Source organism: Gorilla gorilla, chromosome 1, assembly GCF_029281585.2.
Source record: "Gorilla gorilla gorilla isolate KB3781 chromosome 1, NHGRI_mGorGor1-v2.1_pri, whole genome shotgun sequence".
In the NCBI taxonomy this organism is placed as follows: Eukaryota; Metazoa; Chordata; class Mammalia; order Primates; family Hominidae; genus Gorilla; species Gorilla gorilla.
In genome coordinates, this window is record NC_073224.2 from 91,050,958 (window position 1) to 91,122,395 (window position 71,438).

A 71,438-nucleotide genomic window follows, 5' to 3' on the forward strand; every position below is an offset into this window, starting at 1 on the left:
TGCAATGTAGAAACCGTAACTTAGTTTCCAAATTGCTGCCCTGTGGAATTCAACTCAAGACTGCAACTTAACTCTTATCCTGAATCTCCAGCCTGCTAGCCTGCCCTACTAATTTCAGACTTGCCAGCCCCCACAGTCACATGAGCCAGATCCTTAAAATCTCTCTCCCTGTCTTTTTATCCTATTATTTCTTTTTCTCTGGAGAACTCTGACTGATACAGTGCTTGTATTAATGATGGAGATGGACCTCTGTCTCGCCAAATCCATTCTTCACTCTCATAGTTAGTTTCCCTTGCAGTTCACTGTGGTCATTCAACTAAGTTCTCTCCACTTCTATGGGAAAAGAAGTGATGTGAACCACTTCATGCCTTACCAGTGAAGACTTCTTGCTGTTTTTCTGCTCTGGATGACTGGGAGGGTCATGCTGAGAGTGTCCTTGGAAACCATGTGTTGAAGATGGCATCCTGAGTCCTTCAATAACCATGTGGAGCTGAGTCCCCTCTTCTCCAACCCTGCTCCTACAGATTTTGAACATTTTACTTAGATGCCTCTGGACTGTTAGGTAAATTGCAAAAAAATTTATATTGGGTGTAAACTATTACATTTTGGATCTGTTTAATAAACTAGCTTAACATACCCTAATTTAGAAATCCAACACCTAAAACAGAGGGATTGGCTTAGTAGATGCACAGCAGGAGGTTAGGAACTGATATCACTGACTGAAAGACAGAGCCTCTTCCTATGCCATGGCAAAATATTTGGTAAAACTGTTGCTGTGGTACTTGACAGGCAGACACAATTCTTATGGTACTGGTACTTCTAGGGAAGGTAGATGGAATGAGCCAGAATGTAACTGTGAGTTGGCTGCTGCTGGCTGTTTTTGGCTAGGTATGTTCAAAAAAGAGATGAGCTCAGACTAGAATCTACTGGTTTGCAAGTGAAAGAAGGGAATAGAGTCCAGAAGCTTGAGGACTCAAAGATTTCTAAAAGCCAACTGCTTCAATACCGTAATAGCCGAGACAAGACTTGTAGCTCAGAGGACTGTCATTGAGACCTTTCAGTCAGACAAAGATCTTCTTTCAATCTTGCCCAATTGTTTCAGATAGTTTCAAGACAACTCACACTAAATTGAGAAAAGAGGGTTTGGGGCAGGGAAGAAAAGAGATAAAATAGGCTTAAGGACTCTGTCTAGAAAAGAATCCTGGCTGTGGCTATTGGCACATGGTACTGAAAAGAAGAAGCAAACAGATTAAATGTCTTGTAAGCTTTTGTTTTTTTAAGACGTAGTCTTGCTCTGTCACCCAAGCTGGAGTGCAGTGGGGCTATCTCAGCTCACTGCAACCTCCGCCTCCCAGGTTCAAGCCATTCTCCAGCCTCAGCCTCCCAAGTGACTGGGACTACGGGTGCCCGCCACCACACCCGGCTGTTTTTTCGTATTTTTAGTAGAGACAGGGTTTTGCCATTTTGGCCAGGCTGGTCTCAAACTCCTGACCTCAGGTGATCCACCCACCTCGGCCTCCCAAAGTGCTGGGATTATAGGTGTGAGCCACCGCACCCAGCCTGTCTTGTAAGCTTTTTTTTTTTTTTTGAGACAGAATCTCACTCTGTTGCCCAGGCTGGAGTGCAGTGGCACAGTCTCAGCTCGCTGCAATCTCCGCCTCCTGGGTTCAAGCAATTCTCCTGTCTCAGCCTCCCAAGTAGCTGGAATTACAGGCGCCTGCCATCAGGCTCGGCTACTTTTTGTATTTTTAGTAGAGACGGGGTTTCACTATATTGGCCAGGCTGGTCTCAAACTCCTGACCTTGTGATCCACCCGCCTCGGCCTCCCAAAGTGCTGGGATTACAGGCGTGAGCCATGGCGCCCGGCCGTCTTGTAAGCCTTTGAAGCATAACTATTGCTGAAGAAACCTCAGGAAGCCTGGCCTAAAAAGTTTTTGTTAAAAATCTTGTGCTCCCGAACTTGCAGAAATCAGGCTGCAAAAGTTGAATAATCTTTGAAGAAGGCATATTCCTCACCACCTCCTTTAGAATTTTTTATTTTCACAGCTTTTGGGTCTTTTGATTAGGATGTATTCTGTTTTTTTTTTTTTTTTTTTTTTTTTTAGATGTAGTCTCGCTCTGTCACCCAAGCTGGAGTGCAGTGGCACAGTTTTGGCTCACTGCAACCTCCGCCTCCCAGGTTCAAGCGATTCTCCTGTCTCAGGCTCCCGAGTAGTATCTGGGATTACAAGCACGTGCCATCACACTTGACTAATTTTTGTCTTTTTGGTAGAGATGGGATTTCACCATGTTGGCCAGGCTGGTCTCGAACCCCTGACCTCCAGTGATCAGCCTGCCTCGGCTTCTCAAAGTGCTGGGATTACAGGCGTGAGCCACTGTGCCCGGCCCAGTGTCATTTCCTTAATATTTCTTTTGCTTGAAGTTCATTGAACTTCTTGGGCCAGTAAGCTTGTAGTTTCAATCAAATTTGGAAAATTTATTTTTATTTTTAGAGACAGGAGTTCTCACTATGTTACCGAGGCTGGTAACAAACTCCTGGGTTCAAGCGATCTTCTTGCCTCGGCCTCACAAAGTGCTGGAATTATAGTCATGAGCCACAATGCCTGGCCAAATGTGGAAAATTTTTTGATCATTATTTCTTCCAGCATTTTTTCTTTCTACCTCCCAGTTGCTGTATCTTTTGAGACTCTAATTACATATATGTTCAGTCACTAGGTATTACCCCACAGCTCACTAATTCACTTTTTCTTAGTCTCTTTTTCTCTGTGTTTCATCCATAGTTTCTAAAAAATGATTGCTATGTCTTCAAATCCACTGATATTTTCTTCTGTAGTATCTACCTGTTCATGTCATTGTTTATTTTTAATTTCCAGTACTGAATTTTTCATCTCTAGACCCATCTCGATATGGGTCTTTTATATATCTTCCGTTTTCCTATTCATCATGTTTATACTTTACTTTTTAAGCATAGGAAGTATATGTGTAATAACTGTTTTAACATCTTTGTCTAATAATTCCATCATCTATGTGTTTTCTGGGTCTGTTTCTTTTGACTGGTTTTCCTCCTGATCATGAGTTATCTCTTCCTGCTTCTTTGCATGCCTGATAATTTTTTATTGGCTCCTGGACATTGTGGATTTTACTTTATTAGGTGATAGACTTTGTTGTATTACTTTGAATATTTCAAGAGTTTTATTCTGGGACAAGATAAGTTATTTGGAATTGGTTTGATTCTTCCGAGGCTTTTATTTATTTATTTATTTATTTATTTATTTATTTATTTATTTATTTATTTTGAGACAGAGTTCCCCTCTGTCGCCCAGGCTGGAGCGCAGAGGCGTGAGAGGCTTCCTTTTAAGCTTTGTTATGGCAGGCCCAGAGCAGCCACTAGCCTAGGGCTAATTTGACCCCATTATTGAGGCAATAGCCTTCTGAGGACCCTACACAATGCCCTATAAGATCTTTCCACGCTGGCTGCTGGGAACCCAAACTATTCCCAGTCCTATATGAGGTCAAGGGATTTTTCCTGCCTACTCCTTTCTGGTGGTTTTCCCCCTGGCCCTGGGTAGTTTCCTCATTGCTGAATACTGCAGATCAGTACTCAGCCTTCAAATCAAGGGGACTCTGCAAGTAGAATGATGTTTCCAGGAGCTGAGAGGGAGAGAAATGGGGAGATGTTGGTCATAAAGTACAAAGTTCCAGTTATGCAGGATGAATAAATTCTGGAGATCTAATTGTATAGTATGGTTCCCACAGTTAATAATACAGTATTGTATACTTGACATTTGCTAGGAGAGTAGATCATAAATGTTCTTACCACACACACAAGAAAATGGTAACCATGTGAGGTAATCGATATGTTAATTAGCTTGATCATGGTAATCATTTTACATTATATATATGTATATCAAAACATCACAATGTACACCTTACATACATACAGTTTTTACTTGTTAGTTATACTTCAATAAAGCTGGGGGGAAGTAGAGGGAGGAATCTCTTCAAATATCCATAATTCTCTTTTTAATAGTTCCCTTCTTTCTGGCACTGCTCCACAAATTCTAGCTGCTTTTATCTTCTTAAACTCTGAATTCTCAGTTTAGGGAAACACCTGTGTTCTATTTGTTTTTCCTGTTTTTAGGCAGAGAGCTGGGAAACTTGGAAGAACTTACTTTGTTTCCCTTCTCTCAGAGATGACCGCCTATGCTACCTGTTTTCCAATGTTTATAAATCATTGTTTCCTATATTTTGTCCAGTTTTCTAGTTGTTTAAGGCAGGAAGGAAAGTCTAGTTCCAGTTATTTCATCATGGTTGGAAGCAGAAGTTTCAATACCCACTTAAGATGAGCATATGGAGGACAGAGGAGAAGAGAATACCTCCCAGAAGGCACTGCCAGGGACTTAACATCGTCTGGGTTTTCTCAAATCTCGATACTCTCCTTTAGCAACTTACAAGTCACGCCCTCAGATTTGTTGAGGACTTAAACACACAGCTTAATCTTTTCCTTTATATCCTTTTATCTTTTAGAAAAAGTATTTATTTTTTTTTTGAGACAGGTTCTCACTATGTTGCCAAGGCTGGCATCAAACTCCTGGGCTCTGGTGATCCTCCTGCCTTAGCCCCCTGAGCAGCTGGGATTACTGCTACATGTAACCATGCCCAGCTCCTTTCTATTCTCTTTTCTGCCATAATTCCAGGTGTCTATGACATCCTTATAGTCGACCAATCCAGTAGTAGCAGCTCCTACTTATTGAGGCCACTGTGGCAGATATTTTACGTATGTTGTCTTTTTTTTTTTTTTTTTTTGAGATGGAGTCTTGCTCTGTCACCTGGGCTGGAGTACAGTGAGGCAATCTTGGCTCACTGCAACCACCGCCTTCCAGGATCAATCAATTCTCCTGCCTCAGCCTCTGGGGTAGCTGGGATTACAGGCACCCACCCCACCCCCAGCTAATTTTTGTATTTTTAGTAGAGCCAGGGTTTCACCATGTTGGCCAGGCTGGTCTCGAACTCCTGACCTCAAGTGATCCATCTGCCTCAGCCTCCCAAAGTGCTTGGATAACAAGCATGAGCCACCATGCCCAGCCTACATATGTTGTCTTCTTACATTGCTCCTACCATTAGTTATAATTTTCTCCTTTAAAAAAAAAAATAAGAAAACAGACACTGAGAAGGTTAAGCAACTTGTTCAAATTCATTTGTTGTTAAGGGACAGAGCCAAGATTTAAAAGTAGCCATTGCTCATCATATACCTTGTTAACTAGCTTTGCAATTCCTAGACATCCTTTACTGCAGCAGACTTCCCCTCCACTTCACTCCAACACTTCATTCCCATGAATTAATGTAATCACCACCTAAAGCTCTGAAATACTGAACAGAGAAATCTCTTTGAACACACATATCTTAGATGCTTCCACAACCTTAACTTTTCCCCATTCTTCTCTTTTTCTTTCTTTTTGAGATGGAGTTTCGCTCTTGTTGCCCAGGCTGGAGTGCAGTGGCACAATCTCGGCTCACTGCAACCTCCACCTCCTGGGTTCAAGTGATTCTCCTGCCTCAGCCTCCCAAGTAGCTGGGATTACAGGCATGTGCCACCACATCTGGCTAATTTTTTTGTATTTAGTAGAGACAGGATTTCACCACGTTGGTCACACTGGTCTCGAACTCCTGACCTCAGGTGATCCACCCACCTGGGCCTCCCAAAGTGCTGGGATTACATGCGTGAGGCACCGCCCCCGGCCTTTTTTTCTTTTATTGAAAACGAAGTTATCATTCAATGTCACAAGGGCCTTCAGGTCCTTTGTTCCTCTTTTTCTGCCCCATTACCCCATTAATCCTCAACCCTAGATGAATCCGAGCACCTGCTTGTTCTCCTCCTGGACCACTGAGTGAGGATGGAAAAAAAATCTATTCAATATTCAACTCAGCACTGAGTACTGCTCAACAACCTTTTTACTAATTCTTAGTTAGCAAAGTTTGTTATCTCCCAGAAGTGCTGTTCCAAAACTTTATCTTCGTTTTTCTTTTCTCCTTATTTTCAGCAGGTGATTTTTCTTCCTACTTCACAGAGAAAACCAGCTCTCTTCCAGCCATGCTCCTTCACTTCCAAACATATAGCTGTACTCATCTTTTCACCTTTTCTCTTTTTTGAGGAAAGAAAAACAGTATTTCTTCTCTTTACATTTTTACTTGTCCTCTTGGCTCCACTCTTTCTTGCTGCCTTTGGGACTTTGCATCAATTATTTCTTATTTCCTTTTTTTTTCTCCAGAAACTTTAGTTTCCAAATATGTTGAGCAAAAATATATAACCCCAACAGCAACTCTTTCTCCTAAGGGGAGATCCTGCAATATATCTAGGGAAAGGGACATAAAGGTGAGAGGGTGGAGGACTTTGGGGTACATCCCAAACTTCCCCTAAAACTAAACACAATTTGTCCTCTGCACTAACAACACAGGGATCCCCTGATCTCCTCCTACATGTTTTGAGGGGCTGAAGGCTCTGCTGTTCTTCCTTGAATGAGAGCCTGTGTCCATACCTCTCTGCAGGGGATGTCCAGAGGAAGAAGCGCCTACTACTCCTACAGTAATTCTGGCCAGCACCCCATTTTAGAGGTTCCCTGAGGGGTGGTGAGACATGAGGGGAAAGCACCTCTGGAGGCACGAGGGGAAGGCATCCATATCCAAGGTATCTAAGAGGGAGTTTATGCCTCAGTGGTGGCTCATGCTGAGGTGATGACCACGCTCTTCTGATTTTCCAGCCTCTTCTTCTGAAGCCTTCTAGCCATGAAGAAAATGGCCAGCAGAAGTCAGAGAGAGCCAACCAAGATTCCTACACCAAGGCTCAGCATTTCACCTGTAGGATACAAGGATCCCACCTGGATGAAAAAAGCAAAGGTCATTGCTGGTTGAGACGCTGAGGGGATCAGTAGTTCTGTACCAGGACTTGGAGGGCCCCTCTTCTGTGGAGAACAATGTCTCCTGAAGCTTTTCCAGCTGTTCCATTGAAATCTGGGCCCTTGGACTGAAAACTGTCCAGGGCACCCTCTACTAACAAGGGGAAGTTGTGAGCGAGCTACTGTAGAGGAAGAACTGCCCTAGCTATCGGGGGAGCAGCTCTCTCACTGAGGTCTTCTGATCTTTATGTTTGATTTCATGCAAGTGACCCAGAATGCGTTCATAAGCTACATTCTTTTTTTTTTTAAGTCTTGCTCTGTTGCCCAGGCTGGAGTACAGTGGTGCAATCTCAGCTCATTGCAACCTCCACCTCCCGGGTTCAAGTGATTCTTCTCCTACCTCAGCCTCCTGGGTAAGCTGGGATTACAGGTGCCCACTACCACACCCGGCTAATTTTTGTATTTTTAATAGAGACGGGGTTTCACCATGTTGGCCAGGCTGGCATAAGCTATATTCTTAGTCTCACTCACCTCAATTAGGATGCCCAGGACAGTCAGGCCCTGAGGCCTCTGAGCGGCCTCACTCAAGCTATCACAGGAATCACAGTCATAACGTACGATGTGGAGCTCGGCAACTGTGGCTTCACTGTTGATCTGGTGTTCTGAGCCCCCCTGGGGATCATCCTGACCCCAGTGCAGGTGTAGCTGGGTAGCTACATATTTTCTGGAAAGTCCACCTAGATACAGGGTAGAGGGCAGAGACAGTTGTACTGTGTAGCTATTCTTGTGCAGGTCTAAAGGCTCAGTGCCAGGCCGGTCATATCCATGGGGCTGTAGAGCAGTCATCTAAGGGTCAATTGTCACACTGTCTGTCCGGATATCGAAGGGGGACTGTGTATTGTTTCCACACTCAGGGTAAAAGGCTGGCCACAGTGGTCCTGACTATGTGGGCACTCATATGTCCAGTGTTGACCCTTGTCTGCAGCCAGGATCCAAATCACCTCTAGCAGGAGGATGAAGAACAACATGGTATCCCAGGAAGGGGCACAGGGGACTGGGAGTTTGGAGACTAGATGACTAGGGCAGGCAGAGAGAGAGAGACGGGGAGAGAGGCAGAGAGAGAGGTGAGTTCCTGGTGTTGAGTGTCTTTATCCCTTTTTTTGCTGCTGTCTCTGTGGGTTTCCAAGGGATTTGATTTTCAGTAGGGTACCGTGGGTTTCTGGGTCCCCAGAACAAATCTCTTGCTGCTTCTCTCAGCCCTCTCTCTTCATCTCCTCGGCAGTCTCCATTCCACTTGATGACAGTTATTTCTTATTCCTCTTGGATTTGCAAGTTCTCCCTCTTCCTGGCTCCTTTTTTCTTCCGGAAACTGTATTGCACCTTTCTTTCTTTCACTATCCTTTTGGAAAACATAGTTGTATGTTCAATGTACACATTGCACCTCTGGTTCATTCCATAACTTATTATAGCCTGGCTTCTTCTCACCCTTCAACTGAAATTGCTCTATTTAAAGATACTAAAGATCCCTTACTTGCTAACTTTAATGATCTCTTCCCCATTTTACCCAATCTGATTCTTAAACAGCATTTCCTACAGTTTAGTAAGTCACCTGAAAAAACAATGCTGAGCTCAAATAAGATTGGGAAACACCAGGCTGTATAACATTGAGCAGATTTATTTACTGCAGCACTTATTTAAGTTCAAAATATGCTAATAATCATTGTGATTTCCAAAATGGGAATGTGTTAAGTACAGTTTTCCAGACTTATTTATCAACAGAATCCTTTTTATATGGAGCATCTTGCAAAATTAGTGTTCTGAGAGTCATAACATGGGAAACAATGCTTAATTGTTTTGAATGTGGTCCAAGGATGCTTGCATCAGAATCACTCTGGATGCTGATTATTGAGATAAAAAATCATCACCACGTCTTGTTATGTCAGAAGCTCTTGTACCAGAAGCTGAAAGAGAATAGCCTTTCAAGGAACATGGAGAAGTTAACGTGAGGATGTCAGAACAAGAACACAGAGGGTCCCTTGGTCCCTAATACTTTGGGGGCCACCATATTATCCCTGGACTGCTTAGCATGGACCGTTATATAATAGAGAAATAAATTTATTTCCTGTATTTGCCATTGCTATTTTTGCCTTCGATAATGCAGCTGATCTGAAAACTAATTCAGAGATAAAAAGAGAACGTACGTTCTGACTAATCATGGTGAATAGTCTCTGTTCTGTTCTTTATAATAAAGCATGGATTTCTCTGTTGTGATGTCTTCCTATTTAAGGTAAAAAGATAAGGTCTTTCTTCTTTTTTTCTCTTTTTAAATTTCAATATCTTTTGAGGTACAAGTGGTTTTTGGTTACATGGATGAGGTCTGTAGCAGTGAATTCTGAGATTTTAGTGTACCCATTACCTAAGCAGTGTACACTGTACCCAATATGTAGTCTTTTATCCCTCATCCCTCTCCCAACCTTCCCTCTGGGTCCCCAAAGTCCATTACATCACTCTGTATGTCTTTGCATCCTCATAGCTTAGCTGAATCAAGATATATTTTAAAGGCAAAAATGTTAACACTTGATAATAGATTGGATATGTGGCATTTAGAGATTGGATAGGCTGGGATTTTTTAAACGTTCTGAATTGTAATTTATGTTAGCAATTGTCCAAAGCACTTTCATTAAACTTCTGATTTCTCAATTGTGTTTTTCTATGACTCAAGGTAAAGAAAAAATAGGGAAACTAAGGAAACTGGCTACATAATACAACAGCTACTTATTAAGTTCTTACCATGTGCCTGTGTATTCAGGTTTGTATACTCCTAACATCTAATTCAGTGCCTGGTGCAGAATGGGTTCTCAAAAAACATTGGAAAGGCAGATGAAAAACTGCCTACAAATTAGATTTCTCAATAGCAATTATAAACTAGAAGATAATGGAATATTACATTTAAAATTCTAAAAGAATGTTGTTTTCAACTTGAATACTATACTTATCTATGCACACCTAGATCATCAATCATATGTGAGAGAATGAATATTTTTCATTTGGGCAGTCTCAGATGATTTACCTTCCTTGTGCCCTTTCTCAGGAAGCTACTACTAGAAGATGTCTCTGTTAAAATAAGGGAGTATACGAAGAAAGAGGAAGACATGGAAACAGAGGATATTGGCAGGGCAGAGGCAAAGGGAATGCTTGGGATGACAGCAAAGACAAGTCCCAGGGCAAGAGTGGGGGAGCAGGTGGAGAGAACAAGCAATCCAGACTAGATGAGGAGGTTGGAAAACTCCCGTACAGGTATCTCCAAGGAAAACAAAACAAAAAGCCACACAAATTATCTCATAGGTTTGACCATATAGAAATTATATATTGACTTTGTTTTACAGAGCTGTCAGAGGGTGTGGAAAGACTTAGTCAAGTATTCATAAGAAAATTAGAAGCAATTGTGAACTGGAAAAATAAAAAATTGTGCAAAAAAGAAAATATAATTAAAATAGACTACTTGGCTTAATCGTGATTAATATTTACAGTCATATAATTAAAAAACTCCCTGCATATCATGAATGAAGTAATTACATACCTCTGTCAAAACTTGTTGTACTGTCCCCTTGATATGAGTGCATTTTATTAATTGTAAACTATACCTCAAGACCTCTAGCCAAAAAAAGGCTGCCTGCTCTGTCGGACAAGACTTTTTTTTTTTTTTTTTTAGAGATAGAGTCTCTCACTCTGTCGTGCCCAGGCTGGAATGCAGTGGCGCGACTTCAGCTCACTGCAAACTCCACCTCCCGGGTTCAAGCAATTCTCCTGCCTCAGCCTCCCAAGTAGCTGGGATTACAGGCGCCCACCACCACGCTCGGCTAATTTATTGTATTTTTAGTAGAGACGGGGTTTTACCATATTGGCCAGGCTTGTCTCCAACTCCCAACCTCAGGTGATCCACCCGCTTCGGCTTCCCAGTGTGCTGGGATTACAGGCATGAGCCACCGCACCTGGCCTTTTTTTTTTTTTTTTTTTTAAGGCTACTTGCAAATTGGTATCAAAAAGTTTAAAAACAATTATATCTTTAGACCTAGCAATTCCACTTCTAGGATTCTGTCCTAAGAAAACAAGCCATATGGGCAAATGCAGCTTGTAGGGGTGGCAAAACTCCACCTCTGTTCTCTTAGACTCCTGATTGGGCTGGAGAATTAAAATGACATAAAACAGATTAACAGGAGAAAGCATCCGAATTTTGTGTGTGTGTGTGTGTGCTGTTTCTTTTCTTTTCTTTTTTCTTTTTTTTTTTTTTGGTACAGAGTCTTACTCTGTCACCCAGGCTGGAGTGCAGTGGCTCGATCTCGGCTCACTGCAACCTCTGCCTCCTGGGTTCAAGCGATTCTCCTGCCTCAGCCTCCCAAGTAGCTGCAATTACAGGTGCACACCACCACGCCTGGCTAATTTTTGTATTTTTAGTAGATACGGGATTTCACCATGTTGACCAGGCTGGTCTTGAACACCTGACCTCAGGTGATCCACCAGCCTGGGCCTCCCAAAGTTCTGGGATTACAGGCATGAGCCACCGTGCCCAGCACGAATATATTTAATGCAGGTTTTAGGTGGCACACAAGAAAAGAAGCAGTTTGAGTCAGTTCCTTATATACTGAATTGGACAAAGAGTGGTAAGTTATGATGAAGCAATTAAATTATGTGGAAGGATTTAAAAGGTAAGAGTTATTTTAATAAGGTCTGTACAGAATTCTCTTGGTCTTGATTTCTTGTCCTTAAAGATAAGGATATTGCTTCTTTCACATGGGAATTTCATCTTTAGCTTTAAAGGAACAGCACAAGGCCGGGCACAGTGGCTCATGCCTGTAATCCCAGCACTTTGGGAGGCCGATGTGGGCAGATGATTTGAGCCCAGGTGTTCAAGACCAGCCTAGGCAACATGGCAAGATCCTGTCTCTACAAAAAATACAAAAATTAGCTGGGTGTGATGGCACATGCCTGTAGTCCCAGCTACTTGGGAGGCTGAGGTGGGAGGATCGCTTGAGTCCAGAAGGTTGAGGCTGCAGTGAGCCATGACAGTGCCACTGCACTCCAGCCTGGGCAAAAGAGTAAGATCCTGTCTCAAAAAAAAAAAAAAGAAGAAGAAGAAACAGCACAAAGGTTACAGTGATCTTTTTGCACCTGCTGTTTTTCTTTTTTTCTTTTTTTTTGAGTCAGGGCCTCACTCTATTGCTCAGGCTGGAGTGCAGTGGCACGATCATGGCTCACTGTAGCCTCAACCTCCTGAGCTCAAGTGATACTCTCACCTCAGCATCCCTGCTGTTTTTCAAATGCCTTTAACTTAAATGGTATGCCAGAATGGCTTGGTTTTTTGTTTGTTTGTTTTTGAGCCAGTGTCTTGCTCTGTCATCCAAGCTGGAGTACAGTGGTGTGATCATGACTCACTGCAGCCTTGACCTCCCAGGCTCAAACCATCCTTCCATCTCAGCCTCCTGAGTAGCTGGGACCCCAGTTATGCACCACCACACCTGGGTAATTTTTTATTGTTTACTTTGTGTAGAGACAGGGTTTTGTTATTTTGCCCAGGCTGATTTCAAACTCCTGGCCTCAAGTGATCCTCCCGCCTTGGCCTCCCAAAGTGCTGGGATTACGGGTGTAAGCCACTGCACCTGGCCTCTTTGTTTGAGTTTTTAAAGTTTTGGGCTTTTTTTAGAATTGGGGTCTCATTGTGTTGCCCAGGCTGGTCTCAAATTCCTAGGCTCAAGCGATCCTTCCCCCTCAGATCCTCTCACCTCAGCCTCCTGAGTAGCTGGGACTACAGGTGTGTGCCCAGAAAAAACACTGACAGGCGTGTGCCCAGAAAAAACCACTGATATACATATCAGTATATACAGGTGATGGCTCACACCTGTAATCTCAACACTTTGGGAGGCTGAAGCAGGAGGATTGCTTAAGCTCCGAAGTTCGAGACCAACCTGGGCAAGATGATGAGACCCTGTCTCTAAAAAAATAAAATAAAATAAGAAAAATTAGGCATCCTGGTACATACCTGTCTTCCCAGGTACTCAGGAGGCTGAAGCGGGAGGATTGATTGATCCCAGGAGCTTGAGGCTGCAGTGAGAAGTGATCACACCACTGCACTCCAGCCTGGATGACAGAGTGAGATCCTTTCCCAGAAAACAAAAATCATATCCTATTTTTAAAAAAACCTTCTGAATCTCTCATTTTTATATCTTATACATTTGGAAGAGTTGGAATAATTTCTATATAATGCTACTGTCTTAGATAACAGACAGATTCTAAATTTTTCTGTAGGGTCAGTAGCCTTTAGCCTCTAGCTGATTATCAACTCGAAGAACAAATTCCAAAGTCAATGACCCTGAATTTCATTTGAGAAAAACACGAAGGCACTGCAAACTATGAACATTGTTATTATAATAGCAATTGTATAGTGCTTTCTCATTTTTAGACCACTTTCACATACTGTTTCATATTACTTCAGGTTTATAAATATGAGTATTATAGCCTAAAAAGCTGTTAAAAATGAAAAAGACTAGATTATCCAAGCAGAGATGCCTAAGTAGCATTAGGGGACATCCTCATCAGCGCAGTGATTTCAAAGTCCTGGTTTGTAACACCTGACTGATGTGTTCATTCAACAAATATTCATTAAGGACCTAATCCTAGTGTCAGGCTGCCTAGATTAGGAAACCTGTTAGGTCTTCAGTGAGAAAATTACATTCTGTATATGAAGAATGTGAGGACACTCAGGCTTAAAATAAAATTCAATCTGTAAATTATTGTTAAGTGAAAGGCCCTGTTAAAATGGGCAGGAACAGGATTCTGAGTAATTTTTTCCTTTCTTTTTGTGCGGATGGTTTTCTGGCTCCCCACTGAAGGAGTTATAAGAGTAGTAAACATACTATTGTTCAGGAAATAAAAATAAATGTGGTGTGTGTGTGTTTGATGTATTCATAGTTCTAGAGGACAGACTAAGAGCTAGTACTCCCTAAAGATCTTTTCTTTCTTTTTTTTTTGTTTTTGTTTTTGGAGAGTCTTGCTCTGTCGCCCAGGCTGGAGTGCAATGTTGCAATCTTGGCTCACTGCAGCCTCTGCCTCCAGGTTCAAGCGATCCTCGCGCTTCAACCCCCCAGCAGCTGGGACTAGAGGTGTGCGCCACCACACTTGCACACTTGGCTTTTTTTTTTTTTTTTTTTTTGTATTTTTAGTAGAGACAGGGGTCTCACCATGTTGTCCAGGCTGGTCTGGAACTCCTGAGCTCAGGCAATCCACCCACCTCCGCCTCCCAAAGTGCTGGGATTACAGGTGTGAGCCACCGCATCTGGCATTTGCTTTTACTCTGGAGGTCGTGTCCAAGAAGAGTACTGCTAATGGTGAAACTAAGCCAAAGCAACAAATTGACAACTGGATGACCTGAGGGAGAGGCCAGTGAAGGACCCTGGATCACACAGTGTGGGTTCCCAAGGACTTCTTCCTTTAGGAGACCTGGAGGTGGCGGAAGGGGATCCAGTTGCTTTTCTTTTCCTCCTCTGGTTGTCTGGGGAAGGAAATGTGGAAAAGGAGGGGGCTTTAGTGGCACCCAAGTTTGGCTTTAAGCAAGTTGTGAGGCAGGCAGTTTCTCCTTGGATATTCTACCCTTTAGCAATGATTCCACTCCTTTTCTATCTCTTTTTACCCCCAAATCTGCCCTCCAACACACACCCATCTAAGAGGTGTTTCTCTTTTGGCATTCCTTCTGCTCCTTGTGGCATCTTTGTCCGTTTGAATTTCACCCTGAACTTGTAAACTGGCCAGCATCCTCTGTGGCTTCTGGGCTGCTTACTGGGTAGTGCTGACAAACATCCTAAGAAGTTTACATGTCCTTTAAATCTCCCTAGAACCAGATTTCTGGGTTTCTGATAAATATCCACCAACATAAGAGTGAATTTTGATAGCAACCTTCATGGGGTCAACATCTCGACCTGGTGTAGTAAGAAGAAATTTACTTTGAACTTGCACAGAGCTGGACTCCAGCCTTAGCTCCTCTATGGGGAAGCTCTACGACCTTTCTATTAGTTTCCTCATCTGTACAATGGGGATGATAAAACCTATCCTGCATGATTGTCACCGAGATATTTGACAAAGTGCCACATACTACATCCTAGCTCAATCTCTGTTAGTTTTCTTTTCTTTTGTAGGGTTATTATGAGCATCATGTGAGAAATTAAATGTGAAAGGGCTCTGTAACCTATAAAGCTCTTTCTACATGTTGGATTTTGCTAATGAAAAATAATACATTAATAATCTAATAATAAGGGTGGAAGGAGGGAGAGGATCAGGAAAAATAACTCATGGGTACGAGGCTTAATACCTGGGTAATGAAATAATCTATACAACACACCCCCATGACACAAGTTTACCTATGTAACAAATCTTTACATGTACCCCGAACCTAAAAGTTAAAAATAATAATTTAATAATAAAAGCACAGATAGGTAAGAGGAACAGCTAGATATTTAAAAGCTAGATATTTTGGAGGAGATCTGTTTTCTTTGGGGAAGGGTCTTACTCTGTTGCCCAGGCTGGAGCAGTGGTGCCATGATCGCTCACTCCAGTCTTGAACTCCTGGCCTCAAGCAATCCTCCACCTCAGTCTCTTGAGTAGTCAGGACTACTCAAGCCGAGCTTGCGCCACCATGCTAGGCTAATTTTTAAAATATTTTGTAGAGACAGAGTCTCACTATGTTGCCCAGGCTGGTCTTGAACTCCTGGCCTCAAGCAATCCTCCTGCCACGGTCTCCCAAAGTGTTGAGATTACAGGTATGAGTCCTGTGCCTGGCCAGAGGTTTGTCTGTCTTATCATCTATGAATTAATTCAATAGACATCACGACCACATTTCCAAAACAAACATCAGGAATTATGATGTGACAAGTCAAAATGCATTGGTTGGGGACAGAATCTTTTAAATAGAAATTGTCCCATAAAATTTGAGACGTATAGTTTCTGTACCTAAATGACCATTCAGTGATCTTGGAAAATAGTGCTGCTCGTCACCAACTCCTGATATGTTTCAATTCTGTTTGCAATGGACAATAATAAAATAATATGTGAGTGTGGCCTCAGGTATTCTGAGTTTGGGCACTGCTGTTTCCATCTGAGGACCAAGACCTACACATCTCAGTAGCACTGAAAAAGTGAACAAACTGGTATAGAGTGCCAGAAAATTTGATCAGAATACATTATATATACTCTAAACCTGAAAACCACACTCCCTAATATTGTGCTGGTAAGCTGGCAGGTAAAGGAAAAAACATTGAGAAAGACAGCAGCCCCCAGAAGAGAAACAATCCTAAAAGAAATGTCCAAATTGCCAATTACTTTCTGTTTGTCAAAGTCTCTACTGGAGGTGCATGGAAGTTTGGTGAGAAGAATGAACCTTTGTGCAAGATCCCTCAGCTGACAGACCTGTGAGTGCCTCTGGGTGGCTGCTTTGTCTTACAGAAGGCATTTTGTTTCCTGACACTTTTTCCTGTGGCCTTTGCTCTTCGTATTCTGTATGTTAGGCTTCTGTTTCTATCAATATTTGTCATTAATAGCATTTACATTGCTCCTTCAGAATTTATTTATTTTGAGACAGGGTCTCGCTCTGTTGCCCAGGCCTGAGTGCAGTGGCACGATTATAGCTCACTGCAGCTTGGACCCCCGGGGCTCAGGGGATCCTCCCACCTTAGCCGCCCAAGTACCTGGGGCCACAGGCGTGTGCCACCACACCTGGATACTTTTTTTTTTTTCTGAGTTTCACTCTTGCCACCCAGACTGGAGTGCAATGGCATAGTCTCGGCTCACTGCAACCCGTCTCCCGGGTTCAAGCGATTTTCCCACCTCAGCCTCCCAAGTAGCTGGGATTACAGGCGCCCGCCACCACACCCAGCTAATTTTTGTATTTTTAGTACAGACGGGGTTTTACCATTTTGGTCAGGCTGGTCTCGAACTCCTGACCTCAGGTGATCTGCCCGCTTTGGCCTCCCAAAGAGCTAGGATTACAGGCGTGAGCCACCGCGCCCGGCCCAATTTTTATTATTATTATTATTTTTAATAGACACGGGATCTCTCTCTGTTGCCCTCAAACTCCTGGGCTCAAGCGATCCTCCAGCCTTGGTGAGAGCCACAGCGCCCAGTCTGTCTTTAAGAATTTAAAAAGCAGTTTCAGATCACAATATCATCTATTTCGTTCACAGTCCCCTTGCTTTTTACTGTCACCCTTTAAAAAGCATTATACAGTTACAGAAACGGTGGTTTAGCAGTGAAGTAACCACCGAAGACTCTTGGCACTCCAATCCTCTGCCCTCTTCAGGCGATAGGATTAAGAATGGGATCCTAGGATGATTACATGCAATGATGAACCCGAAAACGCTTGCAAAGTGCTACGCAAATATTGATCACGAAGAAGGAAGTCCTCTTCCCGCCTGGAGACTGTGTGGGGTATGGCGGGGTGGTGGGGAGAATGTGGTGTCTTGCTCCACCCTCCTGGCGAGGGGAGGGCCTGACCTGGACCGCGGAGGAATCGAGTGACTGCCCCTAAAATCTCCTGGAACCGATTTCCGCGGCCCCGCGGCCCCGCGGCCCCGCGGCCCCGCGGCCCCGCGGCCCCGCGGCCCCGCGGCCCCGCGGCCCCGCCCCTCCCGCGGCCCGTCAGCCTCTGCCGCGGAGCTGCGTCAGCCACTCATGTTTCTCGGAGCAGGCCTGGCCGCGCTCTCTCCGCTTCTTCGCAGTCTTCGGCCCTCTTCTGTCGCCGCCATGAGCACTGGCACCTTCGTCGTGTCGCAGCCGCTCAATTACCGCGGCGGGGCCCGCGTGGAGCCGGCGGACGCCTCCGGCACCGAGAAAGCTTTCGAGCCAGCAACCGGTAACTGCAACGAGCCGGGGAGGCTGGGGCGCCCTGGGGCCGGATGCGCGGATTTCCCGGCCAGCCCCCGTTTCCTGTGTTCTGCAGGGTTGACTTGAGCACAGACAGTGACAGTGGAGAGTCTAAGGTTGTGTAGGCAGCTAGCGATTCTGGGGCAACGCGAGTGCCTCTGGGCAGGGATGGGTAGGGAGGAAAAGAAAAGCTGATGAGTTGCGTGGTAGGATCGTGAGTTGTTTTACCCGGGCCAGAACAGAGTTCGCAAAGTACTGGTGGGGGAAGTCGTGCCTCTGTTAACTTCCTTTTTTGTTTGTTTTGTTTGTTTGTTTGTTTGTTTGTTTTGAGACAGGGTCTCACTCTGTCGCCCAGGCTGGAGTGCGGGGGCACCATCTCAGAGCTCACTGCGCCCTCTACCTTACGGGCTCAAGTGCTTCTCCCGCCTCAGCCTCCTTGGTAGCTGGGATTACAGGCTCCCACCACCACGTCCGGCTAATTTTTGTATTTTTAGTAGAGACGGGTTTTCAGCATGTTACTCAGGCTGGTCTCGAACTCCTGAGCTTAGGTGATCCTCCCGCCTCAGCCTCCCAAAGTGCTGGGATTACAGACGTGAGCCACCAAGCCCAGCCAACTGTTCCCCCTTTTAAAACCAGGACTGATGTATTATTGTCTTCAAATGTGTGCATAGGAGAGGAATTCTAAAAGAACGGGGCGGGGTTGTGGGGAAGATAATCATTTGTGCTGGGAATGAAGGAGCGCTCACAGATAGTTTCTAATGACTACGAATGAGGACTTTGTCTCCACATTCTAATATTAAAATATTTCTGCACATTAATCAGAATTGGGAAAGGAAAAAACCCCACCTTTATTCAGTACTTTCTTCCCCAGCTTTATTGAAGTATAATTAACAAATAAAAATTGTATATACTTAAGGTGTAAAACGTGTTGTAACGTATGTATACCTTGCAAAATGATTACCACGGTCAATCTAATTATCCATTGCTTCTGCATAGTTAATGGCTTTTTTTGGATAGTGAAATATTTAAGATCTATTCTTTTAGCAAATTTCAAATATATGATGCAGTATTGGTAACCATAGTCACCATGGTCTACATGAGCTCTCCACAATTTATTCATCTTGCTGAAATAAAACTTTTTAATCCAATGCTTAATGTGTGCTAAGCACTGTGCTAGGCACTGGATTTACTCTGGGAACTCTGAAGGTCACAGAGATAAGGAAGAAGGGGCTTTTTGTTTTGGTTTTGTGTTGTGTTTATTTTGCTGGGTTTTATGGAATATATGTGGGGAGAAAAATGTAAATATTTTGTGTAAAGTGTAGCCAGAGCAATAAAACTGATTTGCAGGGGACTGGAGAATTTAGTATTTGACCATCCACACTAAACCACAGAGCAGTGACTTGGCAGAACCAGAAGGCATTATCACATCTCTTCTTTATATAGGAGGAAACAGCTTCTCTACCCCGACCTAATCCTGATACAAAAGAAAGAAAACTTCCTCTTTGCTTTAATTGCCTACAGTGTGTGTGATCCTCAGCCACCGCCTTTACCAGCTGGCTATTCAAGTTTGTAACAGAAATTGCAGATTTGTGAAATCTCCCTGGAAAGAGTCCCAGGAGTTCTTGTGAAGAGGATTTGCTGAGTTGGCAAACTTAAAGAATTCTTGTTGGTAGAGGCAGTACAGTCCTTGGGCTATGGGCCTAGAAAAACTGATTGTTTCGTAATTTGCACCAGAATAGGGAGAGGGAATAAAGGTGGAATAAGAAAAGAAAATCTTGGATTTTTTGAGAAAAAAAATGTTCCTTTAGGGTTGCCTTATCCTGATATTACTGCTTATTAACTATATTTATCAAGTATCAAGTAGTATGATATAACCTACATAGAATATAGACAAGGGATTTACAGTCAGAGTTTATAACCCAGTAGACTGATTACTTTTGACTTTCATTTTACAAGACCCCTGAGATTCTGAGATAATGTTTAGGAGTGTTGCAAAACTTAATCAGAAGTTAATGTTAGTAAACTCAACTGTAAAATAGTAGAGGGCAGGGGTTCTTAACCCTAAATCCTTGATGAGTTTAGGGCAGGGGACATGACATTCCTGTAATTCTGTTATATGTTTAAGTACATTTTTCTGGAGAGAAGTCTGCAACTTTTATCAGACTCCTAATGTCAATGACCGCAAAATACAGTTAAGAACTGCTAGGCTGGGTGTGGTGGCTCATGGCTGTAATCCCAGCACTTGGGGAGGCAGAGGTGGGTGAATCACTTGAGGTCAGGAATGTAAGACCAGCCTGGCCAACATGATGAAATCCCGTCTCTACTAAAAATACAAAAATTAGCTGTGTGTGGTGGCAGGCGCCTGTAATCCCAGCTACTCGGGAGGCTGAGGCAGGAGAATTGCTGGAACCCGGGAGGCGAAAGTTGCAGTGAGCCAAGATCGTGCCATTGCACTCCAGCCTGGGCAAAAAGAGCGAGACTCTGTCTTAAAAAACAAAAAAAAAACAAAAAAACCTGCTAGTATAGAGATGGTCACTAAATCAAACCATTCTTAAAAACAAGAAGTTACGGTAGCTCACGCCTGTAATTCTGGCACTTCGGGAGGCTGAGGCGGGCAGGTCACAAGGTCAGGAGATCAAGACCATCCTGGTCAACATGGTGAAACCCGGTCTCTACTAAAAAATACAAAAAATTAGCTGGGCGTAGTGGCGTGCACTGGTAGTCCCAGCTACTCAGGAGGCTGAGGCAGGGGAATCGCTTGAACTCAGGACGCAGAGGCTGCAATGAGCCGAGATCGCGCCACTGCACTCCAGCCTGGGTGACAGAGCAAGACTCCATCTCAAAAAAAAAAAAAAAAAAAAGGAATACTACTAAGAGAATATTGATAGATAATATTTTATTTAAATATGTGGCAACAATTTGAGTTAAAACTGATGTTTCCGCTCTTTATAGGCCGAGTGATAGCTACTTTCACATGTTCAGGAGAAAAGGAAGTAAATTTGGCTGTTCAAAATGCAAAGGCTGCTTTTAAAATATGGAGTCAAAAATCTGGCATGGAGCGTTGCCGAATCCTTTTGGAGGCTGCCAGGATAATAAGGGTATGTTCCAATTTATTCCCTTCCAGAAAACTCAGACATTGCTCTGAGGGTTCTTTGTGATGTTTGCAGTTCGACTTTGATGCAACATTAAGCCATAACGTTTTTATAAAATGGAAAAACATTTCCACATGCTCACCTTAGTATATAAAACAAGTTTTTGTTTAATACTTCCCATCTGGATGTTGGCTCTCGGACATCTCCTTTGGCAGGTTTTCATGTTTGTAAAGCTTTGTTTTGAATTATAATGCACTCTTTATAGCTCATCGTCCTTTTTTTATTATTTATTTTTATTTTTTGAGACGGAATCTTGCTCTGTCGCCCAGGCTGGAGTGCAGTGGAGTGATCTCGGCTCACTGCAACCTTCGCCTCCCGGGCTCAAGCAGTTCTCCTGCCTCAGCTTCCCAAGTAGCTGGGACTCCAGGTGTGTGCCACCATGCCTGGCTAATTTTTGTATTTTTCGTAGAGATGGATTTCACCATGTTGGCCAGGCTGGTCTTGAACTCCTGACCTCAAGTGATCCACCCACATCGGCCTCACAAAATGCTGGGATTACAGGCGGCGTGAGCCACTGTGCCCAGCCTTCCTTTCTTTTTAAACCATGTTGTTTACTTGTTTCCTTTTTATTCTTTATTTTGATGATTCTCAAGTCTACCTTTCTTTTTCAGATTTGTTTTCAGATAGGGTTTTAAGTATTGTTACTTTAATTGGGAAGATTTCATAGATTTGTAGATGTTCCCTTTAAAAAAAAGAGAGTTAAACTTTTTTTTTTACATCATAAATATATACAATTTTTATTTGTCAACTAAAAAAAATTGTAAAAACAAGTATATAATACTCATTGCAAAACATAAAAAGCCTGCAATGCAAAGGGTTTCTGTGGTGCAGTAGTTACCACGCTGGCCTAACACACGGAAGGTCCTCTGTTTGAAACTCGACGGAAACAAAAGGTTTCTTTTGTCTCCCAGAATCTGACCAGGCTGCCTCTTCCTGGGAGTCCAGAGCTGCAAGGAACAAGTGATAATCCTGCCTCTTTTTTTTTTTTTTTTATACTTAAGTTCTAGGGTACATGTACACAATGTGCAGGTTTGATACATAGGTATACAAGTGCCATGTTGGTTTGCTGCACCCATCAACTCACCATTTACATTAGGTATTTCTCCTAATGCTATCCCTCCCCCAGCCCCCCACCCCCTACGGCCCCGGTGTGTGATGTTCCCCACCCTGTGTCCAAGTGATCTCATTGTTCAATTCCCACCTATGAATGAGAACATGCAGTGTTTGGTTTTCTGTCCTTGTGATAGTTTGCTCAGAATGATGGTTTCCAGCTTCATCCATGTCCCTGCAAAGGACATGAACTCATCCTTTTTAATGGCTGCATAGTATTCCATGGTATATATGTGCCACATTTTCTTAATCCAGTCTATCATTGATGGGCATTTGGGTTGGTTCCAAGTCTTTGCTATTGTGAATAGTGCTGCAATAAACATACGTGTGCATGTGTCTTTATAGTAGCATGATTTATAATCCTTTGAGTATATACCCAGTAATGGGATGGCTGGGTCAAATGGATTTCTAGTTCTAGATATTTGAGGAATCGCCACACTGTCTTCCACAATGGTTGAACTAGTTTACAGTCCCACCAACAGTGTAAAAGTGTTCCTATTTCTCCACATCCTCTCCAGCACCTGTTGTTTCCTGACCTTCTAATGATTGCCATTGTAACTGGTGTGAGATGGTATCTCATTGTGGGTTTGATTTGCATTTCTCTGATGGCCAGTGATGATGAGCATTTTTTCATGTGTCTTTTGGCTGCATAAATGTCTTTTCTTGAGAAGTGTCTGTTCATATCCTTTGCCCACTTGTTGATGGGGTTGTTTGTTTTTTTCTTGTAAATTTGTTTAAGTTCATTGTAGATTCTGGATATTAACCCTCTGTCAGATGGGTAGATTACAAAAATTTTCTCCCATTCTGTAGGTTGCCTGTTCACTCTGATGGTAGTTTCTTTTGCTGTGCAGAAGCTGTTTAGTTTACTTAGATCCTATTTGTCTATTTTGGCTTTTATTGCCATTGCTTTTGGTGTTTTAGTCATGAAGTCCTTGCCCATGCCTATGTCCTGAATGGTATTGCCTAGGTTTTCTTCTAGGGTTTTTATGGTTTTAGGTCTAACATTTAAGTGTTTAATCCATCTTGAATTAATTTTTGTATAAGGTGTAAGGAAGGGATCCAGTTTCAGCTTTCTACATATGGCTAGCCAGTTTTCCCAGCACCATTTATTAAATAGGGAGTCCTTTCCTCATTTCTTGTTTTTGTCAGGTTTGTCAAAGATCAGATGGTTGTAGATGTGTGGTATTATTTCTGAGGGCTCCGTTCTGTTCCATTGTTCTATATCTCTGTTTTGGTACCAGTACCATGATGTTTTGGTTACTGTAGCCTTGTAGTATAGTTTGAAGTCAGGTAGCGTGATGCCTCCAGCTGTGTTCTTTTGGCTTAGGATTGTCTTGGCAATGTGGGCTCTTTTTTGGTTCCATATGAACTTTAAAGTAGTTTTTTCCAGTTCTGCGAAGAAAGTCATTGGTAGCTTGATGGGGATGGCATTAAATCTATAAATTACCTTGGGCAGTATGGCCATTTTTGCGATATTGATTCTTCCTATCCATGAGCATGGAATGTTCTTTCATTTGTTTGTGTCCTCTTTTATTTCATTGAGCAGTGGTTTGTAGTTCTCCTTGAAGAGGTCCTTCACATCCCTTGTAAGTTGGATTCCTAGGTATTTTATTCTCTTTGAAGCAATTGTGAATGGGAGTTCACTCATGATTTGGCTCTCTGTTTGTCTGTTATTGGTGTATAAGAATGCTTGTGATTTTTGCACATTGATTTTGTATCTTGAGACTTTGCTGAAATAGCTTATCAGCTTAAGGAGATTTTGGGCTGAGACAATGGGGTTTTCTAAATATACAATCATGTCATCTGCAAACAGGGACAATTTGACTTCCTCCTAATTGAATACTCTTTATTTCTTTCTCCTGCCTGATTGCCCTGGCCAGAACTTCCAACACTATGTTGAATAGGAGTGGTGAGAGAGGGCATTCATGTCTTGTGCCAGTTTTCAAAGGGAATGCTTCCAGTTTTTGCCCATTCAGTGTGATATTGGCTGTGGGTTTGTCATAAATAGCTCTTATTATTTTGAGATATGTCCCATCAATACCTAATTTATTGAGAGTTTTTAGCATGAAGGGCTGTTGAAATTTGTCGAAGGCCTTTTCTGCATCTGTTGAGATAGTCGTGGTTTTTGTCTTTGGTTCTGTTTATATGATGGATTACGTTTATTGATTTGTGTATGTTGAACCAGCCTTGCATCCCAGGGATGAAGCCAACTTGATCATGGTGGATAAGCTTTTTGATGTGCTACTGGATTCTGTTTGCCAGTATTTTATTGAGGATTTTTGCATCGATGTTCATCAGGGATATTGGTCTAAAATTCTCTTTTTTTGTTATGTCTCTGCCAGGCTTTGGTATCAGGATGATGCTGGCCTCATAAAATGAGTTAGGGAGGTTCCCTCTTTTTCTAATGATTGGAATAGTTTCAGAAGGAATAGTACCAGCTCATCTTTGTACCTCTGGTAGAATTCAAGGTTTTTAGCTTCTTTGTGATGGGTTCAAACATCATCCTTTACCTCAGAGAAGTTATTACCGATCTTCTGAAGCTTACTTCTGTCACTTGTCAAAGTCATTCTCCATCCAGCTTTGTTCCATTGCTGGTGAGGAGCTGCGATCCTTTGGAGGAGAAGAGGCACTCTGGTTTTGAGAATTTTCAGCTTTTCTGTTCTGGTTTCTCCCCATCTTTGTGGTTTTATCTACCTTTGGTTTTTGATGATGGTGACCTACATATGGAGTTTTGGTGTGGATGTCCTTTTTGTTGATGTTGATGCTATTCCTTTCTGTTAGTTTTCCTTCTAATAGTCAGGACCCTCAGCTGCAGGTCTGTTGGAGTTTGCTGGAGGTCCACTCCAGACCCTGTTTGCCTGGGTATCACCAGCGGAGGCTGTAGAACAGCAAATATTGCAGAACAGCAAATGTTGCTGCCTGATCCTTCCTCTAGAAGCTTCGTCCCAGAAGGGCACCCACCTGTATGAGGTGTCAGTCGGCCTCTACTGGGAGGTGTCTCCCAGTTAGGCTACTTGGGGGTCAGGGAACCACTTGAGGAGGCAGTCTGCCCATTCTCAGATCTCAAACTCCATGCTGGAAGAACCACTACTCTCTTCAAAGCTGTCAGACAGGGACGTTTAAGTCTGCAGAAGTTTCTGCTGCCTTTTGTTCAGCTATGCCCTGCTGCCAGAGGTGCAGTTTACAGAGGCAGGCAGGCAGGCCTCCTTGAGCTGTGGTGGGCTCCACTCGGTTCGAGCTTCCTGGCTGCTTTGTTTACCTAGTCAAGCCTCAGGAATGGCAGACGCCCCTCCCCCAGCTTCGCTGCCACCTTCGCAGTTCCATCTTGGACTGCTGTTATAGCAGTGAGCAAGGCTCCATGGGTGTGGGACCCGCCGAGCCAGCCGCGGGATATAATCTCCTGGTGTGCCGTTTGCTAAGACTGTTGGAAAAGCGCAGTATTAGGGTGGGAGTGTCCCGATTTTCCAGGTACCATCTGTCACGGCTTCCCTTGGCTAGGAAAGGGAATTCCCTGACCCCTTGTGCTTCCCGGGTGAACCAGTCCTAATGAGATGAACCCGGTACCTCTGTTGGAAGTGCAGAAATCACCATCTTCTGCATTGATCACGCTGGGAGATGCAGATCGGAGCTGCTCCTATTCGGCCATCTTGATTCTGGACTCTGATAGTTAAACTTTTTATAGTCTTAAAGATCAGAAGTACCAGATGTTCATTATAGAAAGAAAATTCAGAAGAGAATACATCAAAATAAGAATCATGGATAGCTGAGTGGCAGGTCTGTGGTGACTTTTTGTCATAAGTATGTTATGTCAGAAACTGTGACGGGTCTGAGAGTTTCCCTGCTTTCAAGAGTGTGTGTATATATGTGTATATATTACATACATATACATATAAAACACATATAATATACATATACATAATTATACACATATAAGCTATGTTATACACATAGAATAATATATAATCTATATAATATACATATATTCTATATTATAGTTGTAAATTACACAATTATGTGTAATATATGTATATTTTATACATATATATTCTGGCAAGAGACGTGAGGCTTTTTGGATCACAGAGAAGGATGGTTTATTACAGCAAAATGCAGCAGCCATAGCAATACCTTAGCACTAGTTTCTGTTTATTTATTATTATTTTTTTTTGTGATGGAGTCTCACTCTGTCACCCAGGCTGGAGTGCAATGGCACAATCTTGGCTCACTGCAACCTCCGCCTCCTGGGTTCAAGCGATTCTCCTGCCTCAGACTCCTGAATAGCTGGGATTACAGGCACATGCCACCACGCCTGGCTATTTTTTGTATTTTTAGTAGAGACAGTTTCCCCATGTTGGCCAGGCTCGTCTCGAACTCCTGACCTTAGGTGATCCGCCTGCCTTGGCCTTCCAAAGTGCTGGGATTACAGGCATGAGCCACTGCATCCGGCCTAGTTTCTTTGTTTTCAAAGCATCGGTCACCACGGTGAGTGAGGGGTTGGGATGAGAACCAGGTGAGATCCCTGTGCATGCAGGAAGTTGCACCAAAGGAGAAGAACCCTAAACTGAGATTCATTTAAATAGAAACTACTGGCACATCTGCCCATCCTCTTCTCTGGGGAGAGAGTGAGGGAGATTGAGATTACTTATTAAGCAAATCTCCAGGGTTGAGAGGGAAGGTATCACTAAGTTTATTATCCTGGAGTATAAGCACATGTTTCAGGAACAGGAAGTAAAGAGGTTTACATTTCTAAATTTCTCCAGATTTCTTTATCTTTAGGGAGATACTGTCTCTGCCTTTCAAGGCCTTTGCTATTCAATCAACTCGTCAGTGTCCTTTGCTTGGAAAGCCCTGACCATGCAGAAATATCAAAATATTCATATAGAATTTTCTCCCAACGAAATATTTTCCCCGTTACTAAAAATTTGTTTTTAATTCGATAAACCAAAGATAACTCAAAGCAGATAATTTATTATTTTCGTTTGCCCATTTTTTTTCCTGTGAATGAGCAGCATTGTAGGGCTGTTAAGAATTGGCTCCTTTATTGTTAGGAAATGACTTTTATTGATCCTGGGTAATATCTAATAATATTTTTTGCTCTGAAATCTGTTGTCTGATACTAAATTTCATTTCTTTTTACTTTACCCTCCCCTTTACTTTTCCTTTGATACCTGTGTGGTGTTTTATTAATCAAAAACCCACTGCTTATTATTAAGTGTTTATTAATCAAAAACACTTGTCTGATGATCGTGCTCTGGACCTGCCTTCACCCCAATTTATTCCATAACTGAATAGATCCCACTCTGTGACCACACCTACAATCATATTAGCCCTCAGTTTTCTTTTAAGTGATTTTTCTAGTTAATCAAGATCTGCAGTTCTTTGTTCTTTTTTGACAGGGTCTTGCTCTGTCACCCAGGCTGGAGTGCAGTGGCACAATCATGGCTCACTGCAGCCTCAACCTCCTGGGCTCAAGGGATCCTCTTGCCTCAGCGTCCCGTATATGTGTACCACCATACCTGGCTAATTTTTGTTTGTATTTTTTGTAGAGATAGGGTTACGCCATGTTTCCCAGGCTGGAATTTAAAAAAAAGTATTGCTGTAAACAATTATTTTTTAAAATATTTTAAGAATAAGGTAAAATATTTCACATTTGTCCACATATTTACCATTTCTGGTGCTCATAAGTCATTTGTGTAGACCCAGATATCTGTCTGCTGTCATTTTTTCTTCTGCTAGAAGGAATTTCTTCAGCATTTCTTTTCTGTTTTGTTTTGTTTTTTGAGACAAGGTCTCGCTCTGTCTCCCCAGCTGAAGCACAGTAGTGGAATCATAGCTCACTATGGCCTTGACCTTCTGGGCTCAAACGATCCTCCCACCTCAGCGTCCTGAGTAGCTGGGACTACAGACTCATGTCACCGCACTTGGCTAATTTTTGTATTTTTTGTAGAGAGCTGGTTTATTCATGTTGCCCAGGATGGTCTTGATCTCCTGGGCTCAAGTCATCCTCCTGCCTCAGCTTCCCAAAGTGCTGGGACTGTACGTGTGTGCCACTGTACCCAGCCTAGAATTAATTAATTTCTTTTCTTTTCTTTTCTTTCTCTTTTTTTTTTTTTGAGATGGAGTCTCTCTCTGTCACCCAGGCTGGAGTACAGTGGCATGATCTCGGCTCACTGCAACCTCCGCCTCCCGGGTTCAAGTGATTCTCCTGCCTCAGCCTCCCGAGTAGCTGGGATTACAAATGTGTGCCACCATGCCCGGCTAATTTTTGTATTTTTAGTAGAGATGGGGTTTCACCATGTTGGCCAGGCTGGTCTCAAACTGCTGACCTCCAGTGATCCGCCCACCTCGGCTTCCCAACGTGCTGGGATTGCAGGTGTGAGCCACTGCACCCCGCCAGCCTAGCATTTCTTATAGTGCAGGTCTGTTGGTACTCTTTCAGATTCTGTATGTCTAAAAAAGTCTTTTTTTTGCATTAATTTTTGAATGAATTGTAGGTAAATAGTTTTTTCTTTCAGTACTTTAAAGATGTTGCTCCACTGTCTTCTGATTTGTATTGTTTCAGAAGAGAAATTTACTGTCATTTTTATTTTTGTATCTTTGTATGTAATGTACTCCCTCTACCCCCCACCCCTGGCTGTTTTAATATTTTTCTCCTTATCACTGGTTTTAAGCAATTTGATTATGATGTCTTTTGGTGCAGTTTTCTTCATGTGTATTTTTCCTGAGGTTTATTGATCTTCTTGGATCTGTAAATTTGTTTCATTTGGAAAAAAAATTTGGCCATGATTTCTTTAGTTTTTTTTTTTTGCCCCCTCTTCCATCACTTCTCCTTCAGGGCCTCCAATTACACATATATTGAGCTGCCTGAAGCTATCCCACGTCACTGATGCTCAGTTCATTTTCCAGTTTTTGGGTGTGTTTATGGGTTTTTTTCTCCTTCTGAGCCTTCCCTCCCACCCCCTGTGTGTGTGTGTTTTGTTTTCAGGTAATTTCTATTGTTATGACTCAAGTTCATCGGTCTTCTATAGTGTTTTATCTGCTGTTAATCTCATCTAGTGTATTTTCATCTCTAGATTAATTTGGGTCTTTTATATATGTGTTCTGTGGCTCTCCTTAACATGCTTATGTTTTTCTGTGCCTTCTTGAACATACGGAGTATAGCTATCATAACTTAATGTTCTTGTCTACTAGTTCTGTTGTGTTATTTCTGAATGTGTTTTTATTGGTTAGTTTCGCTTCCTGGTTAAATGTTGCGGTTTTCTACTTTTTGCATGCCTGGTAGTTTTTGATCACTAGACATATGATCTCTAGTGAATCACTAGGGCATATTATATTGCTGGATGCTGGATAGTCTTGTACTTTAAAAAATATTCTTAAGCTTTGTTCTGGGACACAGTGAAGTTACTTGGAATCAGTTTGATCCTTGGAAGATTTGCTTTTAGATCAGCAAATTTCGCCATGTTATTCAATACCCTTCTGACTGCTTAACCCTGTGATCTGGGTGTTAATAAGGTTTTCTCACCATGGCTGGTGGGAACATGAACTATACCTGGCCCTGTGTGAGTTCTGGGGCTTTTTTTTTTTTTAAAAAAAAACCTTTTCTTCTTGGGTAGTCCTTTTCCCAGTCTTGGGTAGTTTTCTCACACTGGTACTCAAAGGGGAATCTGCAGATTTCTGGGGTTCTCTATCTGTGCAGTTCTTTTCCCTTCCACACTCAGTCTTGAAGAACTGTAGCCACTCAAAGTTCCCTAAACTCCCACCCTATCTTCTCAACTCATGTGTCTGCTGGGCGCCACCTAGCTTCCTCCTCCCTGCTCTGTGGCCTGAAAACTTTCTCTAGGCAGTAGACTCCAGCAATTGTAGGGCTCACCTCATTGGTTCCCTCCTCCAGGGACCACTGCCTTGAGTTGCTTAATGTCTGATGTCTGAAAATGGTTCGTGTATTTTATCTGGTGTTTTTAGTTGTTTAAGGTGGGAGAGTGAATCTGGTCCCTGTTAATCCATCTTGGCTAGAAGCTCATTGATTCCTAGTGGAAATGAACATTTTTTCCATATTTTCTCATTTTTACTTTGAATCCTTTGGTACTTTTACCAGATTGTATAGATCTTGTCTGTGAGACCCAGTCATTTTTCAGTTGGAGACCCCTTGTGAAGTAGCTATCATTTGGATTAAAAGGGGAGGGAGAATGTTACTTAAAACGATGACAAAACTATCTAAATAAAGAAGAGATTGTGTATGTAGGTTATCTTCTTGCCTCCAGCCCTGGCCCAGGTTGGTTTGTCTTGTACAGTGCCACCAGAGTGGTCCTCCTACAGAAGCACATTTGATCATGGTACATCCCTGGGTAAAACTGGCCATGGTCCCCCTCCTTAACATGGCCCTCAGGCCCTGTTTCTCCAGCCTCGTCTTTTCTCTTCACACACCATAAGACCCAGCTCTCCTGCACTACTGGTCCTTCCTCATTTACCATGTGTATACTGTCATACCTCATGCTTTTACAATGCCATGACGCTGAGTTTGGTGCTATTCTTTTGTTTTTCTTGCCTCTTGTGCTTACATGTTTAGCATTTAGTGGTCTGTACTGTAATTTATCCCTCCCTCCCTCCATTTTTTCCTTCTGGACAAGGTGATTGTTGTACATAATTGTATTAGCAAAAGCATCTTGAGATGTATATAGCTATTTTACCTATTTGAGAAATGAGAAAATGCTCAAAAAGGTTAAATAGCTTGTCTTAGATCATATAACTAGTAAGTATAAGAGCTAGTCTGTTGGGCTTCAAAGCTAGACATTAAGCCCTGCTGAGGGGTTCGAAGTGAAAGGGAGAGGTGAGGGACCTACCCTTGGCTTCTAATCTTTCATCCCAGTGAACACCTGGTCAAGTCATATTGTAAAGCAGGGTGATATAGAGGAGGAACAGGGTTGGGAACAACACATGTATTTCCTAAGAAATACTTGTAGCAGTATGTTGTTATGGTGAACAATTTTATCTTATGGTTATTCTTGCAATAGCAGCAGGCAGAAATTTTTGTCAGAGACATCTTTGATGATCCTTACGTACTATGTCAGAAGATCTCCTAATGCTCTTAGTAGATAACTTTTTTTTTGTAAGGATGGAGAATAATAGAATAACACAGGAAAAATTTCCCAAGGCCATCTAATTAACTGAATTTTCTCTGAGAGTTGAAACCCCAAAACAGCCCCCAAAACCACTTACCTATCCATTATTTTAAAAGAGAAAAAAATCTCCAGAGTAAAAGTTTCTATTCTCTTAGTAAATGTTCCAGGGCTTAGCAGCGATAGAATCACAGATTACTTCCTATTTGTTCACTCTTACACTAAAGTGTAAGCAGAACCGTGTTTCACTATTGCCAGTGTAATATCTCTTCCCTGTATTTGAAATGTTCTGTACTGATTCATCACTTTATTCAACCGATTAATGCACTAGCCTCTCTAGGGCCTAGTTTCCTCTTGAATTCAAGAAACAAAATTTAAGCTACTTATGGTTGATTATACCTTTGGAAAACTATTTTGTGTTAATTATACTCAACAAACTTAAGAATGGGGAATAATTTATGCTTGGCGTAAGAATTGATGTATGTTGTCCTCTTAGGGTACCCTCTTTCTAGGGTCAGCATACTGGGAAACAAGTTAATTGTCAAAAGGTTGTTTTGTTGAGTGTAGGATCAGGAAGGGAGAAGGTAAATTGTTGGTTTAAAAGGGAGTTTAATTTAGACCAGGTTTGAATGTGAACAGATTATCCTTTCTGAAGGAAAATGTCTATTCAAAAATTGCAATATTGATTTAAAATGTGCTGACTTGCCCTTTTAGAAGTAAGCTCTTAAAGGGATAGACAGGACTGATAGTCTTTTCCCTAGTAATGAATGTAGAATGAATGAGTCAAAGCACTTTATACCTCTGGCCTTTATAAGAAATACAGCATGTCCAAATCTCACTATCCAACTGTCCTTTCTTGTATTTCATATTGGTTTTCATATTCCTACTTTCATCTTTTCTGAGCTTTGTACTGTGGATAGATGCTTGAGTTAGTTTCTGTTGCACTCCATTTTGCTTCTGGCCAGCCTTACTGCTCAGTTTTATAAACAGAATGTTCCTTCTTGTCAGTTGCTAAATCTTTTATGTATGTTCTGATATTCACCCTATTATTTATTTTAAATTGGACCCATAATAGCAACTGCCTACTTCTTACATATTCAATTCTTCTATGTTCTTTAGACCAAAGAAAGGCATTATTTAGCTTTCTTTCTTAGGTCTAATTTCCTAAACCTTTAAGCTCATCACTGGACCATCTATTGAATTTCTTTATCCTTAGTAAGTTGTGGAGCCCAGAACTAGAAACAGTATTTGAAAATAGTATTGATTGAATGCTAAGTATTAGAAAATATTAGAAGAGAATATGCTGCAATTCTTTGGGTGACTTAAAGTGATGCATATTACAACCTCTTAAATGCAATTGTGTGTTAGAATATTTTTTTTTTTTTTTTTTTTTTTGAGACGGAGTCTGGCTCTGTCGCCCAGGCTGGAGTGCAGTGGCGCAATCTCAGCTCACTGCAAGCTCCGCCTCCCGGGTTCACGCCATTCTCCTGCCTCAGCCTCCGGAGTAGCTGGGACTACACGCGCCTGCCACTACGCCGGGCTAATTTTTTGTATTTTTAGTAGAGACGGGGTTCCACTGTGTTAGCCAGGGTGGTCTTGATCTCCGGACCTCGTGATCCACCCGCCTCGGCCTCCCAAAGTGCTGGGATTACAGGCGTGAGCCACCGCGCCCGGCCAGAATATTTTGTATAATTTCCCTAAGAACTGTTTTCTCTTACCATATATGAGCAAACATACATATTTACGTACATGTACGTATTACATTCATCTTCCAAAATGAATTATTCTTCCACTTGTGAGCCATCCATTTTCTCTCCATTCTCTACCCCTCACCTCTTCAATAAATATACACTTCAAATCAGAATGGGCCTGCCCTGTGACTTTCAGAGCCTCAGAGGGCATGGGTTCATTCCTGCCCAGTCTTGCCCCTTCTTTTACTAACTGATCTTGAAATAAAGTAGTGGTCTTAAATCTTTGTCGATTAATTAGCGAGGGAAGAACAGGGCTGCTGTTCAGCTATAAGCTTTTATCTCTCTTCTAAATGTAACACTGCCATTTCTTTTCATTTAAAGTGAAAGCTATTTCTAGTTTTAAAAATTGAGCAGTGTATTCTATTTAAGCATTAATTACATCAAGACATATTGGAATATGTCTTAAATCTAGTCTTCTGCTTTACCCAAAGGAACGGGAGGATGAAATTGCTACTATGGAGTGCATCAACAATGGCAAGTCCATCTTTGAGGCCCGCTTGGACATCAGCATTTCCTGGCAGTGCCTGGAGTATTATGCAGGCTTGGCTGCATCCATGGCTGGTAAGTCCTCACCTGGTGTCTGTGACCAGCTGATAATGAGGCAGAAGAGCAGGGCCTAGTGGTGAAGGGCAAAGATTTTGGAATTAAGACAAACCTGGGTGAAAGTCTTGGGTTTGTCACTTTCTACCTGGGTGGCCTGGGAATTACTTTATCCTTCCTAATCTAAACTGGAGATAATAATTCCTACCTTCGTGGGTTAAGGATTAAATGAGATAGTGCATGTAAAGCACCTAGCATGATACCTGAGCTTTAGACCAAATTGCTGAAAAACCAGTTTTCACAAGAATCAGTTTGTCATATTTACCAGTTTTATCTATTTAGCAAACTTTTTTTTGACAGTGTATAAAGTTTTCAACAATTGATATTGGAAGGTTGGTAGGGCCTAGGAAGGTTGCAGGGAACTTACGTGCTTCCCCTGCTGTTGAGTGTTCCTCTCATTTCCGTTTTGTTTCATCTAAGCTATCTAATAGAGGCTCAGTAAATTCTTAGAGAATTGTTAAATCAAGTTGGATGAACATGTGTTTGAAGGATAGGCAGGGTTCTCTATGTGGAGAGAATACGTGGAAGCCAGTGGAAGAATGCCTGGAACAAATAGAAGAATGGAGACAGGGTGAGCCTGGTGTATTGGAAGAAGTGGGGAGGCTGCGTTGACTGGAGTACAAGTCAGACTGGTACAGATGTTGGTGAAATCTTGGGGAGCACAGACCTGCATCCTGCTTTACTCCTGTTTTCCCCATAGGTGAACACATCCAGCTCCCAGGTGGATCCTTTGGTTATACCAGAAGAGAACCACTTGGGGTATGTGTGGGAATAGGAGCATGGAACTACCCCTTTCAGATTGCCTCTTGGAAGTCAGCTCCAGCATTAGCCTGTGGTAAGAATGAATTATCCCTCCATTTGAGAGCCATTCGTTCATTCTCTCGTTCGTTCTCTCCCCATTCTCTACCCTTCACCTCTCTATAAACACACACTTTAAATCAGAAGGGGCCTGCTCTGGGATATTCAAAGCCTCAGAGGATATGGCTCGTTCCTGCCCTGCCTTGCCCCTCAAGGAGCATAGTTTAGGTTGTACACAATCATGTCTAGATATTCCCAGGTTTTATTTATTTAATTTTGTATATGAAAAGAAATTTAATTTTTTCTTATTAAATTGAATTAGATTTGTGCTACTTATAAGTTCTCTTCCTTTCTGGACAAGAATTTTAATGTAGGAGTTAGCACTTAGGAGTTTGACTTCATTTACGAAGCAGAAGATAAACTCCTTTCTTCATTTGGGTCTTAAGAGAAATGATAAGCAAGGCTTTGATAAGCTCCTTATCAAAGAGGAGCTTTGGCTGATTGACATAAAATAGTTTTCTTACAGTATTTAAAGAGAAGAATCTTTGAGGAAAGAAGACTAATTTTATCTTAGAAAAAATTGTAATGTTAAAAAGCATTACTGTTAGGACATTATATTGAAATGCAGCTTTTGTCCTGTTGCCATTGCATGTTCTTGTTTTAGCCTATTTCTCTTTGAGATACAGCTGTGAAAGAGGAAAAATAGGCCCAGAATTAAGTCACTAGCTTTGGGGACTCTCATCAAGTGAACCATTCTGGTCTTCAATGTCAACTTTTATAAAATGGAGCTAATGATACCTACTTCATACTGCTGTTGAAAGTGTTAAATGAGATAATATATGTGAAAAGGCCTAGATATGCAAATGTGAGACTGGGCAACTGTAGGGTTTGGGATCTGTTTAATGAGAGAAACCAAGATGAAAAGGACAAGAGTTGTTTACTTATTGATATGGTTTGGCTGTGTCCCCACCCAAATCTCAACTTGAATTGTATCACCCATAATTCCCATGTGTTGTGGGAGGGACCCAGGGGGAGGTAATTGAATCATGGGGGCTGGTCTTTCTCATGCTATTCTCCTGATAGTGAATAAGTCTCATGAGATCTGATGGGTTTATCAGGGGTTTCCGCTTTTGCTGCTGCTTCATTTTTCTCCTGCCGCCAATGTAAGAAGTGACTTTCACCTCCCGCCATGATTCTGAGGCCTCCCTAGCCATGTGGAACTGTAAATCCAATTAAGCCTCTTTCTGTTCCCAGTTTCGGGTATGTCTTTATCAGCAGCATGAAAACAAACTAATATGGTTATTAATAACATTTTTGATGTAGGATTTGGTTGGGGAAGAGGAAACAATTGGAATCATTTTTGAATTGTCCTCTAGTCCTGTTTTCAGGGGATCACTGGTCTTAGAAAGTCTTTTTATGTTTGTGTCTTGGGTTTATGCAGGTAATGCCATGGTCTTTAAACCTTCTCCCTTTACACCTGTTTCTGCATTGCTACTGGCTGAAATCTACACTGAGGCTGGTGTACCTCCTGGGCTCTTCAATGTGGTGCAGGGAGGGGCTGCCACAGGCCAGTTTCTGTGTCAGCATCCCGATGTGGCCAAAGTCTCCTTCACTGGAAGTGTGCCTACTGGCATGAAGGTGAGGACGAAACCAGTATTGGTCAACACACATGGCATTTGGATATGGCAAATCCGGTCCTACCCAGAGTATATTTTGGTGGCTTCTCTTTTGATTTTACCTAGCCTGAATTGGGAATGGGAAGGAGATTTTATTAGGCAGAGGTGTGAAATTTCCTGTAAAAGTATGAAGGGGGAAAGGGAGTACACATGGGGTGATTTGTGTTAGGCCAGGTAGGGGTGGAAATTAACAGCCCCAGCCTAAGGAGAGGATGTGTCTTAGTGGACAGGGGCCTGGGCTGCCACTTGTATTGTTTAGTGACTTAATTTCCTGTATAGAAGGAAGGATTTTTACTCAGGCTATTTCAGATTCATTATTTTGACATTAATTTGTGTTCTGAACTCTGTCAGCCTTAAACACAGTAACAATAACACAAAAGAATTTCTGGCTATGACAATCCTGTGAATTGACAATATTTTTTATTTTTATTTTTTTGAGACAGGGTCTCACCCTGTTGCCCAGGCTGGATTATAGTGGTGTAGTCACAGCTTACTGCAGCCTTGAACTCCTGGGCTCAGGCAGTCCTCCTGCTTCAGCCTCCTAAGAAGCTGAGACTACAGTCATGTGCCACTGTGCCTGGCTAAGTTTCTTATTTTTCTGTAGAGATAGGGTCTTGCTATGTTGCCCAGGCTGGGGCAATATTTTTTAAATGAATTCCCTCTTCTAATGTCAGTGCAACTCTGTGGATTCTCTTCAGTTTTCTGGACTAGAATATTTTAATAGACAAAAGACAAAGCATATTGACAAGAATAAGGCTACAGGTCACAAACAGTTCAAGATGATTTTGTAGGTTCAGGGTCTAGTTGACTTAGCATGCAATATAATTTGTGTTAAAGTTCTGAATACCTTGTCCTTGTTCTGTAAGATCATGGAGATGTCAGCTAAAGGAATCAAACCTGTTACCTTGGAACTTGGAGGCAAATCTCCACTCATCATCTTCTCAGACTGTGATATGAACAATGCTGTGAAGGGGGCGCTGATGGCGAACTTCCTCACACAAGGCCAGGTATGTACCTGTCCCTGGAAGAGGTGTAAAAGGAATCTCTACCCCCTCATCCAACAGTGTGTTTTAAAGCTTTTTGTTTTGCAGTACTTTCAGACTTACAGAAAAGTTGCACAAATAGTACAAAGAATTCCCATGTACCTTTGAACCAGATTTCTCAAATACTAACATTTTAACAGATTTACTTTATCATCTTCTTTATCTGCCTGTACATACGTAGGCATATTAAGTTTTTCTGAACCTTGAGAGTAAATTGTAGACATAAGGCCCCTAACTTCTAAATATAAAGTTCCTAAAAACAAGTGCATTCTTTTACGTAAGCACGGTACACTTAGTAAAGTTAAAAAATTAACATTGATATAGTACTGTTACTGAATCTATAGCCCTTACTCAATCTATAGCCCTTATTCAAATTTTGCCACTTGTTTGACTAATGTCCTCATAGTAAAATAGAACAAAAATGGCTTTTTTTCCGGTTTAGGATCCAGTCAAGGATGATGCATTGCCTTTAGTTGTCTTGTCTTTAATCTCCTTTAGCTGAGAACAGTTCTTCAGTTATTCTTGTCTTTCAGGACATTGACATTTTGGGAGAACAGGCCATTCATTTTGTAGAATGTTCCTTAGTTTGGGTCTGTCTGATGTTTCCTGTTAGATTCATATTATGAATTTTTGGCAAAAATACCACAAACATGATGTCATATCCTACTCAGTGGTGATTTAACTTTGATCACTTGCTTTAAGGTAAGTCTTCACTGTAAAGTTACTGTTTTTTACTTTGTGGTTAATAAGATCTTGTAGGAGGTATTTTGAGACTATCCTGTTCCTCATCAAACTTTCATGCAGTAAATACTTCTTTCACCACTGATGATTCTTGCTGAAAACAATTTTTATTATGGTGGTTGCAAATGGTGATTTTCCAATTCCATCATTTCTTCTATATTTGTTCACCTTCTACTGTAAGAAAGAACTTGCCCTTCACCCCTGTTTGTTTTCCATTCATTTATTTATATCAATATGGACCCATGGATTCTTATTTCATTCTATGTGTTATAATCCAGTACTATCATTATTTATTTATTTTTTATTTTTATTTATTTACTTACTTATTTTTTGAGACGGAGTCTAGCTCTGTCCCCCAGATGGTAGTGCAGTGGCACGATCTCGGCTCACTGCAACCTCTGCCTCCCAGGTTTAAGCGATTCTCCCGCCTCAGCCTCCTGAGTAGCTGGGATTACAGGTGCCCGCCACCATGCCCAGCTAATTTTTGTATTTTTAGTAGAGACAGAGTTTCACTGTGTTGGCCAGGCTGGTCTCAAACTCCTGACTTCACAATCCACCCACTTTGGCCTCCCAAAGTGCTGGGATTACAAGTGTGAGCCACTGTACCCGGCCTTTATTTTATTTTTTTGTTGAGACGGAGTCTCACTATGTCACCCAGGCTGGAGTGCAGTGGCACGATCTCAGCTCACTGCAACCTCCACCACCTGGGTTCAAGTGATTCTCCTGTTTCAGCCTCCCAAATAGCTGGGACTACAGGTGTGTGCCACCACGGCTGGCTAATTTTTTTTTTTTTTTTGAGACAGAGTCTTGCTCTGTCGCCCAGGCTGGAGTACAGTGGCGCGATCTCGGCTCACTGCAAGCTCTGTCTCCTGGGTTCATGCCATTCTTCTGCCTCAGCCTCCCGAGTAGCTGAGACTACAGGCACCCACCACCACGCCCAGCTAATTTTTTGTGTTTTTGGTAGAGATGAGGTTTTACCATGTTAGCCAGGATGGTCTGGATCTCCTGACCTCATGATACATCTGCCTTGGCCTCCCAAAGTGCTGGGATTACAGGCATGAGCCATTGTACCCAGCCTCATTATTTATTTTGATGCTAAAATAATTGCAGATGGCTGGTGGGAATCCATTTCTGTGACCTTTTGATATGCCCTCATTATTCTTTGAATACTTCATTACTTTCTGGCATAGCAAAGTGTTCCAGACTCATCTCATACTTCCCCTGGCTGTGCTCTGGAACCAGCCATTTCTCTGAAGGAGCCCTGGTTCCATTATTGTTTATCTGTTTATTATTAATTTTTGAGACAGGGTCCTGCTCTGTTGCCCAGGCCGGAGTGCAGTGGTGCTTTCTTGGCTCACTGCAATCTTGGCCCCTCCAAGGTCAAACAATCCTCCCACCTCAGTCTCCAGTGTAGCACACCACCACATTCAGCTAATTTTTGTATTTTTTGTAGAGACGGGGTTTCACTGTGTTGGCCAGGCTGGTCTTGAACTCCTGGGCTCAAGTGATCCAAATGCCTCGGCCTCCCAAAGTGCTGGGATTGCCGGCATGTGCCACCATGCCTGGCCTGTTTTTTATTTTTTGTAAATTTTTTTTTTTATGATTTAGAAGGACTATCTTCAAACCAGTACAAGTATTTCATAAATAATATCTGATTGTTTTCTAACCAGTTGAGTAATTTGTTGCACGATAAGCCACCTCACATCTTTCAGCAAGAAAAACACTAAGTCTGAACAGTAAAGACATTACACAATGAGTAAGGACACAATTAAAATCTGCTTTAAATATTTTTTGGGGGGAGAGGACACCACACTTCTCTACTCAATAAAGAGAAACAATTTTGCAGTCCAGAGGTCTTTTATTTTTTTTACACTTATCATGCCATGAATTCATAGGGAATAGGTTCCAGCAGCTCAGGCTCCTTCCCGTTGGTTCTCACACAGTGGGATTCCCTGGGTGGAGTAGGCTGGTGCTTCAGCTGAAACCAGGTACCTTTCTCTTTGGCTTCCTTCTTTTTCTGATCATCTTCTTTCATGCGTTTCAGAAGCTATCTTGGGTCTTAGAGTGCTTAATGTGCTCAATGTGCACATTAATTCTCTTGGCAAGAATTTTGCCCTTAATTTGTTTACAACAGTGCCAACAACATGCTGGGTAACATTGTAGACTCTTCCAGTTTTTCCCAGGTAATGCTTTTGGGGCATTCCTTTTTGAATAGTACCCATTCGCTTGATGTCTACAGTATTGCCTTTCTTATAGATTTGCATGCATGTGGCCCAAGGAACAACTCCATGTTTTCTAAAAGGCCTAGAGAACGTATATTGGGTAATTCTTCTCTTTCCCTGTGTTTGTCGTTTTGGTGAATTACTGAATTACTGGAAGACGGCAGTACCAACCAAAAGCCCTGGTTCCATTTAGTGGTAAATGGTATTTAGAAACCAAGATCTGAGTGCCAGGTGTGCTTATTGCTACTGGTGTATCGTTGCTTCTAGGCCCTCTCAGAGGCCAGTGCTTGGAAATACATGTTAGTATATATGTCTGTGCACATATCTAGTTCTGTATCTGTCTATCTACATAATAATAAGTTCATCCAGATACTTTAATTATAGTCTAATACCAAGGGTTCATTTCTGCCTTCTCCCTTTCCATATTTGTATTTGTTCTCTGACAGTAAGAAATTTGACTCCCATTATCCTCAATGTTTATCTAATTGCTCATCATAGAATACACTTAGTATTCTAATAATAGTAGTTTCAGATTTGTAAATCCATACCTCTGTGGAAAATAAACCTTCTAATTAGAGCTCAGAATTTTTTTACAGTTATTTTTATATTTAGCATGAGAGTATAGTCAGAATACTGTGTTCAAAAGTTACTTGGGTCAGTTCTACACTTCCTTCGCCCTCCTTCAGTGTGGTTATGATACTCATTTAAAATAACAGATTCATTTGTTTGTGTTTGTATTCATTTGGGTTTTATTTCCCCCATCCTTGCTGATTTTAAAATTTTATTTTGATTAGGCAAAACACAAACATGGTTCTAAACATCAGAATTTTACAAAAACAGATACTCAGAAGTGTTACTGCTCCCCATCCTGTGTACTCTGTTTCCAGTGCCTCCTTCCCACCCAGTTTTATCCATCTCCTGTGGGTAGCCAGTCTAATTTGTTTCTGGTTTTTGCTTCCTGTGTTTCTTTTTGCACAAATGAATAGGTACTTGTATATTTCTTATTCTTCTTTCATACACAAAAGGTAGCACATTAGAGGTACTCTTTTGTACTTTGCTTTCTTTGCTATGTGTGTGTGTGTGTGGATGAATATACACACACAAAGAATACATATAGTATATAGAATATATAGAATAAATATATAGAATATTCTACATAATCTGTACTATGTATACTTTATATATGTATATATATAGAGAGAGAGCACTAAAAATAATTGTGACGTAATGTGAATTTATTTTATTATTATTATTTTTTTGAGATGGAGTCTCACTCTGTAGCCCAAGTTGGAGTGCAGTGACACGATCTTGGTTCACTGCAACCTTCGCCCCTGGAGCTCAAGCGATTCTCCTGCCTCACCCTCCCAAGTAGCTGGGACTAGAGGCATGCGCTACCACACCCGGTTAATTTTTTTGTATTTTTAGTAGAGACAGGGTTTCACCATGTTGGCCAGGCTGGTCTTGAACTCCTGAGCTCAGGCGATCCACCTGCCTCAGCCTTCCAAAGTGTGGGATTATAGGCGTGAGCCACCACGCCCGGCATGAGCCACCATGCCTAGTGTGATTTTAAATATGTATCACAATTTATCCGTTCATCTGGCAATGGGGTTATTTCCTTATCTTGGTTATTGTGAATAATGCTGCACTGAGCATGGGAGTGCAGATATGTCTTTAAGGTACTGATTTCATTTCCTTTGGTATATACCCAGAAGAGGAATTGCTGAATCATAGGATGGTTCCATTTTTAATTTTTTTTTTTTTTTTTTTTTTTGATTCGGAGTCTCACTTAGTTGCCCAGGCTGGAGTGCAATGGCACGATCTCAGCTCACTGCAACTTCCGCCTCCTGGGTTCAAGTGATTTTCCTGCCTTAGCCTCCTGAGTAGCTGGGATTACAGGCATGTGCCACCACGCCTGACTAATTTTGTATTTTTAGTAGAGACGGGGTTTCTCCATGTTGGCCAGGCTGGTCTCGAACTCCTGACCTCAGGTGATCTGCCCACCTCGGCCTCCCAAAGTGCTGGGATTGCAGGCATGAGCCACTGTGCCCTGCCAATTTTTAATTTTTTAAAGAGCCCCTATCCTGTTTTCCTTCATGGCTATACTAACTTACATTCTTTTTTTTTTTTTTTTTTTTTTTTTTTTTAGTGAAAGGAAGTTTATTAAGAAAGTAAAGGAATAAAGAATGGCTACTCCATAGGCAGAGCTGCCCCAGGGGCTGCTGGTTGCCCCTTTTTGTGGTTATTTCTTGATCATATGCTAAACAAGGGGTGGGTTATTCATGCCTCCTCATTTTAGACCATATAGGGTAAAATGACGTTGCCATGGCATTTGTAAACTGTCATGGTGCTGATGGGTATGTCTTTTAGCATGTTGATGCATTATAATTAGCATATAATGAGCAGCAATGACGACCAGCGGTCACTCATCACCATCTTGGTTTTGGTGGGTCTTAGCTGGCTTCTTTACCACAGCTTGTTTTATCAGCAAGGTCTTTATGACCTGTATCTTGTGCTGATCTCCTATCTTGTCCTGTGACTTAGAATGTCTAGCTTCTTGGGAATGCAGTCCAGTACGTCTCAGCCTTATTTTACCCAGCCCCTACTTAGGATGAAGTTGCTCTAGTTCAAACACCTGTGACATTTCCCCCCTCCCTTTTATAAAAGAACCCTTAATCCTAAGGGTTGCAGAGGGACAAAGATCCATCTTCTGTAAACTTCTTCATACTGAATAGGGGCAATGATATTCCTGTCTAATTATTAGGGTCTCTTGTATTCAGGATAGAGAGGAGCTCAGTCAGAAAGTGTCAGGGTGAGGGTCGCTTATAACTCCAGGTTCCGACAAAAGGTGATATCCAGAATTGGCCAATCAGTGCTGCAGTCTATTTCTTTTGGGTCGGGAGGGTCTCCTCAGTATTGTCCCTTCCATGGTTTGCCAGAAAGATGTTACTGCAAAGGGGCCCTGATCCAGACCCCAAGAGAGGGTTCTTGGATCTTGTGCAAGAAAGAATTCAGGACAAGTCCATAAAGTGAAAGTAAGTTTATTAAGAAAGTAAAGGAATAAAGAATGGCTACTCCATAGGCAGAGCAGCCTATACTAATTTATATTCTCACCAGCAGTATACCAAGATTTCCTTTTCTCCACATCCTCACCAACACTTGTTATCTTTTATCTTTTTGATAATAACCATGCTAACAGATATGAAGTGATACCTCATTGTGATTTTGATTTGCATTTTCCTGATGATTAGTGATGTGGAGCATCTTTTCATAAACTTGTTGGCCATTTGTATGTTTCTGGAAATATGTCTATCCAGGTCTTTTGCCCATTCGTAATCAGAGGTTTTTTTTTTTTTTTTTGCCATTGAATAGTGTGAGTTCTTATATATTGTGATGATTTTTTTGTGTGTATGGTAAAGCCTAATGTAAAATTTACCAATTTAACCGTGTGTGTGTGTGTGTGTGTACTTTTTTTATTTTTTATTTTTTTATTTTTTGGAGACAGGATCTTACTCTGTTGCTCAGGCTGGAGTACAGTGACATCATCCCAGCTCACTGCAGCCTCAACCTCCCAAGCTCAAGTGATATTCCTACTTCAGCCTCCTGGGTAGCTGGGACTATAGGCATGTGGCACCATGCCTGGCTAATTTTTGTATTTTTTGTAGAGATGAGATTTCGCCATGTTGCCCATGCTGGTCTTGAACTCCTGAGCTCAAGCAATTCTCCTGCCTCAGCCTCCCAAGGTGCTGGAGCTACAGGCGTGAGCCACCACACCTGGCCTTTTTGAACCGTTTTTAAGTGTAGAGTTCAGTGACATTTAATACATTCACGTTGTGTACAACTATCATCATTATTCATCTCTAGAACTTTTTCATCACCCCACATTGAAAACTGTGTACCCCATTAAATAATAACTCTGTTTCTCTCTCCCCTCAGCCTCTGGTAATCACTAGTCTAATTCCCGTCTCTATGAATTTGACTATTCTATGTACCTTTTATAAGTGCAATCATACAATATTTATTATTTTATGTCTGGCTCGTTTCACTTAGTATAATATCTTCAGTTTCATCCATGTTGTAGCATGTGTCAAAATTTCTTTCCTTTTTAAGGCTAAATAATATTCCATTGTATGTATGTATACACACACAGCACACATACACACACACAGCACACACATACCACATTTTGTTTATCTATTTTTTTATTTGTGAACACTTAGGTGGTTTCCACTTTTGGCTGTTGTGAATAATGTTGCTATGAACATTGATGTACAGATATCTATAGCAGAAGTATCTGCTTTCAGTTCTTTTGGGTATATATCCAGAAGTGGAATAAGTGGATCATATGATAATTCAGTGTTTAATTTTTTGAGAAACCACTGTACTGTGCCCTACAATGGCAGCACCATTTTACATTTCTACAAGCAATGCACAAAGTTTCCAATTTCTCTACATCCTTGCCAACACATGTTATTTTCTTATTTTCTTGCTTTCTCTGTTTTTGATAATAGTCATCCTATTGGGTATGAAGTGGTATCTCATTGTGGTTTTGATTTGCATTTCCCTGATTATTAGTGATATTGACTGCATATGTAATTTTATAAGATATTGCCAAATCCCTCTCTAAAAGGAAATGTTGCATTCTTTTTTTGTTTGTTTGTTAAGCAGTTATTTTATTGCTCAAGTACATAGACAAATTTGTGCAACCAGGGCAGAGGCTGTATATGATTCATATTTCCAGTTGGGAGAGAGGACTCACTTGGTCTTATAATATCGAGCCAAACAGTGAATCCGGCTCTCTATCAGAATCAGACAGAATTTAGCATTCTTATCCTTTCTCTTCCTGTCAAGAAGCCTTTGAACAGCAACTGCTGCCTTAATTAAATGGTAGAGATCTTCAGGGAGATTAGGAGCGGTCCCTTAGACTTAAGAATTCTTAAGATTTTATTGCCTGTCACAAATCGTGCTTGTGCAGCATCATGTGAATCTCTCAGGATCCCACCGATTTGTGAAGGAGTCAGGCCCTTCTTGGCCAGTTTTTAAATCTGCTCCTTCATGTCGTCAGATGTCAACTTCAGCCCCCACTTCAGCAGCCCCACTTCAGTGGGGATGCTGCGGCGATAGAGCAAAGCTGACTGGGACAGACCCTTCCCAGAAGCGTGCATGTGACCCATGATGGCAGCTGTCAGGCAGCAAAAGGAACATTCTTACTAACGATGCATGAATACCTATTTCTTCATAGCCTTTCTTAACAGCATATATAGTCACAATTTTAAATTTTTATCAGATAGATGAGAAGTGGTATTTCAGTATAGTTTTAATTTCAGTTTGTTTGTTTGTTTATTTATTTATTATCTTTGAGACGGAGTCTCGCTCTGTCGCCCAGGCTGGGGTGCAATGGGATGATCTCGGCTCACTGCAACCTCCATCTCCCACGTTCAACTAGTTCTCCCACCTTAGCCTCCTGAGTAGCTGGGACTATAGGTGTGCACCACCACACCCAGCCAATTTTTTGTATTTTTAGTAGAGATGAGGTCTTGCCATGTTGGCCAGGCTGGTTTTGAACTACTGACCTCTAGTGATCCACCTGCCTCAGCCTCCCAAGGTGCTGGGATTACAGGCCAGAGCCACTATGCCCAACCTTGTTTTACAATTATGAATGACATTGAACATCTTTTTCAAAACTCACATATAATAAAATTCACATTTTTGGTATGTTATATTATGAGATCTGATTTTCCATTAATTTTTAAGAGTTTTTTAAAATGAGTGATGATAGCCTTTTATCTGAGGTAAATGTTGCAAATAATTTTATTCCAGTTTTTTAATGGTCTTGGCTTAGTTTAAGGTATTTGCCATGCATAAAATTTTTATTTTTCTATAGTCAAATTTATCAATTTTTTTTCTTTAATTGTGTCTAGATTTTGGGTAATAGAAAACCTTTTTCTACAGCTAGGTTTTAGAGGAATTACCAGTATTGTCTCTTTTTTTTAAAAAAAAAGTCTCGCTCTCTCATGCAGGCTGGAGTGCAGTGACGCAGTCAGGGTTCACTGTGTGTATCCTTGACCTCTTAGGCTCAAGTGACCCTCCCACCTTAGCCTCCCAAGTAGCTGGGACTACAGGTGCGTGTCACCACACCCAACTAATTTTTATATTTTTTGTAGAGATGGGGTTTCGCCATGTTGCCTCAGCTGATTTTGGACTCCTGAGCTCAAGTGATCCGCCCACCTTGTCCTCCCAAAGTGCTGGGATTACAGATGTGAGCCACTGCGCCCTGATTTCTTATTTTATACTTTGATTCCTGATACATTTGGAGTTTATTTTTATATGTGATGTAAGATATGTATCTTATTTTATGTTTTCCACATTACTGATGATTTGTTCTAGCACCATTTATTTAGTCCATCTCTGTCCTAATAGTTTAGCTTTCACTTTTATCATAGACTAGATTTCCACGAGCACTTGGCTGTGTTTTTGGACTTTTCTGTTCGTGTTCTTACAGCATTTGAACAGTTTTTATGTTCCTTTCTATAGGAGGGTCTAAATAGTGATTATTAGTGATTTCAGAGACAAATTTTTTAACAATTAGATTTAAGACCACAGTTCTTGATATAGGTTTACTCTTCAGTTCCCTTCCATTCTTAAAATATACAGCCAGATTGAGCCCTAATATGAGGAAGTAGGAGAGGTGCTGTGGGTCATATGGATCTAGTAATGGCCTTTAAAAAATTTAAACAAGCAAAATAAGAACTAACTTTTACCTCAAAGGGCAGATTTTGCTTGTGGAGTGGTATGTCCACAATTACGTGTGTGATCCTTCTTATTCAGTATGGAGACAATTTTTAGAAATGGAAATATCCTTTTAAAAAATGTATAGTGTCTCTTTTCAGTTTAAAGTTTTTAGATTGTGTTCCTTTTTGCTTTTCCCTTTTTTCTCCTTACACACATAGAAATTGATGTCTTGTGTTTGTCCTTTAGGTTTGCTGTAATGGCACAAGAGTATTTGTGCAGAAAGAAATTCTTGATAAATTTACAGAGGAAGTGGTGAAACAGACCCAAAGGATTAAAATTGGAGATCCCCTTCTGGAAGATACAAGGATGGGTCCCCTCATCAACCGACCACACCTGGAGCGAGTCCTTGGGTTTGTTAAAGTGGCAAAGGAGCAGGTAAGAAATAACTGGCAGTAGGGTGGGGTTGGGGAAGATTATAGTACTCCTAAATCACATGCTTTGTGCCCTTTTCATGTTAATATTCGTTTGACTATTATTCATTGGACTATTAGCATCCCTGGCTGTGTTCTGCTTTGTACCTGCACTGGGAAGACTATGTGTTTGTTCGGGATACAATTAACATTTCAGGAATGCATTTTGGGGTTATATTTTTAATACAACATATCTTTTTTCCTTTTCGGCAGGGTGCTAAAGTGTTATGTGGTGGAGATATATATGTACCTGAAGATCCCAAATTAAAGGATGGATATTACATGAGACCTTGTGTATTAAGTATGTCCTCTTTTTGTTTGCTTTTAGATGATTTGAATTAAATACTGAATAGATAGAGATGAATATTTATAAAATATGTACATGGTATAAAGCAAGGGCTGGCAAATTATGTGGTCCTACTACCCAAGTTTAAGAAGTAGAACTGCTCCATTATCTTTGAAGCCTTCTGTGTGCCCCTCCTTTAGGGCACCCATATGTATTAGTTTATCCAGGACCACAACTATTGTTCTGGAAGCAAGGAGCTCAAAAATATGAAAGTGCATATTTGATTTAAAAAATTAAGTAATAAATATAATTCCTTGAGAAAATAAAGAATGTTTTTCATGTGACCTGTAGATCATTGTGTTAGACATTTTGCATTGCTATGAAGGAATATCTAAGACTGGGTAAGTAGAAAAGATGTTTATTTGGCTCATGGTTCTGCAGACTGTACAGGAAGCATGGCGCCATCATCTCTTCCTGGTGAGGCCTCAGGAAGATTTCAGTCATGGTGGAAGGTGAAAGGGGAGCAGACGAGTCACATGGTGAAAGAGAGAGCAAGAGAGGCGCCAGGCTCTTTTAAACAGCCAGCTCTGTGTGAACTCACAGAGCGAGAATGCACTCATTACCATGGGGAGGACATCAAGCCATTCATGAGGGATTTGCCCTGTGACCCAAACACCTCCCACTGGGCCCTACCTCCAACAATGGGGATCATACTTCAACATGAGATTTGGAGGAGAAAAGCATCCAGACCGTATCAGTCATCAATATAATAAAACCAGTTTGTCAGATAATATACTAATCTTTTTAGAAATTACATAATTTAATAATTTTTAGCACCTCCATTCGATCTTAAAAATCTAGTTTTGACAGTCAAGGTGTATATGGTCATCCTACTCCCACCCATCTACTTCCCTCCTACTTCAGAGGTAACTACTATTCTCAGTGTTGTTTTTATCATTCTTATGCTTTTCTCTATCATTTTATAGTGTATGTTAGTATCCCCTACAAAAATGTTGATAGTTTTGTAGGCTTTAAACAATTATATATAGGTTGAACCATGTTGTATAATTCCTTACATCTTATTTGGAGATAAATAAAGCTGGTTTTTGCCCCTAAGGTTGATAGTGGTGTCAGTTTTTAACAACTTCATATTTGATGCAGTATATAACCTTTAATCCTCACTAGAAAGAACCACTGACATTTAAAAGCTGAAAACCTAATGTCCATCCCCCATGAATTAGGTTGCAGTTATTACATGAATATTTAATAAATAGGAAAAGCTTACAATACATTGTAAAATTAAAAATATTGGGGCTAGGTGCAGTGGAACACTCCCAGCACTTTGGGAGGCTGAGGCAGGAGGATCACATGAGCCCAGGAGTTTGAGACGAGACTGGGCAACATAGTGAGACCCGATCTTCAAAAAATTAGCCGGGGGTGGTGGTGCACACTGTGGTCCCAGCTACTCAGGAGGTTTTATTTTAATATTTGCAGCTAATTGCAGAGACGACATGACCTGTGTGAAGGAAGAGATCTTTGGGCCTGTTATGTCCATTTTATCATTTGACACTGAAGCTGAGGTTCTAGAAAGAGCCAATGATACCACTTTTGGACTAGCAGCTGGCGTCTTTACCAGGTATGTGGAGTGGGACACTGAGAGCAGTTTTGAAGGAGCCGGGCTGCAGTATCTGCTTAGATATTTAATTGATCCTATTCTCTCACTTTAGTTTGCCCTCATAGGAGCCATCAGCACTTTCTGTTTGCTTCAGGTTAAGTCAGAAGACACCAAAGCAGCATTTTGCAGTTTGCTGTAAATGGCCAGAGAACCCTGCTATTGAGTTTTAAATTGAGCTCGTTTAATAAACACTTAAGATTCTGATCTATGTAAAGCATTGGGTTAGATGTCTTTTGAAAACACACATGTCAAGGAATTTAGAAACCTGTAAGTATATAAATTGTGGGCAGTATTCTTCAAAAACATGATTTTTAGTGGCATTATAGTAGTTCCTAATTGGAATGCATTATAACTCATGTAGCCATTTTTTCTGTGGTTGGATATTTGGGATATTGTTTCTATTTTAAATATTATAGTAATGTGATTAATATCTTTGTGCATAAACTTAACCTCTACTATTACAAGTAAAAATGATTTGGGAGTGCAATTTCTTTGAAACCAATTGCAGATTGCTTGGTTTTATACAAACTTTGATTAGTCTTTGGCAGTAGAAGGCAGTTTGCTAAAGCGGCTTTACACTTGGGATTATGCTGTTTCTTTGGTGATACATAAAGTTCACATTTTTTTTTTTTTTTATAACTTCGTGGTCAGGAGCTTGGGAAGAAAGCCCAAGTCTCACTTGAGGACCTGATGTAATTGCTTCTCTTTGAGCTCCGAAGAAAAGATTGAGGAGCTGCTCTTTTGATTTGGGGAGTGAGCAGGTTAAGTGCTCTTACTTTACTTTGCCACCCTCGTACAGACAAAGTCCGGTTACAAAGGCGGGTAACTCCAATGTGCTATTCTTTTTTTCTTACCAGCTTTACTGGGATAATGCACATACTGTACAATTCACCCACTTAAAGTGTACAATTCAGTGGTTTTTAGTTTATTCATGGAGTTGTGCAACCATCACCATAATCTATTTTTAGGACACTTTCATCATCTCAAGAAGAAACCTTGTGCCCATTAACTGTTGCTCTTCATTCCCACTCCCCACCCCCAGCCCCTGGCATCCACTAAACTACTTTCTATCTCCATGGATTTGCCCATTCTGAACATTTTATATAAATGGAATCATACAGTATGTATTCTTTTGTGACTGGCTTCTTTCACTTAGCATAATGTTTTCAAGGTTCATTTGTGTTGTGGCATTTATCAGTACTTTATTCCCAAATAATATTCCGTGGTATGGATATGTACCACTTTTTGTTCGTCCATTCATCTGTTACAGGCATTTGGGTTGTTTTCATTTTTGGCTATTATGAATAATGATGCTATGAACATATGTGTACAGGCCTTTGTGTGGACATATATTTTCATTTCTGTTGGGTGTATATCTAGTAGTGAATTGCTGGGTAACATGGTAACTTTATGTTTAACTTTTTGAGGAACTGCTAAACTCTTCCAAATTGGCAGCACCATTTTACATTCCTCCCAACAACGTATGAAGGTTCTAATTTGTCCACATCCTCACCAGCCCTTGTTATTGTCTGTCCGTCTGGTTTTAGCCATCCTTGTGGGTGTGAAGTAGTATCTCATTGTGGTTTTTATTTGCATTTCTGTGGGTTTTCTTCTCACTTTCTTGATAGTCTTATTTGTAGCACAAAATTTTAAATTTTGACCAATTCTAATTGTGTTTTTTTTATCTGTTACTTTTGGTGTCATAGTCTAAGAAATCTTTCCCTGACCCACGGTCATGAAGATTTATTCCTCTGTTTTCTTCAGAGTTTTATAGTTCTCAGTCTGACATTTTTAGGTCTGTGATGCGTTTAAGTTAATTTTTGTGTATGGTGTAAGAAAGGGCTCCACCTTTATTTTTTGCATGTAGATATCCACTTGTTTCAGCACCATTTGTTAAAAAGACTGTTTTTCCTCCATTGAATTTTGGTACTCTTGTTGCTGTTACTTATTTTAAAGATACCATGTGCATGGGACTATAAAACCCAATCCATATCTGTTTTGCCTGGATGATAAAAGATTTTAAAACATTTTGAAGAAATGAGAATTTAGTAAGATTTGAGAACCCTAGAACTGGCAGTGTAACTTTTCCTGTTAAAGTAGTAGCCTAAGAAACTCTGAATAATGCACACATTTTTTTTTCCTTCATAGGGACATCCAACGGGCTCATAGAGTGGTAGCTGAGCTTCAGGCTGGGACGTGCTTCATTAACAACTATAACGTCAGCCCAGTGGAGTTGCCCTTTGGTGGATATAAGAAGTCAGGTGAGGAGCTGGGAGGTGTGAATGCAAACTAGGTCTCTAGAGCTAGGTCGTAATTCAGACCTTATAAACCAGTATTTCTAAACCTGTCTGCATATCTGAATCACCTGGGGAAATACAGGTTCCTGGTCCTTCCCCAGATCCACTGTAGCAGTCTCTGGGAATGGAAGTCAAGCATCTTCCCCTACCCAACACTCCCTAAATCTTTCTGGAGGGTTCTGATGTATAGCCTGGCTTGTGAACTGCTGATAGATACCTCAAAAAGGTTTATCTTGTGGGTAGAATACTTTTTCTTCACAGCCTGTGACTTCTGTAAGCATAAAATCACTCCCTTAGGGGTTCTGTATCAGGGATGTCCATCATCATCCACTGTGGAGTTTTTAGATTCCATTTAGGTAAAGTGTCTTTAAAGTAATAGCTCAGTAACTTTGTTTCCTCTGTTATGTCAAATTAACAAAATCTTTAAATTTATCATTAAGCAATCAATTATAATCGTTTTCATTACCCTTGATGGCATATAGGAGTGTGTTTCCTTAGCCACTGCTCATTCATTTTGTTCATTTTATAGTCAGACATATGTTACCACAACATATAAATTTGTAAGTCTGGTATATCAGGAGAAGGTCTGAGGCATCAGGAGTATAGGCAGAACCTTGAGGTTCTTTCTTTGGAGTTTGTTGCCTGTAAATATTCATTTACATATTTCTCATGCTGTTCTTCTAGAGTGAAAATTGGTTTGGACTTTGTCGAGGCACCATTCTAAGAGTCTGACCTCTAGTTTCTGTGGCAAATATTTACAGCCATCACAGTGTTGTCAAATATATAAACTCTGATGAACACTGATGAGATGGTGGGTGTTAATTTGACAGTCTTATTTGTCCCGGTGGGGTACTCAGAGGAGTCATACACACAGGCACAAGTGCAGGTGGGAACCAAGGTGCCATCTTATTTTTAACATGTAACATATAACATTACATGTTAAGTTTCCGATAGTCCCTCAGTGCAGGGAATTATTTGTTTGGAATCAGCAGCTTAGGCCTTTGGAGGGCCTCCTAACTTTCCCTTTCCTTTGGACCAGACCATGCTATGTGGAATGAGAGAGCGAGAAAGATGGCCAGACGTGCAGAGCAACACCTGGCCTAAGAGGCCTGACCAGCTGTGTGCTTAGGGGATTTGGAAAGGAACAAAAGACAGAGTCAGGTCTTCCCAGGACCTTTGTGTGTGATACCATTTGAGTGGTGCTCCCTGGAAATGCACATATTTGGGACCTCGGCCTTGCCCTTGGAAGGCAGAGCCTACCTAAGTCTAGCACAGGGTGTACAGGCAGGGCCAAGGGTGGGATACTACCCTTTTAGCACAGTAACCTCACCCACTAGGAATTGGGCAGTGTCTTGAACTCTGAGTAATCAGAGGGACCTTCAGTGACCCCTCACCAACATGAGTGGGTAGGTTAAGTTAGTAGGTTGCTCTTATAGGTGTTTAAGAAATGGTGAATAAGCCTATTGTGTAAAGTTATAAATTAGCATCAGCTTTCAAGGGTGTCAGGTTGATTATTGTAGAGATTGCCTTTAACACTTGATATAAAATCCAAGCATTTTTCAGACCTCAACCCAGAATAGTAGATACTTGAAATTAAGATTCATATTGGTGAGAAACAAGACCTGTATATTTCCCTATCCCTATCCCCAAATGCCAGTGGGTCATTTTCCCCATGCCTAGCTCCATTCACAGCTAATATGTGGATTGAGGCTTTATTCCAAAACATTTAGGTTCTATATTCTTCCCTAGCCCTGATTAGCAGTGCTCATCTTTGAAGATCATTGTGACTTTTCAGACTATTGTAGTGATGGCTCAACCTGACCCCTTCTCCTCCTTTCAGGATTTGGCAGAGAGAACGGCCGTGTGACAATCGAATATTATTCACAGCTGAAGACTGTGTGTGTGGAGATGGGTGATGTGGAATCTGCTTTTTGAAAACCTGCAGTGAAACCTACTGACATGGCCACGCTGTGGAATGATGCGAATCGGCCCTGTTTACAGAGGCAGTACAACTGAGTGTTATTTTACATCCAGAATCTTGGCATTCAGGATAAGAGAATGGTTCATGTTACTCTTTCTGTCTCCATCAGCTTCCTCACTGAAAATGTGCATTAAGTGCCTTGTAGATACTAATCAAGAAAGTTGTGATTCTCCTCAAAGCGTATTTTTGTGAAATCTTTGAAGAGCCAGTAACATACTTCTAGAGAACAGGAAAAGAGACTAGGATAATACATCTTCCACACATTTGGCCCACTGATAATGTTAATTCTCTGGCGTATTTCAAAGAACTTGTTCCTGGCTGATCCAAGTGCAGTGGTATTTACAACTAATTGATCACAACCAGTTTGTAGATTTCTTTGTTCCTTCTCCATTCCCACTGCTTCACTTGCCTAGTCTTGAAGGAAAAAAAACAAAAAACAAAAAAAACCTTGTTCCTTTATAGGTTCCAGGTAGAATCAGTAGAGATGATTTCAGCTCATTGACATTTTTTTAAGCTATATCCCCTTGTCATTCCATTGAGAAAGCTGACAGCCGGGATAGGGAGGGGATTAGATAATAGATGGGGTCAAATTCTGTGTGAATGTTAACTTGCCTAGTAAGCACTTTGTCTCTGTTCACTACTGTGATAGAGGAAATCTATCTCCCTATCTTGGGTCCTTGAACTACAGCCTGCTGTCTTACACCAGTGGAGCTACCCTTTAAATGTACAAATTATTTGTATGCTAATGTAATATGGTGAAATTAAAATAAATCACACTGTTAATTGTTTTCCTTTCGTGTTTTGAAACTAAACGTATCTTGAGGTTATGGGAGGACAGAGGATAGGGCTGATGTTAAAAGCACAAAGCAGGGGGATTTGATCTTGTAGTAAGAACAAAAGAATAGGTTTGGTTGCAGTGATGAACTTTATGGTCCAGGTAAGCATTTAGGCTCCATGTTCATTCTCACCTGGATAAGCAGTGCCTGTCCCTGAAGAGTTGTCAGGTCACTGTGGCTTTTCAGACTATTGCAGTCATGCCTCACTCTGCCTCCTTCTCTTCCTTTCAGGAGAACAGTTTATAAATCATAGCTAATTTAGTAGTCAGAGAGATAAGGGATGCTTGTTGTCACTGGGCCTGGATCTAATTATGTATTATGATGAGCAAGTACTGTAGTTTTAGAGCATAAGAACAACCAAATCAGCCTTTCTTGGTATTTCTTTGCACAGAGGACACATATGTGATACTGGACAAAGCCAATAGCGTTATCTTACCCTGTGTCCAAGGGGATCCTATGCACCTTAAGCAGTAGGAGCTGCCTGGGAGAAGATAAGTTTCTGATAGTCCCTCTAAAGCAAGCTTGTCCAATCTGCAGCCCACAGTCCATATGCAGCCCAGGACAGCTTTGAATGCAGCCAAACACAAATTTGTAAACTTTCTTAAAACGTGAGTTTTTTTTTTTTTTTGGCAATATTTTTTTCTTTTAGCTCATCGACTATCGTTAATGTTAGTGTATTTTATGTGTGGCCCAAGACAATTCTTCTTCTTCCAATGTGGCCCAGGGAAGCCAAACGATTGGACACCTCTGCAAGAGAAAACAGCAGGGGAAAGGGAAGCAACATTTAAGTACTCACTGTTCCTACTGCTACATTCCTTCTCATTTAATACACTAAGCCTAAGAAAGGGATTATCTCTGATTTTCAAATGAAGAAACAGATTTGGAGACACCTTGGTCACAGGCAAGTGTGATATTTTATGCCTATATATAAAATTATATATCTTTTCATCCATGGTTCCCGGCTGATAACTCCCTTGGTACGGTTTTTTGTTATAATGTTGGGGCACTTTAGGCCTCAGAAAACAGCATGTCCCTCTCTGACCTTCTGCCCTCCTTTTTACCTGCCCAAGGCTGGGCTCTAATCTTCCACCACTTTTCTGATTATGGGTCGTAAGACCTTCATTTCAGAAGGGGTCCTGCCTGCTGCCCTGCAGGAAAAATGCTGCACAAGCCAGGAATCTGAAGACCCTTGCTGGGTTTCCCGGCTCAGCCTCCTTTGTATTCGATCATACCCCTTTAGTCCAGTCACATTTCTACATGGTGTCCGTGCTTCAGTCATGCCTCTCTAATGAAGTCTAAGAGGCCCAAGAGGACGGGCTTCAGGGAGCTCCTGGAGAGCTGAACATGTGGAGGTTTACAGGAGGGTGAATAAGAACATGTGCATGTGCCAGGAAGGTGGTGCACCCCAACTCCACGGGAACAGAGGCTCCTGTGCTTGGGACCCTTGCAGACCTGGCCGTATGTATCCCTTCATTTAGTTGTTCATTTGTGTCCTTTAAAATACTCTTTTTTTTCCCAGAAACAGGGTCTCACTCCATCATCCGGGGTCTCGCTCTGTCATGTCACTGAACTAAAGTAGAGTGGTATGATCATAGCTCACTGCAGCCTCGACCTTCCTGGATTCAAGTGAACCTCCCACCTCTCAGCCTCCCCAGTAGCTGGGACTACAGGCGTGTGTCACCAGGCCTAGCTAATTTTTGTATTTTCTGTAGAGAAAGGGTTTCACCATTTTGCCCAGGCTGGTCTTGAACTCCTGGGCTCAAGTGATCCTCCAACCTCAGCCTCCCAAAGCACTGGGATTACAGGCATGAGCTACTGCACCTGGCCTAGGATATTCTTTTTAATAAACTAGTAAATGCATGTCTGAGTTCTGTGAGTCACTGTAGCGAATTAACCGAACCTCAACTTGAAGCCAGTTCCAGAAGCCTGGACTTGCAGTTGGTTGGGGTCACGGGCAGTCTTGTGGGACTGAGCCCTCAACCTGTGGGATCTGATGCTATCTCCAGGTAGATAGTGTCAGAATTGAACTGGAGGATGCCCAGCTGGTGTCCACTGCAGAACTGATTTGCCTGCTTGGTGTGTGAACAGAAAACCCCAACATTTGGTCACAGAAGTCTTCTGTGTTGATTGTTGTACGAGAGCAGAGGAAAAACAGTTTGTCTTCCACATCAGCAAGTCTGTAAGTTGACTGGCAACTTCAAGCCAGGTGTGAGTCTCCAATTCCTGTGCTTTCTGCTACCCTCTCTGTTTCCTAGAACTGAACCCAGTATATTAGTTTCCTATGCTTGCTGTAACAAATTACCACCAACTTAGCAGCTTAAAACAACACAAACTTATTATCTTACAGTTCTGGAAGTCAGAAGTCCCAAAATGGTTTCACTTGGCCAAAACCAAGAAGTTGTCAGGGCCACACTCCTTGAAGAGGCTGTAGGAGAGAATCCTTTTCCAGCTTCTAGAGCGGCATTCCTTGCATTCTTTTGCTTGTGTCCCCTTCCTCTTAGATGCCAGCAGCTTAGCATCTTCAGAATCTCTCCCTGCCCCTGCTGCCTTCTTCTCTGTGTAGTCAAACTTCCCTTTGCCTCCCTCTTAGAAGAACACTTAAAGGACATTTAGGGCCCACACCTATAATCTCAGCAGTTCGGGAGGCCAAGGTGGGAGAATTGCTTGAGGCTAGGAGTTTGAGACCAGCCTGGGCAACATAGTAAGACCCCATCTCTACAAATAAAAAATAAAAAGGAGTGTGGCAGCCCACATGTGTACTCCCAGCTACTCGGGAGGCTGAGGCAGGAGGAACACTTGAGCCCAGGAGTTTGAGCTGCAGTGAGCTAGGATCATGCCACTGCACTCAGCTTGGGCAACAGGGTGAGACCTTGTCTCCAAAAACAGAAATGAAGACTCTCAATTCCCTCCTCAGACCTATGAATCTGAATCTGCATTTTAACAAGATCCTCAGGTGACTCATAAGCACAAGAGTCTCTCAAGCACTGCTTTTAGAGCAATGGTTCTCCACTTTCACTGCACATTAGAATTGCCCAGTGAGAGCTTTAAAAATACCAAGATTCTAATTTAATTCATCTGGGCATCTGGATTTTTTTTTTTTTTTTTTTTGAGATGGAGTTTCTCTCTTTTCCCTCTTGTTGCCCAGGCTGGAGTGCAATGGCACATTCGCGGCTCACTGCAACCTCCGCCTCCTGGATTCAAGCGATTTTCCTGTCTCAGCCTCCCGAGTAGCTGGGATTACAGGCATGCGCCCCCACACCCAGCTAATTTTGTATATTTTGTATTTTTAGTAGAGACAAGGTTTTTCTATGTTCGTCAGGCTGGTCTCGAACTCCTGACCTCAGGTGATCCACCTGCCTCAGCCTCCCAAAGTGCTGAGATTACAGGCATGAGCCACCGCACCCGGCCTGGACTCCTAAAAGGCACCCAGATGAGCTTAACAGACAGCCAAGGTTGAAAACTGCTGCTTTAAGAGCTGTGCTATCGAAGTATAGTAGCCTTAGCCATATGTATCTACTTACATTTAAATTAAAAATTCAACTCATCAGTTGCTGTAGCCACATTCAGCTCAGCCACACATGGGTAGGGGTTATACTTTATTGGACAGTGCAGACAGAATATTTCCATCATGTCAGAAGGTTCTGTTGGATAGTGCTGCTTAAGAGGGAAGGAACTGAGAGACTACTCAGTTTTTTATTAAGTTAGGAGAGCACCTTTGGAGGCGAGTGCTATTAGGGATGAAATAGAAAGCTGGGCAAACTCTGTGGGTCCTTAGAACATAAAGAAGATAACCCGGTTGCTGACTTTTGCTGAACAAGCTACACCAGCAGGTGGCTCTCATGCTTCCTACCACAATTTGCGTGGCTACAAGACCCCTGGTAGGCACTGTGCATGCATTATTGTTTGATCCTCATGAACTTTATATGATAAGTATTTTCATATTCCCAACTTAAAGCTGTGTAAGCTGAGGCTTAGGGAGGCTAATAAGCTTGCCCAAGGGCACACAGGCACCTGAAGGTGGGAATACTTAAGGTTCACTATGGATCAATTAGGCATTTATAGGCTGGTACGGCTGTCTGATTTTCATCTAGCAAAATTCAGAATGTGTTTCCCTTATACAAATAAATGGACTCTTTGGAATGTACACTGCCAACAGATTAGTATTAAATAGTTAATGGTAGAAATACTTACGCCAAGTTTTTCTCCACAAGACAAGGGACTAGCTTGTAAGAGTTATTCTCTAAGCAGTCTTTACCAACCGGATTCTGCCAAGCCCTAGGGTTCCCTGGAAGTGCAGTGAGTGGGGAAGTAGGGCACTGAAAGGCAGAGCTCTCGGTTCTGCACTTCAACCACAGCACCCTTTATGTACCGAGCTTCCTTACAAAACTCCATCTGAACCCAGTGTGCAATAGCAAAATGATAAACTGGGATCACATTACGGACGCTCAACTTATGATGGGGCTACATCCTGAGAAACCCAGCACACGTTGAAAATATTGTAAGTTGAAATTGCATTTCATACACCTAACCTACTGAACATCATAGCTTAGCCTAGTGACCTTAAACATGCTCCGAACACTTACATTAGCCGACAGTTGAGCAAAACCATCTGACACAAAGCCTCTTTTATAATGAAGAAGTGTTGAATATCTCATATGACTTAATTGAATACTGAAAGTCAAAAACAGAATGATTGTATTGGTACTCAAAGTACGATTTCTACTGAATGAGTATTGCTTTTTTTTTTTTTTTGAGACAGTCTTGCTCTGTCATTCACACTGGAGTGCAGTGGTGTGATCTTGGCTCACTACACGTTCCACCTCCTGGGTTCAAGCGATTCCCCTGACTCAGCCTCCCAAGTAGCTGGGATTACAAGAGTGCACCACCACACCCAGCTAATTTTTGTATCTTTAGTAGAGATGGGGTTTCATCATTTTGGCCAGGTTAGTCTCGAACTCCTGACCTCAGGTGATCCGCCCGCCTCAGCCTCCCAAAGAGCTGGGATTACAGCCATGAGCCACCATGCCCAGCCTGAGTCTTGCTTTTGCACCATTGTAATGTTGAAAAATTGTTAAGTTGAACTGTCATAAGTTGGGGACTATCTGTAGTTTGAAAAGTATACCCTGTTAAGACTTTTAAAGGTGAAAAGCCAGCTTCATCTCCAGGTCTTCCCTGCCCTGCTTCACTGATGCCTGCTGTTCTCTGCAGTGAGAAAGGAAACCTCGGCAAGTTCTCTGGCCTCTCTAGATGTGTTTCTTATGAAGCAAAAACCAAAACCCTGTCTTATTGTAAATTCTCAATTATATCATTTTTTCAAGCCAGGACCAAAAATCCCTACCATTCATCATCACCATCATTTCATAAGAACATTTTAATGTAAAAAGTACAAGTCAAAGCTTTATGAAAAACAGTCCCTCATTTTCCTTATTTTACTCTCCACTGGTAAAACTTTCTCATGAACTAACACTGGAGTGTGTGCTAAACTGGTCCAGCCTCCTCATCAAATGCCCCAAGGGCTCCAGGTGGCCATTTGGCCAAGGCTGACCATCTTCAATGGCTGGCCATGGCATTCTATCCTTAAATGCTTCATCTTCGGAGCTTAAGCAATAAACTGGTACAATGGAAAATGCATGGATTTTAAAGCCAGGACTGGGTTCAAATACTGTCTCTCATCCTCACAGGCTACTGAGCATTTGAAAAATGGGTAGTGCAACTGAAGAACTGCTTTTTTATTTAAATTAATTTAAATTTAGATGGCCACATGTGGCCAATTGGGCAGCGCAGGTCTAGACACTATATTTCCTATTAAGGTAGTTTATGGCCACATCAATGTTTTGGAGTAACTATCTTATTCTGCCAACTTGGCAGTGTTCTCTAAACCAACTGAAATCTTCTAAGTCTTCCTCATTTGTACGTAGGCAGTCAGATCTTTGTTTCTAAATGTAGCAAGTTACATTCATCTCTGTTAACTTCCATCTTACATTTAGTCAATTGCCTCAGTTTTTAAGCAACAGAAACAATCTTTAATAGAAACTTAATTTTTATTTATTTGAGACAGGGTCTTGCTCTGTCACCCACGCTGGAGTGCAGCAGTGTGATCATAACTCACTGCAGCCTTGACATCTTGGGCTCAAGTGATCCTCCCACCTTAGCCTCCCAGGTAGCTGGGACTACAGACATGTGCCATCATGCCTGGCTAACTGTTGTATATTTTTTTGCAGAGATGGGGTTTTGCTATGTTGCCCAGGCTGGTCTTGAACCTTTAGGCTCAAGCGTTCCTTTGGCCTTGGCTCCCTTTCAAAGTGCTGGGATTACAGGAGTGAGCCACTGTGCGCAGCTGAGATTTTTTAAAAAGATCTTTACTGTTATCCTAAGTATCTGTAGCAAGTGATAATGCATATCCTGAGAGCTAGAAGATTTTTCTTTAATTTTTCATTACTGTGGCATGACTATACATACATCACCACAATCAGACTTTTTCTCAACCTCACATACTACAGAAGCATCTGCTGGAAGGGTGAGGAGAGGGCACAATACTTGTGGCTCCTTTCTCATCTAGTAGGACTAGGCTACTGATTTCAGATACAGACTCAAACAGAAATGAGTGGTAAGAGTCAGGAGTTTTAGGTATGAGGCTGATGCCAGGTAAGTTTTTATTATATTTAGAAAAAAAATGTAACTGGAAATAAAGGTAAGTCATTTAAAATGAATGAGAGTTTTTAAACCCCTATAATTCTTTAATGGCAGCATTTGGGTCCACTGCCCAAGCCACTTTTAACCCAACCAAGATGCTGGAAAGCAGAGCACACAGTTGTGCCCACCAAGCCCAGGAGGGCGATGGACCCCAGGGCTCCTCGACTACGCTTGCTGGGTTCTGAAAAAGAAGAAAGAACAGAAGTTACCAGGAGTGCTCCAGAATTATGATGCTTTCAACATTTGCAAGCCATTCTATCATCGCATCTGAGGTTGTACATTAGACAAACTGGCCTTAGGAGGTTAACTAACTCTTAGCCTGAAGCTGTTGGCAAGTCAGATACCACATGCCAAGTAATGTGCCACAGTAGTATTGCGTGGATCTTAGAAAATTATGGGATAATAATTACAGCAACTTTGCTCTAGGACCTTTGGAAGGAGTTCCCTCTGTTTCAAAGAAGCACAGCTAAAAATGGCTTTTCCTCCTCCTTACTCAGATATAGCAGGTATAGTAATGGTGAGGCTCTGGAGTTGGACTGCATGGGTTTGATTCCTAGTTTACTAGTTTACGCTTAGTAGCTCTGTCACCTAGAGCTTTAATCATGCTGAGTCCCAGTTTCCTAATTTGTAAAATGCAATAATATCTGTATTACAGAATTGTTGTAAGGTTAAATAACATATGCAAAGTTCTTAGAGTAGTGGTTGGCACATAGAAAATGCTCAATAAGTTTCATTACAATTGAAAGATTAATAAAAAGAAAACAGACCTTTCACCTAAATATCAAGTGACTTCCCCTTTTCTCAAATTCCCAAGAAGAAAAATATAGTAGCATAAGATTTTATTTTTTTTTTTGAGATAGGATCTTGCTCTGTCTCCCAGGCTGGAGTGTAGTAGCATAATCATGGTTCACAGCAGCCTGAAACTTCTGGATCGAAGCAATCCTCCTGCCTCAGCCTCCCAAGTAGCTGGGACTACAGGTGTGCACCACCACATCCAGCTAATTTTTGTATTTTTTGTAGAGACAAGGTTTCACCATGTTGCCCAGGCTGGTATCCAACTCCTGAGCTCAAGCAATCTGCCTGCCTTGGCCTCCCAAAGTGCCGGGATTACAGGTGTAAGCCACTGTGCCTGGCCAGCATAGGATTTAAAATTTTAAAGTTGTTTCCTTGGCAAATGTCAATATATACTAACCTCCCGTGTAATAGCCATAAGCATAAAGAACTCGTCCAACAATCCAGGCCAAGCCCAGGCCAGAAGCTATACGCTAAGAAAAAAGGGCTACATTAGTATTTGCATGAAAGAAACAAGCAAACCTTTTTTAACACCTAGGGTTGATTACACAATATGTTAGCAAAAAGTTAACAATTTCATGATTTGGCCAACTACTCCCCACCCAAATTAGGTAGAATTAAGTTAGTTTCAGCAGGAAAATAAAATATCTGTGATTCTTCTATGAATGGCTTGGCTTGTGGACCTGGGAGATGAGTATTGGCCTTCTCCTAGACAGGTGGGATAGAAGGAATCCCCCCCACTTGCCCTGGGCATCTTGGGGAACTTGCGTCAGAGCAAGAGAAGGACATGTGGGCCAGCCGGTCTCAGGGCAGGCCAGAAAAGAGAACTGCCCCAAAGTCAGGACTAGGGGAAATGCCGTTTTCTCAAATGGGCCTCTGAGGATGAGATTGACTGAAGACTCAGCTGCTGTTCTATGTGAAGTCAGTCACTGGCAGGGCTGGGCTCAGGTGGTTCTGCAGGCTACACTGGGGGTGTAGCTCCACTAGAAGAGGGGGAGCGCTTCTCCCAGAATACATGGTCTTCGAGGGAAAAGTCTCCCTGTTCCCAATGTCCTTGAGAAGAGAGAATAAAAACTTAGATGAAAAATCCATCCCTTTGGCTGTCATGCTGGGGTGACTTCCTTGGTTAAAATAAGCAAGGAGAGAACACAGAAGACAGCATGTGAGAAGGCCGCCTTCCCCAGTGTCTTTCCCACTCAGCAGTGCTACTGTTAGGGATAAGGTTACTGCATCAGGGTTTCTGTTTGTTTGAGTTGATTTTGGGTAACATTAAATGTCAACAGGAGGGTGAAACAAATGAAAATAACGCCAGTCCCTCAAGTCACGATATAGCAGCTCTAGTCTCTGCCAGGTCCTTCTTTGCTATAATGTTGCCTAATGACTGGCAACCTAAGAACAATTGTTAGGTGCTTGTCCCCAAACTAGCTCTTATTTTTCAGAACTACCCATAAGGAATGGGATCCAGGGATGTGTGATAGGAATGGGGATGGAGTGGGGACACCAAATGAGGACTAATCTAGAGACCTGAGCTATTCAGATCAGCTAGTCTAGTCACTTGCTAGGAATGGGGATCTTTAGAGGCACCAGAAAGATACATTTTCTAAGAGATACAAGAGCAGTAGATGTTTCTTTGAAAAAAATGCAGGCCTTCAAGGTCATAAGCAGTAGATATGCCATTCTGGCAGCTTTTTAACAAAAGTACAAGGCATTCAGGTATGGACCAGATGGTTAGGAAAGGCTTAGAACCAGAAGTCTGAAGGGCCACTCTGGTCAGAACTTGATTTCAGGAGATAATCTGTCCTCAGAAAAGGGGAACACTTCTGTCTAAGACAAGACCCAAATGGCAATTAATTAGAGGCCGATAAACTTGCTTTATTTAGATATGTTTAAGTGCAGACTAAATCTCCATCCCACAGGGCTATCTATACTGCAGAGGCCTGCAAGTCCCCAGTGACCTGCCTCATCACCCCTCTGCCCTCTGTTGCTGCCCCTCTCCTGGCTCCATTGGCTTCTCACTGCTCACCAAACAAACCAGACAGGTGCCTGCCTCAGGCCTTGCTTGTCTTCTGGCTGGAGGTTGGGGAAACTCGTGCAGCACCTGCTCCCTCACCTCCTTTTATACTTGCTTAATTATCATCTTAGCAAAGCCCCCCCTCCCTGACCACCCTATTCAAAATTATCCCACTCCACATCCCCTTTCCACCTTCCCCACTTTGTTTTCTTCTCTGCACTCACCACCTCCTAACACATGATGTAATTTACTTAGGTTGCTTCTTCTCTGTGACCACCCCACCCCCTACAACAAAAAGGCAAGCTCTATGAAACCAGGGGTCTTTGTCTGCTTTGATCACTGCTTTACCCCAGGTGGTGAGTGAAAGTTTGTTGTGTGAATGAATTAATATAACAAATGAACTCTTATAGACATGAAACTTAGAACCAGACAGACCTGAGTTCAAATTCTAATCCTTCTACTCTGTAGCTATTTGACCCTGTGAAGTTTAAATAGTATATGAGAGGCTTTTCCTTATCTGTAAAATATGAGGAAAATCCCATCTCCTTTAAAGAACTCTGTAAGAAATAATTGAATAAAATCCTTTTAAATATGCAGTGCCTAGACACTGAAGATATTCATTAAATGTTTATTTCCTTCTTCTGTCCCTGATAATAGCTCAGTGAACTACTATCCAAATAGATGAACACCTCCTGGAAAACTTACCGGGTGGTAAACACCTCCAACAGCTAGAAAAAATAAGAAGGGAGGATACACTTCCAACCTGGAATTAACAGAAAGAAACTTTTAAAAAGTGCCCTTTTTAAGTATGCCTGTGTAGAATTATGAAATTTTTTTTTTTTTTTTGAGACGGAGTGTCTCTGTCACCCAGGCTGGAATGCAGTGGCGTGATCTCGGCTCACTGCAACCTCCGCCTCCCGGGTTCAAGTAATTCTCATGCCTCAGCTTCCTGAGTAGCTGGGATTACAGGTGCGTGCCACCACGCCTGGCTAAGTTTTGCAGAGACGGGGTTTCGCCATGTTGACCAAGCTTGTCTCCAACTCCTGACCTCAAGTGATCCACCCACCTCGGCCTCCCAAAGTGCTGGGATTACAGGTGTGAGCCCACCTCACCCGGCCAGCACTATGAATCTTTACATCTTCCTTGCCAAGTTAGAAGCTTGGGGGTAAAAATAAACACTGACTGCAGGGAGAAGACCTGGTCACTATCATCCACCCTCCTTTGCTCTGCATGGGATTAGAGGTCACTTGGAACATGCTGAGTAAAAGGACCTCACATCTAACAAATGGAAGTGGAAGGTCCTGGTGAGTCAGAGTGGGTTTCCTTACAGCATTCAAAACCTCTTCACTCCCTAGGCCTGGGAGAGTCAACATCAGTTTAGATGGGTCACGCTGCAAAACTGTAGTAGGTAATGCAACCATGAAGACATTTTTTGAAAAGAATATCCCGAAATCCCACCATTCCAACCACTCTTAAGTTTGCTTAATAGTCAATGTGTTCACATACATAATTTTTGAATACTTTTAATGAGGTGCCCATGATTGTCACCATCACTATGACTCAGCAAATACAGCGCACTAAGGGCTGAGGTGTTAGACAGAAAACACCCACTCTGCAGATGTCTTTGGTGCCCGGCAGGGCTGACACTCACGTGTTCTGGTGGGCTCGCTGAATGCAGTTGAAGATGTGCCCATTTTCAGGGTCCGTGCTGTACATGATAGGATACTGTCACAACAAAGCACATACTGATCAGATGGTCAAGAGGAGCATTCAGTGTTGAAAGTTAAAATGAACCTTAAAAACAATATATTCCAAAGTATCTTCTTTCACACCCTTGATAGATGACCATTCAATTTCTGCTTAAATATTTATGGCGACAAGGGTCTCAATTCTCAGAAGCAGAGTCAATGTTTCTATTAAATAAATATCCAGGAATAAGAATGTATGTCTGCGCTGTAGTTGCACAAGGGAAAGAGGCAGCTTTGCACCAAACTCCGTGCTTTTCATTGACGTTAAGCATCAATGGTGGATTTCAGATGCATTACAAAGATACCGTAGGGAAATAGAGCCTTCCTAAGAGTCATCAAATACCACATCCTTTTAAGATTTCCCTTAATAGAAGAACAGAGATTGAGTGTCTGAGAATCTTAATGGAAGTGTCCATTGGAAGGGAAAAAAAAGAAGAAACTAAATATAAAAACTTAAAAGAAGCTCTAGTAAGGGAGTTTAATTATTAAGTTGCTAAACAGAAACAGACATTTAAAACTGCTCACCAGGGACAACTTTAGTAATTATCCCTTCTAGATCACCTAAAACTAAAGGAAGTGTTTAATAGACCACCTTCCTATGTCTAAGTCCAGGCTAATCTCAACACCACATACCTCTTTTCTACTTGGAAAACAGGAAAATCACCAGAAGACATCATTTTTAAAGTGGCACACCATGAAACAATGTTGCTATTTAACCCTCTGTGGAAAATACAGTAACTCTCTTCCTAGCAAATAGCTCCAAGCAGAAGTGTACTATTGGAATCCCAGCATACCTGGTCTTTCTATAGAAGAGACAAAGTCAAACAAGATGGAAACTACTCCCTAGCAGGGCCCCGTATTTCTTGCCTCTTTCCTACCATGAAGAAGCAGAATCGCTAATACAGTCCTGAAACTGCCACTTCTCACAACTAGCTCCTTGCCTCTCCCTCCATGGCTGAAAATCAGTTCTTGGCTAAGCCTGTGGCCCCCAGACAAGCCTACAAGGGCACCAGCTTGTGTTCCCACTTACCTCCACTTTGTACTTCTTGCGGGCCTTGGAAACATTGATGGCTAGGTGGGCCACCATTATAAAGCTGGCAGCACCAGTTAGAAGCACAAAACCATATTCCTTAGAGAGGACAGCCATCTTGCGTCTGTGGAAGAAAGAACACGTTGGGACGGCCCCCAGCACTGTGGCTATTTCATGGTGTGAAGCCTTAGGGAGCAAGATGCTTTATTACTGGCAAATGCGTAAATAGAGACCAAAAAAAGGTATGAATCAATCTGATGTTTCTGAGAAGTCATCAAAGACAGTACCATATAAAATAATTTAAAAATTACTCAACTATGCAGTCTATACACAGAAAAGTATACAATCATGTATCTTTTTTTCTCTTTTGTGCCTGGGAGATTCTGATCAACATTATGAGATTTATCTACACCACTGCAGTAGTCGTTGCTGTAGAATAATATAGCCAACAAAAATCACATTATTGAAAAAATATTTAACATGGTAAAATGCTAAAGTATACATTACATAGGGAGGGGGAGGGAGGGAGTGAGAGGAGCAGGGCATGGTGGGGAGAGGGATGGAGAGGGAGGGAGGGAGTGAGAGGAGCAGGGCATGGTGGGGAGAGGGATGGAGAGGGAGAGAGAGGGAGTGGGGAGGGAGGAGAGGGAGAGAGAGAGAGAGAAAGCAAGAAAGTGAGAAAGCAAGAAAGCGAGCATCCAAAATAGTATATGCATAGTGATTCCAAGTTTTTTGCCTTCAGACATGGGGGACACTGTGAGGGCAGGACTCTGAGGCCTCCCTTCGATCCTGGGGCACGTGCAGGTGCAGTAGCAGACATCTCACACAGGTAGGGGAAGGCCCAGGTTGAGTACTCTGAAAGCAGAGCATGGCTCCTGAGCCTATGAGGTTTTGGGCAGCTCCTGAGGAACTCAGATTGCCCATCAAATCATCACTTCAAAGGCTTCCACGAGCCAGCAGCTCTGGTGTGTGTTCTGCCGTCAGCTTTAAAATTTCCATCCCTGGTAACTGCCTGGCTTCAGTCCCTGCTTTTAACCTAGGAGGGTTACCCTGATCTGGAATGTATCTAATCATCCTAACAAACCAACCAACAAGATGGTAAATCCTTATTTTCAAAAGAGGTTAAGTAATGTCTCCAAGGTCTAAAACAGACAGTGACAGACCTGGGATTCCCATTCAGATTCATTTGGTTCCAATATTCCCTTTCAGTATCCCTTGAAACTTTAGAGCCGAACTGACACTGTGGTCAGAGCATCTTCCTTAAAACAGAATTTGGGGTAGGCATGCAGCTCAGTTCATTAAAAGTAAGTTTCTGTTAGCACAGCAAAATAGGCCTAACTCCTTTTTTTTTTTTTTTTTTTTTTTGGAGATGGAGTTTCACTCTTGTCGCCCGGGCTGGAGTGCAGTGGCACGATCTCAGCTCACTGCAACCTCCATCTCCCGGGTTCAAGTGATTCTCCTGCCTCAGCCTCCCGAGTAGCTGGGATTACAGACGCGCACCACCACACCCAGCTAATTTTTGTATTTTTAGTAGAAACGAGGTTTTGCCATGTTGGCCAGGCTATTCTCGAACTCCTGAGCTCAGATGATCCACCCACCTCGGCCTCCCAAAGTGCTGGGATTACAGGTGTGAGCCACCGCACCCAGCCTAACAGGCCTAACTTCTTAAAACCCCTCCTCCCCCACCATGATTCACAATAATTCTCATCAGTTTTCCCCTTCTACAGTCTTCACTCTGAGCTGCTCTCGGAGGCATGCCCGCTGCCCCTCCGAGGGCTGGGGGGCACACACTGCAGCGGGCTGGCTCCACAGGTCAGCAGATCCTGGCCTGTCTGTGCAGCTGCAGAGAGCAAGGAGTCTCTGGCTTCCCTCCAAGCTTCCTTGCCCACATTCTCTTCCCAAGTGTAGAAAGTCAGCATGAGGAGGACGCCACAGTAGTTATTAAAAGAAAAACAGTGTGAATTTTGAACACCTCTTTGAAAATAAATAAAAATGACTGAACCTCCAGCCTTAAATTCAACACATTTGGGGCAAACAGGTCATTTAAAATAAAGCTGCCACCTGGGCATGGTGGCTCACAACTACAATCCCAACAATTTGGGAGGCCAAGGTGGAAGGAACACTTGAGGCCAGGCAGCCTGGGCCACACAGGGAGACTCTCATGTCTACTCAGGAGGCTGAAGTGGGAGGATCACCTGAGCCCAGGAGGCTGAGGCTGCAGTGAGCTATGATTGCACCACCTCACTGCAGCATGGGGCAACAGAGCAAGACCTTGCCTTAAAAAAAAAAAAAAAAAGGTGTCTCTCAGAAGCAATAAATGTAAGGACAATAAAATTAAGCATATTTGCTTTAGGTTAAAGTTTGCAAATCAGTAGAGTCAGCTTTCAGACTCTAATCTTTGGACAGGATGCTGGGCTCCCTGGCTATATGCAGGGCTACCTTGTGTCAGCCCAGCACTTTTCAGCTCACTTTTACTCTTCACAAAACTCCCATTAGCTCCACTTTATAGAAAAGGAAATAGAGGCTCAGTAAATGAGGGCAGAGCTAAGACCAGAGCAGGTTTTAGAATTCTCCCCCAAAAGACTCCAGCTAGCCCAGGTAACACATTCAAATTTGGTGGCTTAGTCACTGACTTCTATTTTTCTTAATTTTAAGAGGCTAGGGTAGGTAGGTGGCAAGGTAAGAGAAGTGCCTCTTGCATAGATGCCTCTGTCACAGCAAAGCAACTGCTCTACAATCCACAATTAGAATCTATAATTACAAATTAATATTTACTACTGAGCTCCTCTTTTAAAGTATAAATGCAATCTGTGAGGTTAAACCTGATGGGCATTTGCACCCTAGTGAAAGTTACTCTCCTCACACTTTGTTAAGGTATGTATGGCGTTATGAATCTGGATGACGACAAGCAGAGCCAGGAACAGTTAGGACCTTGGAAAGGCAGTGAATTCACAGTAAGGGTACCCAGAGTCTGATGCTACAGCAATGGTTTGCAGAGGATGCATACTCAGTCATAGGGACAGTGCAAGTGCCTGGGGCAGCAGCGTGACTGTTCTCCCTGAGGGTCCCCCGCACGAGCCATGGACACGTCTGCATAGGTGCAGGAGCAATGCCTGAAAAGCTGCCTGCGAGAAGGGCAGCAGAACAGCCCTCCTGACACCTCCTTGCACTCCTACCAAGTGAGGTGTCCTGCTTTATACACCATAACAACTTTCACTTAAAACAGAGCAGGAGCACGTTTGTCTGGCATCTTCCATGTCAAGCACAGTGTGCACGCTCATAGATACTTACGGAATAAATGATTTGAGCTGCAACTGCAGGTGTCATTCAGAATGACCACCACCACGCACCCCCTCCCCTGAATACACACCTGAGATAATCTCTATCATCTGGCAGTGTCTGGTATAAAGTATGCAACTAACCAATTCACGTTTCCGTTTCTTCCCTCAATATCTATTGAAACCAGGGAAGAAACTGAATGTATTTAAGAAAGACTGGTTTATGACTAATCCAGAAAGAGAAATCTTAAGAAAGAGGAATTCAGAACACAGAGAAAACTCTTGTCGTAGTTGCTGAAAACATAAATGCAATAGGGAGTGAAAAATCGTTAAATCTTCTCTTTCAAAGAAAGAATCAGCTTAATTAAATCAACATTCAAAAAAACTATCATTTGCTACATCATTATTTTCTGAAGATTCCAAGGCGAAGAGATAGATATTCCCACTCCTTAGAGAGTGACTTTTGTGTGTGCGGGTGTGCACCAGGAAGGGGATGCAGCTCAGTTCACAGTGGCCACACCCTAGGCAGTCGCAGCCACACCCTGGGTTGTGCCAGCCCCAGAGGTAGCAGATAGCTTCCAGGGACAGGGTGGAAGAACTGATAGCTGGCACCCAACCAATCTCTGGCATGAGCACTCATTTGAACTGCACACCACATTTTGCTGATTATATACCTACTCTGTGTCACCAGAAACCCTTTCATGAACCCAACAAGATAAAGTTCTTGAGAGTGGGAACTTTGCCCTTGACTTTCTCTTCTACATAGTGCTAGACACACAGTCCAACAGTCCTTTCTGAGCTGAACTTTAATACAGGTGTAGATGACTTTGCAATTCACTTGGTTATATCGTAGCATTTGTTAATCATTATGCAGTTTCCTGGGTTAGTCATAAACCAGCAGTATAAATTAATATTTATGAATTGAAACCTTCTACCACATGCAGCCATGCGTTTCAGTGATGGACTGCATATTTAACAATGGCCCCACAAGACTGTAATGGAGCTGAAACATTCCTATTGCTTAGTGACATCATAGCTACTGTGCCATTGTAACATCGTAGTACACTGTATCATCCACATGTTTGTGGTGATGCTGGTGTAAACAAACCTACTGCGCTGCCAGTCATATAAAAGTATAGCATGTATAATTATGTACAGCACATAACACTTGATAATGATCATAAGTGACAGTTACTGGTTTATGTAGTTACTATACTATACTTTTTAGCATTATAGTGTATTCCTTCTACTTATTAAAAAAAAAATGTTAACTGTAAAACAGGTGCAAGCAGGTCCTCCCTGAGATATTCCAGAAGGCCTTGTTACCATAGGAGAGGACAGCTCCACACATGGCAGGTGTGTCCATGGGACCTTCCACTGGGGCAAGATGTGGAGGCAGAAGATGGATACTGTCCTGACCCTGTATAGGCCTAGGATAAGGTGTGTGTTTGTGTCTTAATTTTTAACAAAAAAAGCTTAAAAAGTAACTATGAAATAAAAAGAAAGTTTTAAAAATACAAAAAATTTCACTTCCAGTTAGAAACCTACAAAGGCCATCAGCTCAAAGTCAGTACGGGTGTTCTGAACTGAATGGTGTTGCTTCTTTAA

The 71,438-nt window shown here is 41.9% G+C and overlaps 2 protein-coding genes and 3 pseudogenes across 3 annotated transcripts in view; 1 reads left to right on the top strand and 4 right to left on the bottom strand.

The window, feature by feature from the left end:
- Nucleotides 1-6,701: 6,701 nt before the first annotated feature.
- Nucleotides 6,702-7,984, bottom strand: LOC101124650 (carbonic anhydrase 14-like; annotated as a pseudogene).
- Nucleotides 7,985-17,304: 9,320 nt separating this feature from the next.
- On the top strand, nt 17,305-54,230 carry ALDH9A1 (aldehyde dehydrogenase 9 family member A1). Its single transcript, XM_004027824.5, has 11 exons — nt 17,305-17,787; nt 20,751-20,896; nt 33,356-33,485; nt 34,225-34,359; nt 35,764-35,960; nt 36,865-37,005; nt 46,980-47,168; nt 47,417-47,504; nt 48,984-49,125; nt 51,313-51,425; nt 53,302-54,230. Exons 1-11 carry the CDS (start codon nt 17,607-17,609, stop codon nt 53,394-53,396), a joined length of 1,557 nt encoding a protein of 518 aa, XP_004027873.3. The 5' UTR covers nt 17,305-17,606; the 3' UTR covers nt 53,397-54,230.
- On the bottom strand, nt 39,659-40,708 carry LOC134758576 (large ribosomal subunit protein eL21-like; annotated as a pseudogene).
- On the bottom strand, nt 44,682-45,175 carry LOC109028228 (small ribosomal subunit protein uS15-like; annotated as a pseudogene).
- Nucleotides 54,231-60,899: 6,669 nt separating the features above from the next.
- MGST3 (microsomal glutathione S-transferase 3) overlaps nt 60,900-71,438 on the bottom strand; it is a 24,981-nt gene continuing 14,442 nt past the window's right edge. The window contains exons 2-6 of one of the 2 annotated variants that reach the window (XM_004027826.4): nt 66,553-66,676; nt 65,426-65,499; nt 64,480-64,537; nt 62,164-62,236; nt 60,900-61,152 (exon numbers count right to left, since the gene is read on the bottom strand). In XM_004027826.4, coding sequence (XP_004027875.1) covers nt 61,016-61,152; nt 62,164-62,236; nt 64,480-64,537; nt 65,426-65,499; nt 66,553-66,669 — 459 coding nt within the window. In that variant the 5' untranslated portion in view covers nt 66,670-66,676 and the 3' untranslated portion in view covers nt 60,900-61,015. Of the gene's footprint in view, nt 61,153-62,163; nt 62,817-64,479; nt 64,538-65,425; nt 65,500-66,552; nt 66,677-71,438 lie in introns of those variants that run through there. The other variant, XM_055364820.2, reaches the window with a different exon arrangement.

Bases quoted from the DNA above. Each gene is read 5' to 3' on its own strand.
- ALDH9A1 (XM_004027824.5), top strand. From the start codon at position 17,607: ATGTTTCTCGGAGCAGGCCTGGCCGCGCTCTCTCCGCTTCTTCGCAGT. The intron at 47,505-48,983 runs GTATGTCCTCTT...TAATATTTGCAG, and splicing joins CATGAGACCTTGTGTATTAA to CTAATTGCAGAGACGACATG. The intron at 51,426-53,301 runs GTGAGGAGCTGG...TCCTCCTTTCAG, and splicing joins TGGTGGATATAAGAAGTCAG to GATTTGGCAGAGAGAACGGC.